This window comes from Nicotiana sylvestris, chromosome 4, assembly GCF_000393655.2.
Source record: "Nicotiana sylvestris chromosome 4, ASM39365v2, whole genome shotgun sequence".
Lineage (NCBI taxonomy): Eukaryota > Viridiplantae > Streptophyta > Magnoliopsida > Solanales > Solanaceae > Nicotiana > Nicotiana sylvestris.
The window spans coordinates 146,958,406-147,030,494 of NC_091060.1; the positions used below are offsets into that span (position 1 = coordinate 146,958,406).

General features: G+C 37.8%; 2 protein-coding genes across 8 annotated transcripts in view; both read right to left on the minus strand.

Moving 5' to 3' along the window:
* Positions 1–4,412, minus strand: part of LOC104241628 (G-type lectin S-receptor-like serine/threonine-protein kinase At4g27290) — a 4,630-nt gene extending 218 nt beyond the window's left edge. The window contains exons 1-8 of one of the 4 annotated variants that reach the window (XM_070172287.1): positions 4,237–4,412; positions 2,684–4,058; positions 2,227–2,462; positions 1,903–2,113; positions 1,509–1,746; positions 1,260–1,419; positions 1,007–1,028; positions 1–901 (exon numbers count right to left, since the gene is read on the minus strand). The exon at positions 1–901 is cut by the window's left edge and continues 218 nt beyond it. In XM_070172287.1, the coding sequence (XP_070028388.1) occupies positions 732–901; positions 1,007–1,028; positions 1,260–1,419; positions 1,509–1,746; positions 1,903–2,113; positions 2,227–2,462; positions 2,684–3,977 (2,331 nt within the window). In that variant the 5' untranslated portion in view covers positions 3,978–4,058; positions 4,237–4,412 and the 3' untranslated portion in view covers positions 1–731. Of the gene's footprint in view, positions 1,029–1,259; positions 1,420–1,508; positions 1,747–1,902; positions 2,114–2,226; positions 2,463–2,683; positions 4,059–4,236 lie in introns of all 4 variants that reach the window. The other 3 variants (XM_070172288.1, XM_070172285.1, XM_070172286.1) reach the window with 3 other exon arrangements.
* A 36,039-nt stretch (positions 4,413–40,451) lies between these two features.
* LOC104235383 (G-type lectin S-receptor-like serine/threonine-protein kinase At4g27290) lies at positions 40,452–56,464 on the minus strand. Of its 4 annotated transcripts, XM_070172291.1 has the most exons (10): positions 55,843–56,457; positions 54,136–55,178; positions 53,679–53,914; positions 53,355–53,565; positions 52,961–53,198; positions 52,721–52,871; positions 51,741–52,480; positions 51,577–51,621; positions 41,723–41,790; positions 40,452–40,734 (listed from the first exon to the last, which is right to left on the minus strand). In XM_070172291.1, the coding sequence occupies exons 2-7, from the start codon at positions 55,145–55,147 to the stop codon at positions 52,184–52,186; spliced, it is 2,145 nt and encodes a 714-aa protein (XP_070028392.1). In that variant the 5' UTR covers positions 55,148–55,178; positions 55,843–56,457; the 3' UTR covers positions 40,452–40,734; positions 41,723–41,790; positions 51,577–51,621; positions 51,741–52,183. The 4 variants fall into 4 exon arrangements, with proteins under 4 accessions (XP_070028392.1, XP_070028391.1, XP_070028390.1 ...); XM_070172290.1 differs by having other exon boundaries at positions 51,577–51,618; positions 54,136–56,464; XM_070172289.1 differs by having other exon boundaries at positions 54,136–56,464.
* Between the last annotated feature and the right edge of the window lie 15,625 nt (positions 56,465–72,089).

Consider the following 72,089-nt stretch of genomic DNA (forward strand, 5'->3'; position numbering starts at 1 on the left):
AGACTACATCCTTTTTGCTTGATCATCAGCTCCCACTTCCCTCGGCCATGAAAATACTCATCTCCAAGCATGGAACAAAATGAAATTGCGCAGCAATTACAAGTAAACCGAAAATTGCGTTACCTGTTGCTACTAGCAAAGGAACTCTTGAGTATCTGCATGATCCTACTGCAATAAATAGCTAATCGTAAGCATAAATTAAGGCCCCTAATCTCAACTGCCCAAAATTTAGCCATAGGAAAGAGGAAAATAAAGAATAAGACAAACAAAGAAACTCAATGACATTACCTAGCTCTAGCTTGGCGGCTTCTTCGAGGATGACGATGAGGAACAAGAACATTAGGGTTAAAAGTTGGCACTTTGTGGTATCATTGCAAATTCACAAAATTTTCTGACGGAGAAATCAATTCCATAGTATATGAGTACAACTTAAATGATAGTAAATGTATAATGATGGGCTTTGATTTAGTCCTGGCCCAATATATGAACAATCATTTAATATTAGTGAACTTTAAAATTCATAGCAAGGATTCACAATCAAGGAAATAGAAGAAGAAGGGTCCAACTCACCTAATTTTGGAACTAATGCTCATCCTAGACTTAATCTAACAAACCTGATGTATACACGAAGTTCGTTCCTAATTAGATACAACTCATAAAATGTACAATCTTAATAGTAAGATACATATGGAAACCCTTCTGTAAAAATCTGTATGAATCTGTAACTTAATTTACCGGGGATCTAACTGTGTGATGGTAACTTCATTTGTTGTATATTTGGTTGAAGAATAATCAGAATCAGTAAATTTGCTTCCTGTGAAAAAACCAGGTTCCTTAGCTTGAGGCAAAACGGCGTCATTAGCCAATATCATAACAACTGCAGACATGACTGGTCTGTCTTCTGGACGTTGTTGTACACATAACAGAGCGACATGAATTAACCGTAGCAATTCAGAAAAATAAAACGAATCTATTAGATGCACATCAATTAGCTCCAATGTTCTACCTTCTTTGTAAAGTCTCCACGCCTGTTAAATAACACAAGCAGTACAGAATCAAGGAACTAGTTGATGCGTCTTTAATGGATTCAAGTTATATATACTGACAATTAAGATTTTTTGCACTATCAGTGTAGCTTAACCTTGTGATAACATATTAGTTACATTATCACTTGCAATTACTTACAAATGGTCTGCATATATAAGTATTTGTTTACACCTTTCAATGCACAAAACTTAAATCATCTTTAATTAACATACAGGTCTTACATGTCCGAGAAGGTTGATATTGCGACTTCCATGGGAAAATCCTCTGTTCCTCCTGCCACTGATTATCTCTAGCACTAACACACCAAAGCTAAATACATCTGATTTAATTGAGAAAACACCATCGACCACATACTCTGGGGACATGTAGCCACTGCATCACATATTAAACAGTAATAGTGTTAGACAGAGAATATAATAAATAAGATAAATGCTAAAAAGTGGTGGCATTAAATTTCTTACTGTGTCCCAACCACATGGTGTGTATTAGCACTAGTCTCATTCCCTATCACAGTTCTAGCTATGCCAAAATCTGATATCTTGGGATTCATGTCAGTATCTAGCAGAATGTTACTAGCTTTAAGATCTCTGTGGATAATTCTTAGCCGAGAATCTTGATGGAGATACAGAAGTCCTCTAGCAATTCCATTGATGATGTTGAAGCGCTTAGGCCAGTTGAGTATCGTGCTCTTCTTTTCATCTGTTAAAGGGTCATCTGTTAGAATACTGAGAATAATATTGTAAGAAAGTGCAGCTAAAACTTGATCAAACTATTAACTTTGTTATGTGTACTAATATAGGTTCTTTGAATGAAAAAAATATATAGGTTCTTTGAGTTAAGCGAAAGTAACCAGACCAAATATGAAGAAATCTAGACTTCTGTTGGGCATGAATTCATAGACCAGCATTTTTTCTTCTCCTCCAACGCAGCAACCTATAAGCTTCACAAGATTTCGATGCTGAAGTTTGGCAATGCAAATAACTTCATTCTTGAACTCATTAACTCCTTGCGAGGAAGACTTTGAGAGCCTCTTTATAGCTATTTCTTGTCCTCCCTCCAGGATCCCCTATGATGCCATAACATATAGATGGCTAAATAATTCAAAACTGTCATCTGTTTACTCTCAATTATAGTACATATTATTTGCTTAAAGAATGATTCATAAGCTTACAATGTTACCTTGTAAACAGATCCAAATCCACCTTCTCCAAGCTTGTTCTCAGCTGAGAAATTAGAGGTTGCTTTAGTTATAGTTGATAGGGCAAACAGTGGAAGGTCTAGGTCATCATCTTTCAAATTCAGCTTCCTCTTGTTCTTCTTTGTCCAAGTATACAAACCTATAGTCAAGCCAACCACAGCCACTCCAATAAATAACGACAGACTCAACACAAGTAGTTTCGTTTTCTTCCTCGAGCCTGAAAAAGGAAAAAGAACATGGAGGGTAAATAAACTAAATGTACATGGAAAAATAAGGTTCCTCAATTGTAACCAAAGCTCCCTACTGGACATACTATGTGAATTTCTAACAAATAGCTAACCGAAAAAACAACTAAAGCTGACTATTAGGAAGTTTAGTTGATTCAGCTAATACTCCTTATTGATCAAAATAGCATAAAATTTGTCACACAAAGTTTACCTAACTCTGATGTAGCCATCCTTATGTAAATGTCCTGTCCTCCAGGTAATTCTCGAATGTCAATTAAATCACCATACCAAAGCAAACAGCCACTTCCACCATTGCGTATATCAAGATTTGAGTAAGCCACACAAGAGCAGTTCTTTAAGCAAGCTCGTTTACACTCTTGGAGTGTCATACTCACATCAAACCAAGAATACTGTGTATCTGGAAGTTTTATACCAGAGTACTTGAGAAATCCATCTCCATTCTGGCAATTAAGGGGTGTCCTTCTAACACACCCGCCGGACCAGTTTGTCTTTGCCCAATTTCTTGGATGTTTAGGCACAAACTTGTCTAAGCAACTACATACAGGAGAAAGTATGATGTTGCAACTACCATATGCACCACATGTTCCGTAATTGTCACAGGTATCTGCTGGTGATGCCAAGTAAACGTGCCATTCCTTTCTCTTGTCATCCCACGTCCAACGCTGAAGCATACCTTTACTGTTCAAGGTTAATTTGGATATAACAGAACTATCCAGGAGCGCGTAGCTGTAAAATGCTTTCCTTTCATCAAAATCCAGAGTAAATGTATAAACTGGATTTTTTGTCAGTCCTGGTACACCACTCCAGCGGAGACCATTCCACGTCCCGCTACTGAACACCTTAACTTTACTTTTCCTAATGACATCCTGAGGATATCCAGTGGGATCACAATGAAATGTATAGTCCCCTGATGCTGGATCGTATTCGTTCTTCCATGAGGAGAGGTAAAATTCTTGTCCATTCACGAAATTCTTACCAAGCTTCATCCCTGGTAAGAGCGTATCTGTAGGATAATCAAAACTCTGCCACAGGAAGTTCTCAGGTTCAGTATCATTTGCATCTCTCACGATAAGATTCCCCGAATTCAACAACTGTGCAATTGGATTCTTCACAGCCAAAGGCCTCGACATATTAGTAGACCACGTGATCCTATTATCAGCAGTGACAAGAGCAAGTTGTCCCGGATCGATGATTTTCAACACCACACCTGATGTGTTGTTGAGTGGAATTGCTCTATTGGCAACCCATACAACAGACTTGTCAGGTACATCATGCTTGTACCATATTCCAACATACCAATTATTCATGAAACTAGCAGGGGAAAAAAATCCCATTTCAAAGCTTCCATCAGATGAAGCAATAGTCTTACCATCTCTTAGAAAGTCGGTTGCAGTAATAGTATCTTTTACACTAGATATTGAACAGAGAAAACCGCATAATAATATCTGCAACAAGAACTGAAACACAAGCAGAAAACTTTCCATTTGCCTTCTGCTGCTTCTATTTGGAGACTATCATCCAATAGTCGAGATCAATTTTGTCAACATAATAACAAGTGACAATATCTGCCAAAATCAAGATCCGTGTAAGACGTTAAAGAACTGCTTTATCACATGCTACCTACCAAGTACTGGTGTCATAAATACACACACACACACACAAAACAACCCTTTGGGAATTTGGAGTTCAATAAACATATATCTACTGCTCAAGGCCTTAATTAAAACACATAAAACAATTTACCTGCTAGCTAACTAGAACGTCTCTGTTGTAGGTGCTACGTAGGGCAAAGTGCTGGAATGTACTACTATTTGATCGTCTTCATGCTATAAATTTGGATATTATTTAGTATAAAATAGGAATATGGTATTACGATTGTCACTGCAGTGGAACGCAGGGAAAAACGACTATTTTTTCCCCTTAATATATGAGAAGTAGATTGAGTGTTATTGATTGACCTTTTCAAATATGGAGCTTTCGATATTCACAACATTTGCATTTATTTTAGGCTCTTACTGTTGCTGACATCATTTTCAAAAGGAGGTTTAGAGCCCGTTTGGACGTAAGAATTTCTTTCTTTTTTAGAAAAATTCATTTTTTCGAAATGGACATAAAATTTCAAATTTTCACTTAGAAAATAAATTTTAGAATTATTCGAAATTTTGAAACACTCCAAAGAGCTGTTTTTCAAAATTTTCACTCAGATCACTTACTAAAATTCAAAAATAATCCAAAATTATATTCATGTCCAAACATAACTCTAATTTTCAAATACCATTTTCGCTTGAAAACAAATTTCACTTTTCTTTAAAATTTTACGATGCTTATGTCCAAACATCTTTTTCCTTTGTTTGCTTTTTATTCTAAAAACGCCTGCTATAAAGTCAAGGCAGTATACGAAGAAATTGTGGACAAAGGTCTTAGTGGACAGCCTTTGCTAAAGTAACAATAATATAACAATAATAAATCCAGGAGTTAATCACTGGTTACTCAATTATTTCAAATTATCTATTAAAGTCATTTTTTTATAACAATAAAATCACTTAACTATACCTATATCACTGTTACAACCCACGTTTTTGTACCTGAAAGTACGTCGTGAGTCAATTGATGTAAGCTCAAAAAGGATGAAATCCTTCTACAAGGACAAGAAAGGTTTGCCGGTGTTAAGCAAGTTAAGATGAATATGGGACTTGTTAATCATGATTTAAATGAGTTTAAAGTCATGATATGACTATATATGATGTTTGTATATGAAGTATAAAGTTTGAAAAAAATCAGATGTAAGTTGCGGAAAAAAACCGATTAAGGATTTGCGTTGTAATGAAGCTTTTTGAATAATAAATTTTGTGTGCTATATGAGGTCTTTTGGGACATATTATATACCAAATTGAAGGTCTTGGAATGTAGTTTCCAATGCTCTTAACCGTTTGCTCATACAACACCCGGATAAAAAGTTATAAGCGTTGGAAGACGAGCCAATTATAAGGTGCCAAGTAGCACCTTTTGACTTTTCAACAAAATGGAGATTATCTCCTTTATCTCGTCTCTTTCTGTATATTTCCAATATTTCCAGAGAGCACAATCAAATAAGATCCCTAACATCACCCTTAAGCTCTCTCCAAGGGTTTCCAACAATACTATCATCCCGGGCACGAAATCAAGAAGCAATAACACTAGAACGATCCCCACAACGTAAATATTGCTATATTGCCTCTCTTTTTATTTGTAGTTTGAGTTTTGTAAAGATATTTAATAGTTGAGAAAATTCTTAATTTCTGGTTTTAAGCTCTTAAATATCAAAGAAGTTTGATTAATTGATTTCATAATAGTTAGAACTCACCGGATGGTGATCGGAAGCCGTGAATTTGAGTTATTTGATTTGTAATGGACTGTTTTTGGGCTGTTTCGTGTAGCTTTTGGGCTGTCTATTTTGTTGTTGTTAAATAGAGTTTTGGAGGATAAATGGTGTGGAGAAACACCACATAATGAAAAAATCATGGATTAGTCATTATGTTTGACACTACTATAGTCGTCGTTTTGGATATGAATTGATTGAGGTGTATTGGGCTGTTGTAAGCTAAATATAATATGGATTTCGACTTGCATTTATTGTATGAGGTAATTATATTGTGTTCCTATAGGTTCTTAAGGTTATCTTGGCATTGGTTAAGTTAAATGGATGAGCTAGTGAATAAAGTTGATAATTAAGAATAATTGGAGTTGTGGATCATTTTCTTTGTTATGGATATATGGTATAAGGCTGGAATTATTGATGAATGACTTCATTATCATGTTAATGATAATATTAAGTTAAAGTAAAAAGTCTATAATGGATGATATGGGGTATGCGAATTCCAATTGGAGCTTGTCACTCGTCGTAAAATAGTTATGATTTGTTGTTGTTTTATGGTGTCTTGTTATTGATAATTATGTATTGCTGGATTTCTCTGGTAATTGTTGTTGGTATATGATATTGGAGGAGGCTCTTGTTACTAGGGAGATGCTGCCCGAATTTATATAAACGAGCTACAAGTTTAAGTTGCAGACTTAGCCTTTATTCAACACTGATTTTGAATCTCCTTATGCAATGGTAGATTGAGTTGAGTTGTTTGAAGAGTAACTTGGGAGGTATTAAGGACTCACCATGGTTAAGGTATGTTAAGGAAATCCCTTCTTTCTTTTAGCATGATCTAAAGTGAAATGAATACGCTATTTCATAACGGATCTACTCCTAGCAACTAAGGTTGTCCATGTTGTTCTTTCCTTATAAAATTATTCTAAGCAAGTGTGTATGATCCTTGAATCCTGCTGAGGTTCATATTGAGGGTATGAATGTCCATAATGTTAATTGAAGGTGCAACGACCTTAAGTCACTCCAAAAGGTTTAGAACGTGATTCCATGAGTCTAGCATGCATTATATATGGTATCTATTTTACTCTACCGAGCCGCGCTATAGTAGGCCGGGTACGACACTTATTGTGCAACCACTGATCAGTTGGATTTATCGAGCTCCACGTGGCCGGGTACGATTCTACCGAGCCTTATGATGGTCGGGTACGTTTTTACCAAGTCCTCTTTGAGGTCGGGTACGATATGATGATGATGATTACAGAGGCATATGTTTTTAAAAGTTTATGTATATATATGTATTATGCATTTCATGCCAGTAGACCCCAGAGGCCTGCAGATGTTATAGGTTGTATCTCCTCTATCTCTCTTTATATTATTGTTCTTGTTTATGTTTTCCTGCCTTATATACTCGGTACTTTATTTGTACTGACGTCCCTTTTGCCTGGGGACGCTGCGTTTCATGCCCGCAGGTCCCAATTGATAGGTTGACATTCCTTCTAGTAGGCTATCATCTCAGCGGAGGTGTTGGTGCACTCCACTTGTTCCGAAGTACCTATTTAGTCAGTATGCTTTGGATATGTATTGATTGGTATGGTGGGGCCCTGTCCCGACCTTTATGATTTTATGTACTCTTAGAGGCTTGTATACAGATGTCAGGTTTATGGATACTTGTATGACCTTGTTGGCCTATGTGTTGAGTTTACAAATGGTCATGTCGGCCTTATAGGCTCGTATGTCACATGTATAAGTTTGTATATCATGTTGGGTCGTCATATGTTGAGTACTCCCTTATGTTTTATTCTTGTTATCTCATGACGGGTTTCTGGCTCATTTACTCAAGATAGTATAATAAGAAAGATATGTTATGTTGTTACTCGGTTGAGTAAGGCACCGAGTGCCCGTCGCGGACCTTTAGTTTGGGTCGTGACAAGCACTTAGAAGTCACTCAACTAAATTTTCCAAACTTTGGATTGTCAAAATACCTATTTTACCCTCTAAATTATAAATATTTTTGTTTTCTTTTTTTATTTTTAAATATTATCATTTTTTTCTCCTTTTAATCTACATTGTGGACTTACCTATACAATAAATATATTTTATTTATAAAATAAAAATTAAAACTTAGTTTTCAGCTTATATAATGTCGTAATAATAATATAATTGAGCGTATTTTTTAAGAATTTATAATGTATATTATAAAAAAATCTTTATTTAAATAATTATTTTTATATTACGTGCATGGAATATATATTTTTCTATCTTTATTTCTTTTATTCTCAATTGTGTAAATAAATTTTTGAATTTTTTTGTTAATATTAAAGTTTTTATTATGAACAAATTATTCTAATTAATTTTTTTACTATGATCAATATTATATTATTCTAGCATTATATATGCTTAAATATTTTTTATTTTTTAATTTGTAAAAAAAATATTTATTCTATAGATAAGTCCATTATATAAAATCATAATATTAAAAAGTTAGAATAAAAAGAGAGAAATGTTTATAATTTAGAGGGTAAAATAGGTATATGGCAATCTAAAGTTTGGAAAATCTAGTTGAATGACCTTCTGAGTACAAGGCATAGTTAAGTGATGACTTTGTTGTTACAAACAAAAAAAAAGTAACTTTAATAGATAATTTGAGATAATTGAGTGACCATTTACGTAATGAACTCAGAAATTACTTTACGTCTAATTCACGTATTCTTGAAAGTAAACTTTGTCAAAATCTTCGGCTTGGACCCTAACTGAATGTTTACACAAAAGTTTAACTTCCCTCTGTCAAAAATATGACATTGTTAATTGGAAATTTTACATTCGTATGTCATACAGGAAACTATATTACCCTCAATGTTTAAGGTTTGATATAATCTATATATATATATTAAAGCAAGAAAGTTCCCATAGATAATTGACATTATGGTTAAGCCAAGTGGCAAGCTAATAAATATCAATAGTATATAGTAATTTTATTCTATATTTGACTATTTTAGTTAAATACTATATATATATATATACGAAATTTGAATTAAAAGATAATTTTGAATTTATAGATAAAGTTCTAAAAATTGAATTTGAATTAAAAATAAAATTTATCTTTTTTTATCATGTTATCATACTTAATGATCATATGCAACCATGTTAGGAACTTTTTTTTATTTATAATTATTTAAATACTACTTCGCCTCTAGCAATAAAAAACTACTCCATATAACTATAAAACTCTTTCACATTTAAAATCCTATAAGTATAGTTCTTTGAAAAACTGTAGCTAGATTTGAATAAAACGAAATTCTTTTAAATAAATATAATATATAGGGTACACGTCTATATTTATCTAAATAATAAAAAATAGTTTACAAAACCAAATAAAAGTTTACTTACATATATAATCAAGTAAACATACATACTGGAGAAAGAAACATCACAAAATTAGTCAATATTAAAATAAAAGTTATTTCTTTTTTCTTCTTGAAGAATATTTGTTTGAAGAGTCAATTTGTATAAATGGACATCAAACAAATAACAAAGCTTTGGTTATAGAATTGCTATCATTAATTTCAATTTAGCACATTTAAGGAATTGAAGGGTATAAGCTTCATACCCCTTCATTTAGCTGTAGTCAAGCCAATATTGTAAGGGTATAATATTTTTTTCGTTGAAGAATATTAGTTTTGAATCATTAGATTATGTGAAAGGATTTTTTTCAAACTCAACAAGAGATAAATTGATTTCTAATTGATAGTTTCTATAGCGACTTTTAAGTGTAACAAAGAGTATATATAAAGAAAAAATAGGTATGACGTAAAATATTTTTTTTAAATGTAAACAAATTTTTTCAAAAAAACTCTTTACTTTTTTTAATTCAAAGATAATAAAAAGATAAGATATTTTTGAACATTAGTAGAGAGTTTTAAAATTATTATAATAGAAGTTATATCATGGATAAACTGAAAAAATCGAAATCTTACGGAATATTTACATAATATTCGGCCATATTTATTATTTACTTTTTATAGCTAATATAAATAGATGATATACGCCAACACAATTATACATATATTATATATAAATTATACATCATTCAATTTTTTAATTTAAGTGGTCGGGTAAGCACCTATTTAGGTTGATTAGATAAAACCAAAAGAAAAATATGAAATAATCTCAACCAAAGACTAAAAATATAATTAAAGTTCATATGTAGACAACTTTTATTAAAACTCATCCTTTTATAGTGAAATAAATTAATTTTTTGTAATAAAAGAAATAATGACATAAAAAATAATATAAAATAAAATAAATATTAATGAAAAAATGTTAGAAAGATCTAAAAACGAGAAATAAAAGATGACAACAAATTTCTTCTTATGTTTCATCTTTATTGAGTATAAAAAATTTGAAAGTTAATCTCATCGATTTCAAATATTTTTTTTCAACTCAAATACATAGATTATAAGATAAGAATATCTTCGAATATTGTTTTTTAATTTACATTATGTGTCGTTTTAAAAAAATTACTACTAACAAACTCATATGATATTCGAATTTGAATTGGAATACAATTTGAGTAGTTTTCATTGAGGTTGAGCCAAGTATGGTGTCGAAAAATAAATTACTTGATAATTTTAAGACAATATATGCAATCTTTTATAATAATAATAAACTAATTTAACATTTAATGATTCAAAGAACAAAATTTTTGTACATATAGGGTATTAAAAATTCAAATTCTGGTGCTAGAGATATCGATAAACTTAAAGTAGAGTCATACTAAAATAAATCCGGCCAAAGAATTATTTAAATTTTTAGATAGCTGATTAAAGTGGATTTTAAATTATGGATAATATCTTCACTTACATCATTATAAATATAATCATTATTATAATATATATAAAGTTTTAGAAATTAAAATTTCAAAACAGAAATATTTTTTGAAAGATAAAATCATACCATATAAGAGTTTAAGTCGTAGTATAAGAGTCACGTCGTAATCAAAGAATCGTTTATATCGTATCAGCCTTTGTGCTTTGCCATAAATATGAGTTATTATTTCACTTTATGGCTATTTTTAGGTTCCAATGATACATATGAGAATATTGCAAAAATAAAATTATCACTACGAGAATTGAGAAAATGTTAGTCTTTTTTCATGTAGTATTTCTTAATTAATATCTGACAATTATCTATAATTATTTAGAAAGTTTAAATGTTAAGGTTATTTACATATAATTCAAATAACTCAGATATTTAACATGGTTAATGTCAAATATCAAAATGGAGTAAAAAAATTCATTAGCTAAAGAATTTTTATATTTTTAGATAGCCAACTAAAATGAGTTTTGAATTAAAAATAATATTTTCAATTACATTATTATTGAAAAATAATGTTTTAGAAACTGAAATTTTAAGAAAGAAATATTTTTTAAGAGATATCAACACACCAAATAAGATTTCAAGTAGTAATAAAAGAGTTAAGTCTTATCCAAAGAGTCATTCATTGTTTTAACATTTGATTGTTTTGTCATAAATATGAGTTATTATTTTGCTTCCCGACTATTTTTAGGATCCAATGACACCGGCAAGAATATTATCAAAAAAGAAAAATAGAAGAAATGATTAATTTTTTTCATGTAGTTAATATCCAATAATTATTTATATTTACTGAAAAAGTGTAAATTTTAAGATTATTTACATACAATCCAAATAACTTAAATATTTGACATGATTAGTGTCCGCGCATCCGCGCTTGTACCAATACTAGTTACATTTAGTATACCTAATTACCAATTATATACCATTAGTGGTTTTTAAGGGTATTAATTACACTCCTAATTTAATGGTACCGTATATTCCTTCTGATACCACTCCCTCAACGTTTCTCTCTTCAATTCCCACACCTTCACCTACGTTTCCCTCCCACACCCACGATTTCTGTACCAAAATCCATTATTTCTTCCATAGCCAAGGCATTGTTTGTTCGGATTGGATGTTGTTGCAAAGAATTAAGAATTCTCTCTACGTCTCTCTCTATCTCGCAATCCCAGATTTCAGTAATATAAGAGGAAAGGAAAAGAGAGCAGCAATTCTACCATTGACAGTCATTAAAAAACTTTGAAGCTTTGAATTCTAATTTGGGTTTTCAAAAATCATTATTTGTTTGGATTGGGTGTCGTTGTAAATAATTGGGAATATGGTTTGGAGTTTATATCTCAACTAGTGAACTTGTTGCGCTTCGCGCAATATAAAAATCTTATAAAGAATAAATTTCTTCTAATATTTAAATGGTTGAAAAAGCAAATAATAGGCTGTAAATATCTTACTTCTGATTTTCTAGTTTTTATATCATATCTAGTTTATTTATTCCTTTTGAAAAAAGTATTCGTAATTTATTTTGTTAGTAGTATTTTGGTACAAGTGTGAAGACAATAAAAGAGACCTACTTTCTCATCTTTGTCTAATATTTATGAGTAATATAAAAAACTTGGGTTGAAAATTATTTTCTCCTTCAACTTTCCTTTATAACTTAAACTCCCTATAATTTTGAACAATAGACATTTACCTCTTCACACAAACGGTCGAGATCTGTAATACTTAACATACAAAATTGTTTAACAAAAATAATAATTATTCATGATAATCTCCCAAAATATATCAAAAATACTATCAACTCCTCCACAAATTCCATGATCAATATTAATTTTTTTTTCCAGCAGTTTTCTCCTCTAGCAAGCAAGGCCGAATCCTTTTTGTAATGTTAATTGATTTCACTATTCTTTGTTTCTTTGGGTATTTTGATACTGCTTTATTTCGATTTCTTTAATGGCAGAACACGTAAAGATACCTCAAAGTTTACTATTTCTATTGTTTTTGTTTCCTCATCTAATGTATAATATTCGTATTGAGTCTTGACTAATCCGGATTTACGTTAAAAGAGTTCCACTTTATGATTAAAAATACTCCCTTTCCAAGGCAACTCATGCCCAAAGTTCGAGGTCGAAACCTCATGACTCAACTATCCAATTCTTCAAAGGCAACTATATACCCGAGCTTCGTCACAATCTTCGGTGGTATTTCATAATTTTGTTGGAAGTGAGATATTCAAAGGCAACTCATTCTCTTTGGAAAAGTTGTGTTATATATTTAACTGCACTATTCTTATGTGTTAAAACTAAATAAATAAATAGTGCTACTTTAGAATTTAAATCTCCAAATAAAGTAAGATCATATTGGTTCAATCTATTTCTTTAATACTACATGCACTACTTAATTCACAAAAAATTATAATACCTTCTTTTCTTTAATTTTTTAGTTGCCTTTTAGTCTTCGTTTGCATTTAGTACTAACCCATACGATGATTGTAGCATTAGAATAGTGTTTGACATGTGAGTTGAAGAAAAACATATAAATCGACAAAATAAAATATCAATGCAGTATGCCAGTATGAGCATGCATATACTGTCCAATTTAAAGTCATATTAGTAGTAATAGAATGGAGTATCAAGAGAGGAATCAAGAATCTAAGGTTGTTTTGAATCTTATCGAATCTAAAAACAATGGAGCGTAGCCGCTTCATTGGAGGAATTGCTGCCTGGCCTTACAGCCAAGGTCAAGCATTTCAGATGAGCTTCGGACTGATCCCGCCTCCATTTTCCAAACCTCTACCTGCGTTGCTTAATCCTTTCATGTTAGATTATATATGATATAGGTACATATTGGTGAACACTATCATAAATTATATTGTCATAAACTTACACATTAAACAATTGAGAGTTACGAATATAAAAGGCGTGAAAATATTGAAATTATTGAAATATAAGTTATGAAGACAAAGATGTGTGAATTATGAATTTAGAATTTTTATAAATACAATAAAGGAGAAAAAAGATAAATATATTTTTGGCTTAAGAAAGGTGACACCTCACTTTTCTATTACTCTCTTTGATATATATACTAAATTTACCCGTATTTCGCACAGTTATAAATGAAAAATAAAATATGCAATATAGATAAAAAAAACCACTGGTTTGAGAAATTAAACAAACTTACAAAGTACAGGAGAATAACATGTACGTTTTGTCTTTTTGCAGTGAAAAAATAAGGTAAGTTTAGAAAAACTCTTACAAAGAAAGTGGAATTCATCTCCTCGTATATGTCTTCTTATCAGAATATTGCTCTGTCTATTGACTATAAGACTTCAAACTATGTCGTCCTCCCGAAGCTTTTCTTATTGTTTATAGATACAATGACCGTGTAATTCTGCGTCGCTCTTTATAATTGAATATGTTTAGAGGAGATGTATGAGAAATTTGAGGGAGTAATTAGTGAGAGTAATGGGCAAGTAAATACTCTAAACTTAATGGGCAAATAATGGTCAATAAATACTTAAATTGTAACGAATAGAGAAGTTAAAAAGAAAAGAACGATCCAATCCAAAAGATGTCTTCTTTACCTCTTATGAAACAAGAAAAGGGAGAAAAAGCCAAAAAAAGGAGATAAAAGAAAAGTGCATTTGCTGAAATTAGAGATATGCCACATCACCTTTGTCATTCCCAACTTTATATTTATATATACATTTTGAGGGATTTTGGTGAAGATTATACTTGGTTTTGACTTAATATCAGATTGAAACTCGAAGAAGAAGAAGAAGAAGAAGAAGAAGAAGAAGAAGAAAAAGAAGACGACATGACATACATTATATTGCAGAAATTGTAGATAAATTGTAGAAAAATTATAGACTGTTGTTTATTTATCTTTGAGCTTTGTGTTTTTGTGCTAAAAGTTTTGATGGGAGCTTGTTATTCCACTTTGTCTGTTTTGGAGCTAACTTGTGCAGATGAGAAGAAGTTTTTTAAGTTATATATATTGTTATACCTTTAAATTCAAGAAAGTATGGTTGTATTGTATTTAAAGAGGCGTGAATTTGTAGAATAGGTTGAATGTGAGGAATGAGTCAAATAAGACTCACAATGGCTTATTTTCTACATTTAATCTACAACAAAACTACATATCATTTGAAAAATTAATATGAAAATACAGAATTTCAATTATCTACAAAATTTCTTAGGAAGATCTATCCCTTCAGCATGTTTTTTTGGATTCCATATTTAGCATAGCAGTTTTGTAAGGAGTAACAAGAACATATAAGAGAATCACAGAATTGTAGCATAATCGGGATTTTCGACATAATTGCGTTTTTGCAGAAGATTTGTAGAAGTTTTAGTCGTTTTTGATTTGTGAAAACAGAAAACAAAGCATCTACAATCAGAATACAAATAATCTACAATTTATCTACAAAATATCTACAAACTGGGTACATTAAATTTTAATATCCCAATTCCCATTCAATTGTAGCATAATTGAGATTTTAGACATAATTGCATTTTTTGCAGAAGATTTGTAGAAGTTTTGGTCATTTTTGATTTGTGAAAACAGAAAACAAACAATCAGAATACAAATAATCTACAATTTATCTACAAAATATCTACAAACTGGGTACATTGAATTTTAATATCCCAATTCTCATTCAATTGTAGCATAATTGAGATTTTTGACATAATTACGTTTTTTCAGAAGATTTGTAGAAGTTTTAGTCGTTTTTTATTTGTGAAAACAGAAAATAAAGCATCTACAATTAGATACAAATAATCTACAATTTATCTATAAAATATCTACAAACTGGGTACATATTTGGACTCGACATGCTCCCCCTGAAATGTATGTTTCACATTTTTGATACATATTTTTATCCAAGATAGTACTAAATCATCCACTTAAATATAATTTTTATACAATGTTGTTCAACTTTCATACAATAGGTAAATGAATAAAAGAAAAATAAATAAACAACAATCTACAATTTTTCTTCAATTTATCTACAATTTTTCTATAATTTCTGCAATATACGTCTTCTTCTTCGAGTTTCAATCTGAAATTCAGTCAAAACCAAGTCTAATCTTCACCAAAACCCCTCAAAATTGAGATATAAACTCCAAACCATATTCCCAATTATTTTCAACAACACCCAATCCAAACAAATAATGATTTTTGAAAACTCAAATTTGAATTCAAAGCTTTCAAGCTTTTTAATGGTGGAATTGCTTCTCTCTTTTCCTTTGCTTTGTATTACTGAAATTTGAGATTAAGAGATTGAGAGAATTCTGGAAACAAAGTGTATCGCAAAAACAAAGTATGGAAAATCTTGATCTGCGTTGTGAAAGAGCAGAGTGAAGCCGACGATAATTATGAATGTGCGTGATCTGCGTTGTGGAAGATTTTGAAGAATATTTAATTCCCCAATTTTAGCGCGCCTAAATAAGGAATCCTGCAGCTACAATGATTCCTTATTTGATGCATTGTCTATATTTTATAGGAATACTATTAGCATGAAGGATAATATACAAACTATGAGCATATTTGGTAATATAGTTTCCTATATGGTATAAGAACGAAAATTTCCCTTGTTAATTTGAGCCAATCAATTTTCTTTAATTAAGATCTTTAAACAATTCAAATATATTAATTGAAAATTTGAGGTTTAATAGTACTCCACTTTTTATAATTTATGAATACGTAAATCCTTACTAATTGCATTTTATCTCAATTTCGAATTCCAAGAATAATATTTGGGATGAACAAATAGTATATAGAAGTTTATTCACTTGAAAGCTCCTCCCACGGTCTCATATTATCTGTCAATAACTGTCATGATTCTCTTGTACACGCTTCTTAAGAAAAATTAATTAAAATGGGATTTTAATTGCTTTTATCCTTATTCATGTCTTAATATTTACTACTTCTTCATTGATATTTCAATAAAATTATTTATAGTTGAGGTATTTGTAATTTTTAAGAATAATTATTACTAAGGGTAAAGAAGAAAAAAAATAATCAATTTCTTCTTGAATTTTAAAAGTGACAAAAAATTTAAAATAACCATTTTTAATTACCATGGGTTTCACGAATGATAATATGGGACATAAGGAGTATTCATTTTGTTTCAGGGACATGTGAACCTTGACGGTAAAATGTGACGACCCAAAGGGTCATCACCAGTTTTCTCCCTTTTTCTGTGCTTCCGAGGCCTTGAAAACCTCACCTTTAGTTGCCTCGATTTGCGTGCGCAGTCCGGGCGCGTAGCCGGAAAAGCTTATGTGTTAAATTATGCGAAATTTGGTAAATTGTGGCTTTAAAATGGTTAAAGTTGACTTTGGTCAATATTTTAAGTAAACGGACCCGGACTCGTAATTTGACGGTCCCGGAGGGTCCGTAGAAAAATATGGGACTCGGGCGTATGACCGGAATCGGAATCCGAGGTCCCGAGCCCGAGAAATGAATTTTTAAAAGAAATTATCTTTCTGAAATTTATTTGGAAATTTGAAATGAAAATGGATTAGAAAGCGTTGGTATCGGGCCCGAATTTTGGTTCTGGCGCCCGGTACAGGTCTTATATGTGGTTTAAGTGCTTTCTGTGAAATTTGGTTAAAATCGGACGTCGTTTGACGTGTTTCGGACTTAAAACTCTAAATTTGAAAGTTTATGAAGTTTGAAGAAAAGTGATGATTTTGAGGTTTGATTCCTCGTTTATGATGTTATTTTGGCGATTTAATCGCATGGTTAAGTTTGTAGGATATTGTTGAGTTAGTGTGTGTGTTTGGTTAGGAGCCCCGAAGGCTCGGGAGTGTTTCAGAGTGGTTTTAGCCTTAGAGATGTTGCAGAATCTGTTGTCTGTTGTTGCCTAGTTCTTTGTTCTATGCGATCGCATAGCTATATCCGCGATCGCATAGTGTAAATTTTCAGGGGTTCAGTTTGTTCTATGCGATCGCATAGTGCCTCCCGCGATCGCATAGTGTGTTAGCCCAGCCTTCACTATTTTACTCTATGCGATCGCATTGCCTTGTCTGCGATCGCATATCCCAGCCCCATTTACTCTATGCGATCGCATTCCCTCTTCCGCGATCGCATAGAGCAAATTTCGCCCAGTTAAATTTTTAAAACTTCAGAAACAGTAGCTACGGGACTCATTCAAAGATTCACGAGCTTTCTTCTTCCCCAAGCACTTAGGAGTCCATTGAAGCCCCCATTCTTCAAGACCACTTGGGTTAGTAAATTCCCACTTATTTTCTTCATTTTCCATCATTAACTATTGGGTTCCTAAGCTTAAATCATGTAATTTAGAGTAGAAATTAGGGGTTTTGGGTGGAGTTAGGTTTTTGGGAATTTTGAGTGATTCAACCTCAATTTGGGGTCGGATCTTGAAATAAATTATATATTTGAACTCGTGGGGTTATGGGTAATCGGGTTTTGGTCCGAGCCTCGTGTTTGGACCGTGTGGGCCCGGGGTCGAATTTTGGTATTTTTGGAAGAATGCTAGGAACTTCATATCTAAGCTATGAGATTTTGTTATCGAGTCTTCAGTGATATTATTGAATTAATTATGCCTAGATATCGTTGTTCCGGAGTCGGATTATAAAAGAAAGGCGGTATTTGAGGGTGGATTGCTATTCTTTGGACCGAGGTAAGTGTTTGTTCTAACTTTAGCTTGAGGGAATATGATTAGAGTGTTGTTTGCTATTTGCTAATTGTTGACTACAATGTATAGGCATGGTGATGAGTATCTATACACCGGAGTCTAGCATGATTGTGAGTCTTATTTGTGTTTCTTCGGATTTTGTGATATCTCTTCCTTGTTAAATTGATAAATTTCATATAATGTGAAGAGTTTGAGGAAGAATTATGATTTGTACATTCTTGGAGCATTGGCTCGAGTATATTATAAAGCGTGAAAGTATATGAAATGATTGAACCCCTTTGGAGCGTTGGCTCAGGTGGTAAAGTGAGATAAGATGCAAAAGTGAAAGAAAGAGAAAGAATTATCTAATTGTTCCCTTGCCGGGATGTTTGCCGTTTTGTTGATTATCTCCCTTGCTGGGACGCTGAGATTATTGATATTGTTCCCTTGTCGGGCTTTAATTGTTTAATTGTGCTTCCTTGCCAGGATTTAGCTATTTAATTGTATTCCCTTGCCGGAATTTCCTATCATTATTTGGTCACTCCCTTTCCCCCTTTGTTTGTGATTGTGTTGGGTGAGGAAGAGCGATAAAGCACGAAGGGTGATGCAGTGCATTGTTTGTTATTGTGAGGAAAGAGTGTAAAAGCACGAAGGGTCATTCCTTGCCATGTTTTGAATAATTATGCACGAAGGGTCATTCCGTGCCATGTTTTGAATAATTATGCACGAAGGGTCATTCCGTGCCATGTTTTGAACATTTATGCACGAAGGGTCATTCTGTTCCTTGATATGAGAGTTTATGTGAGGAAGAGCACGAAGGTTAATGCCATGTACCTTATATGATTGTTTTGGTGAGAACGAGAGTAAAAGCACGAAGGTTGATGCCGTGCAACTGTCGATTAACCTGTTCTCCTTCACTGTTGCTATTGTACAGTTTCACTTCTCCATCTGTTGACTTTATATCTGAACTGCTACACCCCCATAGCATGCTTCCCCTTCCCTCTTAGCTGTTTAAATTATGTGTATTCCCTTTTATTGCATATATCTGCACAGGTTGTTTTTGGTAGGCTCTGTTTAGCCTCGTCACTACTTCGCCGGGGTTAGGCCGGGCACTTACCAGCACATGGGGTCGGTTGTTCTGATGCTACACTCTGTGCATCTTTTTGCACAGATCTTGGAGCAGCTTTTGGACCTCAGCAGTAGGATTTGATCGGGAGCTGACTTCAGTCCAGGGACTTTCGAGGTAGCCTAGCTGACGTCCGCAGGCCGGAGTCCCTCCCTATTTTACTTAGATTGTTTCCTTTTTGTATCGGAACAAAGCATTGTATCTTTTATTCAAACCTTGTTTGTAGTACTCTCTAGTAGTTCGTGAGTTAGTGACACCAGACTCTGGGTAGAGATGTATTTAGACTTCCACATTTGATTTTCGTTATCTAAGTTTAAAGACTTCCGCTTTTATTTAATTGTCTCGTTTTATTTATATTGTTGCGAATGTTATCAACGATGTTTTAATCTTTGGCTGGCCTAGCTCCAATTGTAGGCGCCATCACGACTCCCGATGGTGGGAAATCCGGGTCGTGACAAGTTGGTATCAGAGCACTAGGTTACTTAGGTCTCACAACTCACGGACAAGCTCGGTAGAGACTGAGGGATCGGTACAGAGACGTCTGTATTTATCCTCCAGAGGCTACAGAGTTAGGAAACTTCACATTTGTTCTTTCTTGTCGTGCGATTCTGTTTCTCAAATACTGATTTTCTTTCTACTCCGTTCTTTCACAGATGGCGAGGACACGCGCTTCCTCATCGACCACGCAACAGCCCGAGCCCCCAGTAGTAGCTCCTAGTAGGGGCAGAGGGCGAGGCCGTGCCAGAGGCCGAGGCCGGGGCAGAGCTCAGCCCCAAGCAGCAGTTCCAGAGGTGGAGCCTCATGTTGATTATTATGAGGAGGTTCCAGCTACAGCAACTTCGGTGGGCCCAGCTCAGGTCCCAGAGGGTTTCATAGCCACTCCAGTGCTTCAGGACGCTTTGGTCCAATTGATAGGCCTCATAGAGAGCATCTCTCGAGCGGGTTTGCTTCCAGTAGTACCAGCCACTTCTCAAGCTGGGGGAGGAGTTCAGACTCCTGCTACACGTACTCTAGAGCAGGTAGCTCCCCAGGTTTAGGTTCCGGTGGTTCAGCCAACAGTGGTTGTTCAGCCGGGTACAACGGCTCAGACCGGCGATGGTGTGGCTATGTCCGCCAATGCTCTGTGGAGATTGGATCGATTCACCAAGCTATTCACTACCACATTCAGCGGTGCTTCTTCAGAGGATCCCCAAGATTTCTTATACAGCTGCCACGAGGTTCTCAGAAACATGGGTATTGTTGAGACCAATGGAGTTGATTTTGCTACATTTCACCTGTCTAGATCCGCCAAGACTTGGTGGAGGGATTATTACTTAGCGAGACCAGCCGGATCGCCATCTTTGACTTAGGAGCAGTTTACAGTGTTGTTTCTAGAGAAGTTTCTCCCCGTTACTTAGAGAGAGGCCTATCGGAGGCAGTTTGAGTGCCTCCAGCAGGGTTCCATGACTGTTACCCAGTATGAGACCAGGTTCATCGACTTAGCTCGCCATGCTCTTGTCATACTTCCTACCGAAAGGGAGAGGGTGAGGAGGTTTATTGATGGTATGATTCAGCCGATTTGTCTTTAGATGGCTAGGGAGACTGGGAGCGAGATCACATTTCAGGAGGCGACCAATGTGGCCCGCAGAGTTGAGATGGTCCAATCACAGGGAGGTGGTCATGGGTCGGATAAGAGGCCTCGTCATTCAGGTAGATTCAGTACTACCTCGTCTGGAGGTAGAGATTCGTACGGTATAGGCCATCCTCCTAGGCCATTTCAGTCAGCTCTCCAGGTCTCTCATGGTACTCCAAGTGGTAGTGGTTCTCAGCCATATTATTCTGAGCAGCAGTCCATCGGTGCACCACCACTTCAGAGCTTCAGGGGAGGACATTCAGGTCGACAGGTTCAACAGTCTCCGCAGCCGAGGGCTTGTTACAGTTGTGGTGACCCGAGTCACATTGTTAGATTTTGCCCTCAAGCTTCGGGTAGTTCTCAGCAGCAAGGTCCTCGTCCTATGATTCAGGCACCAGTTGCTCTACAGCCTGCCCAGCCAACTAAAGGCAGGGGTAGAGGACGTAGAGGTGGAGGTAGAGGTCATAGAGGTGGAGCTCAGACTTCCAGAGGTAGGGGTCAGCCAGCAGCCAATCATCCTAGGGATGTGATTCACGGAGGTGGGGCCCAGCCCCGATGTTATGCTTTGTCAGCTAGGCCAGAGACTGAGTCATCTGATGCTGTTATTACAGGCACTATTCTGGTCTGTGATAGAGATGCTTTAGTGCTATTTGACCCTGGATCTACGTATTCATATGTGTCGTCCTATTTTGCACCCTACCTGGTTACGCCTAGTGAGGCCTTGAGTATTCCTGTGTATGTATCTACACCAGTGGGTGATTCTATAGTGGTTGATCGGGTTCATCATTCCTGTGTTATGGTGTTTAGGGGACTTGAGACCCGTGTTGATCTGTTGCTCTTAGATATGATGGATTTCGACGTTATATTAGGGATGGATTGGTTGTCCCTGTGTCATGCGATCTTGGATTGTCATGCTAAGACTATGACTTTAGCCTTACCGGATTTGCCCCTTTTAGAGTGGAGAGGGACTCCTGGTCGTTCTACCCGCAGTGTTATTTCGTATGTGAAGGCTCGGCATATGGTTGAGAAGGGGTGTTTGGCCTACTTGGCTTATGTTCGTGATTCCAGTGCTGAGATTCCCTCTATTCATTCGGTGCCCGTGGTTCGTGAGTTTCTTGAGGTTTTCCCATCAGACTTTCCAGGGATGCCACCCGATAGGGATATTGATTTTTGCATCGATTTGGCTCCGAGCACTCAGCCCATTTCTATTCCGCCATATCGCATGGCCCCGCCAAAGTTGAAAGAGTTGAAAGAGCAGTTGCAAGACTTGCTTGAGAAGGGTTTCATTAGACCCAGCGTATCGCCTTGGGGTGCGCCGGTTCTGTTTGTAAAGAAAAAGGATGGCTCGATGAGAATGTGCATTGATTACCGGCAATTGAACAAGGTTACAATTAAGAATAAGTATCCACTGCCGAGGATTGATGATTTGTTCGATCAGCTTCATGGTGCCAAGGTATTTTCAAAGATTGACTTGAGATCTGGCTACCATCAGTTGAGGATTAGGGAATCCGATGTCCCCAAGACAACATTCCGCACTCGGTACGGGCATTATGAGTTCTTGCTTATGTCATTTGGGTTGACCAACGCCCCAGCAACCTTTATGGATTTGATGAACCAAGTGTTCAGGACTTATTTGGACTCGTTCATGATAGTCTTTATTGATGATATTCTGATATACTCCCGCAGCCAGGAGGAACACGAGCAGCACCTCAGAGTGGTTCTTCAAACTCTGAAGGATAGTCAGTTATATGCTAAGTTCTCGAAGTGTGAGTTCTGGTTGAGCTCGGTTGCATTTCTGGGTTATGTTGTATCAGCAGAGGGTATTCAGGTTGATCCGAAAAAGATAGAGGCGGTCAAGAACTGGCCTCGACCAGCTTCAGTTACAGAGATTCGGAGTTTCTTGGGGTTAGCAGGTTACTATCGTCAGTTCATGGAGGGGTTCTCATCTATTGCAATCCCGATGACCAGGTTGACCCAGAAGGGAGCCCAGTTCAGATGGTCGGACGAGTGTGAGGTGAGCTTTCAGAAGCTCAAGACAGCTCTGACTACGACACCGGTATTGGTTTTGCCCACAGGTTCAGGGCCTTATACAGTCTATTATGATGCATCTCGTATTGGACTTGGTGCAGTGTTGATGTAGGATGGCAAGGTCATTGCCTATGCTTTGAGGCAGTTGAAGGTTCATGAGAAGAACTATCCAGTGCATGATTTGGAGTTGGCAGCCATTGTTCACGCATTGAAGATTTGGAGGCACTATCTGTATGGCGTGGCGTGTGAGGTGTTCACGGATCACAAGAGTCTTCAGTATTTGTTCAAGCAAAAGGAGTTGAATTTGAGGAAGAGGAGGTGGTTGGAGTTGTTGAAAGATTATGACATCACTATCCTATATCACCTGGTAAAGGCCAATGTGGTGGTCGATGCCTTGAATAGGAAGTCAGCCAGTATGGGCAGTCTTGCTTATATTCCGGTCGGTGAGAGGCCGCTTGCTTTGGACGTTCAAGCTTTGGCTAATCAGTTGGTGAGGTTGGATATTTCTGAGCCTAGTAGAGTATTAGCTAGCACGGTCGCTCGTTGTTCGTTATGGGAGCATATTCGTGTTCGGTAGTTTGATGATCCCCATTTGTGTGTCCTTAGGGACACGGTACAACGTGGAGGTGCCAAGAAGGTGACCTTAGATGATGATGGTGTTTTGAGATTGCAGGGGCGAGTTTGTGTGCCCAATGTTGATGGGTTCGAGAGTTGATCTTAGCGGAGGCCCATAGTTCCCAGTATTCTATTCACCCAGGTGCCGCGAAGATGTATCAGGACTTGCGACAACATTATTGGTGGCGTAGAATGAAGAAGGATATCGTTGCCTACGTGGCTCGGTGTTTGAATTGACAGCAGTTTAAGTATGAGCATCAGAGGCCTGGTGGTTTATTTTAGAGGATTGAGCTTCCCGAGTGGAAGTGGGAGCGGATCACCATGGACTTCGTTGTTGGGCTCCCACAGACTCGGAGGAAGTTCGACGCAGTTTGGGTCATTGTTGATAGGCTGACCAAGTCGGCGTATTTCATTCCTATGGTAGTATCCTATTCATCCGAGAGGTTAGCTGAGATCTATATCCGGGAGATTGTTCGCCTTCATGGTGTGCTGGTATCTATCATCTCGGACCGCGGTACGCAGTTTACCTCTTATTTTTGGAAAGCAGTCCAGCGAGAGTTAGGCACCCAGGTTGAGTTGAGTACAACATTTCAACCCCAGACGGACGGTCAATCCGAGAGGACTATTTAGATTCTAGAGGATATGCTCCGAGCCTGTGTTATTGATTTTGGAGGCTCGTGGGACCAGTTTTTTCCTTTAGCAGAGTTTGCCTACAACAACAGCTCCCAGTCGAGTATCCAGATGGCTCCTTATGAGGCTTTGTATGGTAGGCGATGTCGATCTACGGTTGGATGGTTTGAGACGGGAGAGGCTCGGTTGTTGGGTACAGATTTGGTCCAGGAGGCTTTGGACAAGGTCAGGATCATTCAGGATAGACTTCGTACAGCTCAGTCCAAGCAAAAGAGCTATGCAGATCGAAAGGTTCGAGATGTGGCTTTCATGATTGGTAAGCGGGTATTGCTTCGAGTTCGCCTATGAAGGGCGTGATGAGATTTGGGAAGGAGGGCAAGCTTAGCCCTAGGTTCATTAGCCCATTTGAGATTCTCGATCGAGTGGGACAGGTGGCTTATAGACTTGTATTGCCAACGAGCTTATCAGTCGTACATCCAGTGTTTTATGTGTCCATGCTTCGGAAATATCACGGCGATCCATCCACGTGTTAGATTTCAGCACTGTCCAGTTGGACAAGGACTTATCTTATGAGGAGGAGCCGGTGGCTATTCTAGACCGGCAGGTTCGCCAGTTGAGGTCGAAGAGTTTTCCTTCGGTTCGTGTTCAGTGGAGAGGTCAGCCTCCTGAGGCATCGACCTGGGAGTCCGAGTTCGATATGCGGAGCCGTTATCCTCATCTATTCCCCGACTCAGGTACTTCCTTCTTATGTCCGTTCGAGGAAGAACGGTTGTTTTAGAGGTGGAGAGTGTGACGACCCAAAGGGTCATCACCGGTTTTCTCCCTTTTTCCGTGCTTCCGAGGCCTTGAAAACCTCACCTTTAGTTGCCTCGTTATGTGTTAAATTATGTGAAATTTGGTAAATTGTGGCTTTAAAATGGTTAAAGTTGACTTTGGTCAACATTTTAGGTAAACGGACCCGGACCCGTGATTTGACGGTCTCGGATGGTCCGTAGAAAAATATGGGACTCGGGCGTATGCCTGGAATCAGAATCCGAGGTCCCGAGCCCGAGAAATGAATTTTTAAAAGAAATTGTCTTTCTGAAATTTATTTGGAAATTTGAAATGAAAATGGATTAGAAAGCGTTGGTATCAGGCCTGAATTTTGGTTCCGGCGCCTGGTACAGGTCTTATATGTGGTTTAAGCACTTTCTGTGAAATTTGGTTGAAATCGGACATCGTTTGACGTGTTTCGGACTTAAAACTCTAAATTTGAAAGTTTATGAAGTTTGAAGAAAAGTGATGATTTTGAAGTTTGATTCCTCGTTTATGATGTTATTTTGGCGATTTAATCGCATGGTTAAGTTTGGAGGATATTGTTGAGTTAGTGTGTGTGTTTGGTTAGGAGCCCCGAGGGCTCGAGAGTGTTTCGGAAAGGTTTTAGCCTTAGAGATGTTGCAGAATATGTTGTCTACTGTTGCCCAGTTCTTTGTTCTATGCGATCGCATAGCTATATCCGCGATCGCATAGCTATATCCGCGATCGCATAGTGTAAATTTTCAGGGGTTCAGTTTGTTCTATGCGATCGCATAGTGTCTCCCGCGATCGCATAGTGTGTTAGCCCAGCCCTCACTATTTTACTCTATGCGATCGCATTACCTTGCCTGTGATCGCATATCCCAGCCCCATTTACTCTATGCTATCGCATTCCCACTTTCGCGATCGCATAGAGCAAATTTCGCCCAGTTAAATTTTAAAACTTCAGAAACAGTAGCTACGAGACTCATTCAAAGACTCACGAGCTTTCTTCTTCCCCAAGCACTTAGGAGTCCATTGAAGCCCCCATTCTTCAAGACCACTTGGGTTAGTAAATTCCCACTTATTTTATTCATTTTCCATCATTAACTATTGAGTTCCTAAGCTTAAATCATGTAATTTAGAGTAGAAATTAGGGGTTTTGGGTGGAGTTAGGTTATTGGGAATTTTGAGTGATTCAACCTCAATTTGGGGTCGGATCTTGAAATAAATTATATATTTGAACTCGTGGGGTTATGGGCAATCGGGTTTTGGTCCGAGCCTCGTGTTTGGACCGTCTGGGCCCAGGGTCGAATTTTGGTATTTTTGGAAGAATGCTAGGAACTTCATATCTAAGCTATGGGATTTTGTTATCGAATCTTCAGTGATATTATTGAATTAATTATGCCTAGATATCGTTGTTCCGGAGTCGCATTATAATGGAAAGGCGGTATTTGAGGGTTGATTGCTATACTTTGGACCGAGGTAAGTGTTTGTTCTAACTTTGGCTTGAGGGAATAGGATTAGAGTGTTGTTTGCTATTTGCTAATTGTTGACTACGGTGTATAGGCATGGTGACGAGTATCTATACACCGGAGTCTAGCATGACCGTGAGTCTTATTTGTGTTTCTTCGGATTTTGTGATATCTCTTCCTTGTTAAATTGATAAATTTCATATAATGTGAAGAGTTTGAGGAAGAATTATGATTTGTACATTCTTGGAGCATTGGCTCGAGTATATTATAAAGCGTGAAAGTATATGAAATGATTGAACCCCTTTGGAGCGTTGGCTCAGGTGGTAAAGTGAGATAAGATGCAAAAGTGAAAGAAAGAGAAAGAATTATCTAATTGTTCCCTTGCCGGGATGTTTGCCGTTTTGTTGATTATCTCCCTTGCTGGGACGCTGAGATTATTGATATTGTTCCCTTGTCGGGCTTTAATTGTTTAATTGTGCTTCCTTGCCAGGATTTAGCTATTTAATTGTATTCCCTTGCCGGAATTTCCTATCATTATTTGGTCACTCCCTTTCCCCCTTTGTTTGTGATTGTGTTGGGTGAGGAAGAGCGATAAAGCACGAAGGGTGATGCAGTGCATTGTTTGTTATTGTGAGGAAAGAGTGTAAAAGCACGAAGGGTCATTCCTTGCCATGTTTTGAATAATTATGCACGAAGGGTCATTCCGTGCCATGTTTTGAATAATTATGCACGAAGGGTCATTCCGTGCCATGTTTTGAACATTTATGCACGAAGGGTCATTCTGTGCCTTGATATGAGAGTTTATGTGAGGAAGAGCACGAAGGTTAATGACATGTACCTTATATGATTGTTTTGGTGAGAACGAGAGTAAAAGCACGAAGGTTGATGCCGTGCAACTGTCGATTAACCTGTTCTCCTTCACTGTTGCTATTGTACAGTTTCACTTCTCCATCTGTTGACTTTATATCTGAACTGCTACACCCCCATAGCATGCTTCCCCTCCCTCTTAGCTGTTTAAATTCTGTGTATTCCCTTTTATTGCATATATCTGCACAGGTTGTTTTTGGTAGGCTCTGTCTAGCCTCGTCACTACTTCGCCGGGGTTAGGCCGGGCACTTACCAACACATGGGGTCGGTTGTGCTGATGCTACACTTTGTGCATCTTTTTGCACAGATCTAGGAGCAGCTTTTGGACCTCAGCAGTAGGATTTGATCGGGAGCTGACTTCAGTCCAGGGACTTTCGAGGTAGCCTAGCTGACGTCCGCAGGCCGGAGTCCCTCCCTATTTTACTTAGATTGTTTCCATTTTTGTATCGGAACAAAGCATTGTATCTTTTATTAAAACCTTGTTTGTAGTACTCTCTAGTAGTTTGTGAGTTAGTGACACCAGACTCTGGGTAGTGATGTATTTAGACTTCCACATTTGATTTCCGTTATCTAAGTTTAAAGACTTCCGCTTTTATTTAATTGTCTCGTTTTATTTATATTGTTGTGAATGTTATCAACAGTGTTTTAATCCTTGGCTGGCCTAGCTCCAATAGTAGGCGCCATCACGACTCCCGATGGTGGAAAATCGGGTCGTGACATAAAACCAAGGAAAAACAGCTAACGAAAGATCTTTAATATCCTGCTTATGTTGTTTAGAGATCTCTAAAAAGGTAAAGGAATATTACGATTTTTTTAATAAATAAAATAAAATAAATGCCAATCGATTCGCACTATAATATGTTGGTTTTTTTAAAACAATTTTTTTTATTACATAGGGGGTACGGGAAGGGGAAATAAAGGAGGGGAATACAATGTGGGGAATGAACCCTCACCAACAAAGTAAAAATTGTAGTCAACCAACAAAGCTACTAAAATTTTCCTAATATGTTGGAATTTTGTTTTTGAAATTGAAAAGATTTTGCATCTTTAGAGTACTCTAAGAAACATAAACAAGCTTAGAATCTTTAGTTGTATATAGTTGTTTTTCCCGAGTTTGATAATCAAGACTAGAACTGTTGAAGCTTATGAGTATATAATTCTAGTCCTTTTAAGTTATTAAATTCTAAATTAATAATTTCTTTAAGCAGAAGTTATTGGATTCGATCGAATTAGTAACGAACACACTAGCTAGGTCAAGTTTCACCTTCTTCCAACTAAGCCTGTGCATTATTTGTTTTAAATTGAGAAAGTCAAACGAATCAAATAATTTGGTTTGGTTTTGGAATTTGGAATTTGGACGAAGAATACAATCTTTCTGTTCGTATTCGGATATATAAATTAAAAACCAAAAAAGAAAATTGAATTACTTTATTAATATTTATATACTACTCTATTTGTTCATCCCAAAAGTTATTCATGAAATTCGAAATGTGAGGAAACTATTCATTTAATTAGGATGAAAATTCGAATATTATTTTTACTATTTTTGAATATAATTTATATATTCGGAAATTTTAAAAGTGGAGTACTATTAGACCTCAGATTTTCATATAATTAAAGAAAAAATGACTGACTCCTCGACTAAGAGTGTAATTCTTTTTTGACAGATCTAGGAAGTTTAAGTTTTATGCAAAACTCTCCGTTAAGATCCAAGCCTAGAATTTGACAAATCCTTTAGCAAAGACAGATAGGAAGGTGGAGGGAGCGAGAATTAAAGTAAAAGATTAGCAGGTAGTTGAGCGTCTTCCCTTTCATTCCGATAGTAGTATTGTTATGCTAGTATTTTCGTATTCTTAGAACTAGTTTTTGGATACGTGTGTTGCACGTATATTCCATATTAATTAGTATAAATATTTTATAAATGTTATAATTAGTACAAATATTTTAAAAATCTCTATTATATTAAAAGCATGAAGCTCCTTAGCAAAATGTCGTTCGCCTTTTTTTTATCCTTGTCACGACCCAAATTCCATATTAGGCCGTGATGGCGCCCAACACCCTTGTTAGGCAAGACAACACTGATCATAGAGTAAATTCTCATTTATGTAATTAGTACGTGATAACTTCCGTTATAGATTTAAGAAATTTATAGTTTTTTTAAAAATAAAAAAACTTAAGCATATTTACGTGAAAGGAATAAATGTGTGTAACGACCCGACCGATCGTTTTGAGCTTTTGTACTTTGATCGCCAGTTCTCGGGAATGACTTGCCTCGTGTAACGTATTATGACTGATGTAGATCGTTGGTTTTGGTTTTCAGGAAAAATCGGAATGAATTTGAAGAAACAATTTTAGTTGAACGCTTTGAATTTGAAAGGTTGACTAAGAGTTTACTTATTTGTATATGAGCTCGGATTGGAAATTTTATGATTTGGATAGTTTCGTTGGATGATTTATGACTTAGAAGCGCGATCGGAATGCATTTTGGAAGTCCATGGAAAGATTTGGCTTGAATTGGAAAAGTTAGTATTTTGGCGAATTCCGGTTGATAGGTGAGATTTTGATGCGAGGGTCGTAATGGAATTTCGATAGTTGATGTAGCTTCATTATGTCATTTGTAATGTGTGTACAAAATTTCAGGTTATTTGGACATCGTTTGGTCGGGTTTTTGATCGAAAGTGTATTTCGGAAGTTTTTGGAAACTTAGGCTTGAATTCGATGAGTTTTGGGTAATTTGATGTTGTTTGAGATGTTTTGATGATTGGAACAGGTTTGAATGATGTTGTGAATTATGTTGGCATGTTTGGTCGGGGTCCCATGAGGCTAGGATAAGTTTTGGAAGAGTTTTTGGAAGATTTTTGCCGTTTTGAGCATAAGCATGTAATGATCCAAAGGTCCATTTTTAATTCTAGAGAACGAAATTTGATTTTGAGACTTCCAGAATTTTGATAATGAATTATAGGGCTGATCTGAAAAGTTTGGTCTAATTTCATCAAGTCGCGATTGGGTTTTTGACACGAAACATGAGTTAATTGTTTAACGAGCGAAATGGGTATTGAACTGAGCACATGAGCTCCGAATTGAGTTTCGACTGAAGGGATATGTTCATATTATTATTTGTGACTCATACGAACAAGAATCATCGAATTCCGAGTTTGTATGATGGAGTTAGAGCCTTTTTAGTGAAAAGAAAAGCTGCTGCAATTTTCTGGGCAATTTCTGCATTTTTCGCACGTGTGAACAGTAACCGCACCTGCGTGTACAGTATCCGTGTAAAGTAAACATGAACAGTATCCGTGTACTGTACCGCATATGAACAGTACCCATGAACAGTAAAATGCGTGAACAGTAACCGCAAAAATTTCTGGACAGTGTATGATTCGGGCAGTCCGAGAGTTTTCTCATTTTTGGAGCTATGGAGCTCGGATTGAGGCGATTTTCGAAGCGATTTTCACCATATGGATTGGGGTAAGTGTTCTATATCCAAAAGTGATTATATTTAATGATTCCATGGTTATTTTCATCAATAATTAGTGAATCAAATGGAAGAAATTGGAGAAAATTTTTAAACTTTTAAAAAACGAAAATTCTAGATTTGGAGGCCGAATTGTTATCGGAATTTAGTAATTTTGGTATGGTTGGACTCGTGGTTGAATGGGTTGTCAAATTTTGTGAGTTTCGTCAAATTCCAAAGCGTGGGCCAGGTTTGAGCAATTTCGGGATTTTGATGTTAAATTGGATATTTTCGGGTGGGCTTCGCTCCCTTAGCATATTTTAATGATTATGTACTGATTGTGGATAGATTTAGAGCATCTGGAGGTCGATTCGTACGGGCGAGGCATCGCGGGCTAGAGTTTGGACCGGATCATAGTAAGTAATGATTCTAAATACTGTCCTGAGGGTTTGAAACCCCGGATTGTACGTCGTTGTGTTACTTTGAGGTGACTTACACGCTGGATGACGAGCGTGGAGTAGAGCACCGCTGGGGATTGTGACCTAGTCCATCCCGAACGAATATTTTAATGCGTATTTGATAGTTAACTGTTTGACATTATTATATTTTTGGGTTGTATGCCATGTTGGGGCCTTGTGCCGACTTGTTGAGACCCTTAGGGGTATTTTTACTATCTTTCCTCACTCTATTTATTTGAAAGCATATTCTCAGTCATGTTTTACCTGTTTACTGCTCAAATCTGGCTCTATCACTATGTTCTTAAAATGTGGAAATTGTTTTGTGCTGAGTTCCCTGTGTTACTGAGATAGACCGAGGGTCTGATTGTGAGATTGATGACTGAGATAGACTGAGAGTCTGATGGTGAGGTTAATGACTGAGAGAGGTCGAGGACCTAGTTGTGAGGATTATATATCTATAGATCGGGCTGCATGCCGCAACAATGTATATATATATGTATATGGATCGGGTTGCATGCCGCAGCGATACTTATATGGATCGGGCTACGCGCCGCAGCAATATAGCGCTTGGGCTGTAGGAGCCCCTCTGGAGTCTACACATTCCCAGTGATGCAGTCGACTATTTATATGGATCGGGCTGTGTGCCACAGCGATGCATGGATCGTGTTGCGCGCCGCAGCGGTTACTTTGATTTCAGTTATTGTGAGAGATATACGGATCGGGCTGCATGCCGCAGCGGTTACTATATGGTACCAATTGAGCGTGAATGCTGAGTGCGAGTACTAATTGGTAAGAGTTGAGTCACGAGTGACAGAGAGGCTAGCCCGAGGGGCGATAGATATATACATGCATATGAGTGATGTTTTTGCCTGAGAGGCCTGTTTATGGGACTTATTGATTTCACTCCTCTTTAAAGTGAATTTCTATCGAATATGTTGATTTATCGACTATTTTCACTCATCTTTATATTGAGCCTCTGTCGGAAAGTTGAACAAATGTTTTAAAACAACTTTTATATAAACTGGGGCTTATGAGATGTTCAGAAATTAATCACTGATTTGGCATTGGTTATTTCCACTGAGATTTTTAAGTTATGAAGTGTTTATGATTATTGTTTTGCCCGAGGGGCTGTTTTACAAACTATGTTTTTCCCGAGGGGCCGATTATGGCTTTAATCTCTATTATTATCTTAAATGGTATTGAACCCCTACCGAAACTACTGGAAGGTATTTCAAAATGATTTTTACTAAAAGATGGATTTTAAAAGGGAAGTTTGACTCGTATTATGATTTGAAGGCCTGTTGTGTTTATTGAGCCTAACGTGAATGTGGATTCGTTGTTTCCTACTTCTCAGCCTTTATTTACTCTTATTACTTACTGGGTTGGAGTACTCAAATTACTCCCTGCACCTCGTGTGCAGATTCAGGTATATCAGAACCAGGTAGCGGGTGTTGATAGCTCAGCCGCAGAGTCATATGAGTTAGCAAGGTGGCTGCATGACGTTCGCAGCACCGCTTCCTTCCCCTCATTGTTGTTACTGTATTTAGTACATTTTTAGACTTTTGTTGTATTTAGACCTTGATAGTTGCTCATGACTAGTGACAACCCGATGTTGGGCTGGTATTTTATTCCGCACTGTTATTCCAGGATTTTATTATGAAACATTGTTTAATTTAAAGACTTAAAAATGACTCTTAATGCTTAAAGCGTTAAGGTGAGTGTTGCGTCGGCTGGCCTTGTCTTCACGAGAGGCGCCATCATGACCGGGCCGGTTTGGGGTCGTGACAATGTGAATCTCAATTATGAAGACAATCCAAAACATCAAAATTCTACTAATGTGTGTGCCAAGACCTGGTGTCACAAGTGTATGGGCAATCTAGTAGAATATACAAAATCATACTATCCTACTATTTGAAAAAAATAAATAGACAGGAACATAGAGACAAAAGAGAGACTCCAGCTGTTGCAAATCGGCCGGGAAGGGCAGCTCACTGGAAATTCTCGAGGTGAGATGCCCACTCTATGCGCCGGACTGATGGCCAGATGCATCTGCCTCAAAGCATGTACAATCAAGTACAAAAGCGTAGCATGAGTACATAAAAATATGTACCCAGTAAGTATCTCGCCTAACCTCGTAGAAGTAGTGACGAGGGGTCGACTTCGACACTTACTAGGCCTGCAAATATAATAATATGGAGTCCAACATATTTAAATCACAGTGTTTGTAGATAACAACAAGCTCAGACAAGAATAATTGTTGAAAATCCTTTCATCTAATTAATAAAACTAAGCACTTTCTGTCACGATCCTAAACCCAGACCCGATCGTGATGGCGCATCTCGTGAAGACAAGGCCAGCCGACACAAACCCCCAATTCATTTTAAGCAATTAAAATAACACAATTTAAGTCTTTAACATGATTAAATCTCAAATAAACAGTGAAACAGTACAATTTGCAGAAAAATCAACACAGCCTGACATCAGGGTGTCATCAGTCATGAGCGTCTAACACAAGTCTAGGAATATGGAAAAAGGGACTACACAGTCTATTACAAAATCCAGTACAAATAAGAGGGAGAAACACTGGGTTGCGAATGTCGAGCAGCTACCTAGTGGACTCTGAAAATATGCTAGAAGCTATCAATCCTCGCTAGCAAGACATGAAGCTCCTGAATCTACACACAGGGTGCAGGGAGTAAAGTGAGTACTCCAACTCAGTGAGTAATAAAAGAAATGAAGACTGAGCGATAAGAAATCACGTAAAAACACAACAATATGTTATAAAGAAGCAGAGTAAAACCACATAAACGCAATAAAATAGTGAAATCTTATAAAACACCTTGGTTCAGAATAAGCTTCTTTAAAACACCCTTTTCAACAGTTAAACAAGTAAATGAAAAGCAGCTAGAAAAGATAAACGCATAAAATCCACCCCTCGGGCATAATGTCAACAGAATCAGCCCCTCGGGCAATAACATGAAACAACACCAGCCCCTCGGGCTATATCTCATATCACAATGGGTACCCGCGCTCACTGGGTGTGCAGACTCCGGGAGGGGCCCCTTACTCGAGAACGTGAAGGCCAATTGTCAACACACACAACAGTTTTTGCAACTTTCCACAACATGAAATAGTCTATTTGACCACCCGAAACTCACCCGAGGCCCTCGGGACCTCAACCAAACATGCTAACATATCCCATAACATCATCCAAACTTGTTCCAACCTTTGGAACGCTCAAAACAACATCAAAACACCAAATTCGCATCAAATTCAAGCCTAAAAATTCCAAAATCTTCTAAATTCCACTTTATATCAAAAAGTCTATCAAACCACGTCCGAATGACCTACAATTTTGCACACACATCCCAAATGACACATCGGACCTACTGAAACTTCCGTAATTCCATTCCGACCCCTATATCAAAATCTCACCTATCAGCCAGAAAATGCCAAAATTCCAATTTCGCCAATTCAAGCCTAAATCTACTCTGGACCTCCAAAACACATTCCGATCACGCTCATAAGTCCCAAATCACCTCCCGAAGCTATCTGAACCATCAGAACTCACATCCAAGCCCTTTAACACATAAGTCAACATCCAGTTGACATTTCCAACTTAAGCTTCCTCAAAAGAGACTAAGTGTCTCAAACCTTACCAAAGTCTCTCCGAACCCGAGCCAACCAACCCGGTAACACAAAAATACAACTGAACAAAGCACTAAGAAGTAGAAATGGGAAAATGGAGTGGTAACTCATGAAATGACCGGTCTGGTCGTTACATCCTCCCCCTCTTAAATAAACGTTCACCCTTGAACGAGTCAAGAAACATATCTGCAGCCTCAAATAGGTGAGGATATCTGCTCCGCATCTCCCGCTCGGTCTCCTAGGTAGCCTCATCCACGGGCCGAGCTCCCCACTACACTTTCATTGAAGCTATATCCTTTGACCTCAACTTTCAAACCTGACGCTCTAAAATAGTTGTTGGCTCCACATCATAAGTCAAATCACCATCTAAATGCACTGTGCTGAAATCCAGAACATGAGACGGATACCCAATATACTTTCGGAGCATAGAAACATGAAATACCGGATGCACACACGATAAGCTGGGTGGCAAAGCAAGCTCATAAGCCACCTCCTCAATCCTCTGAAGCACCTCAAAAGGCCCAATGAACCGAGGACTCAATTTACCTTTCTTCCCAAATCTCATAATACCCTTCATGGGTGAAACCTTCAAACTAACCTTCTCACCAACCATGTAGGACACATCCCGAACCTTTCTGTCAGCATAACTCTTTTGTTCAACTGTGTTGTACGAAGCTTCTCCTGAAGTACCTTCACCTTTTCTAAAGCATCCTGCACCAAGTCTATCCCCAATAGCCTAGCCTCACCCGGCTCGAACTAACCAACTAGAGATCTACACTGCCTCCCATACAAAGTCTCATATGGAGCCATATGAATACTCAACTAGTAGTTGTTGTTATAGGCAAACTCTAAGAGCGGTAGAAACCGATCCCATGGACCTCCGAAATCAATGACACAAGCATACAAGATGTCCTCCAATATCTGAATAGTGCACTCGGATTGCCCGTCTGTCTGAGGGTGAAACGTTGTGCTCAAATCAACCTGAGTACCCAACTCTCACTGCACAGACCTCCAAAACTGTGAAGTAAACTGAGTGCCCCTATCTGAAATGATGGAAACTGGGACACCATGCAAACGAACAATCTCCCGAATATAGATCTCTGCTAACCGCTCTAAAGAATAGGTAGTACACACAGGAATGAAGTGTGTGGACTTGGTCAGCCGATCCACAATCACCCAAATAGCATCAAACTTCTTCAAAGTCCGTGGGAGTCCAACTACAAAATCCATGGTGATCCGCTCCCACTTCCAATCTGGGATATCCATCCGCTGAAGTTAGCCACCTGGTCTCTGATGCTCATATTTCACCTGCTGACAATTGAGACACCGAGCTACAAATTCCACAATGTCCTTCTTCATTCTCCTTCACCAGTAATGCTGTCTCAGATCCTGATACATCTTCGCGGCACCCGGATGAATGGAATACCCTCCTCCAGAATCAACTCCCAAAGCCCATCTACATTGCGCACACATATTCGGCCCTGCATCCTTAACACCCCATCATCACCAATGGTCAAATCTCTGGCATCATCGTGTTGAACTCTGTCCTTAAGGACAAGCAAATGGGGATCATCATATTGGCGCTCTCTAATGCGATCATACAAGGAAGACCAAGAAATCACACAAGTCAATACCTGACTGGGCTCCAAAATATCTAACCTCACGAACCGATTGGCCAAGGCCTGAACATCAACCACAAAATGTCTCTCCCCAACTGGAATATATGCCAAACTCCCCATACTCACCGCCTTCCTACTCAAGGCATCGGCCACCACATTGGCCTTCCCCGGATGGTACAATATAGTAATATCATAATCCTTTAGCAACTCCAGCCATCTCCGCTGCCTCAAATTGAGATCGTTCTGATTGAACAAGTGCTGAAGGCTACGATGATTAGTAAACACCTCACAAGACACACCATACAAGTAATGCCTCAAAATCTTCAATGCGTGAACAATGGAAGCCAACTCCAAATCATGAACAGGGTAGTTCTTCTCATGGGGCTTCAACTGACGAGAAGCATAAATAATAACTCTGCCATTCTGCATCAACACACACCCAATACCAACTCTCAAATCATCACAATACACGGTATATGAACCTAAAGCTGATGGCAAAACTAACACTAGAGCTGTGGTCAAGGCAGTCTTAAGCTTCTGAAAGCTCTCCTCACCCTCATCCGACCACCTGAATAGAGCACCCTTTTGAGTCAACTTGGTCAAGGGCGATGCGATCGATGAGAATCCCTGAACAAACCGGCGGTAATAACCCGCCAAACCAAGAAAGCTGTGAATATCTATGGATGAAGACGGTCTGGGCCAACTCTGAACCGCCTCTATCTTCTTCAGATCAACCTGAGTACCCTCGGTGGACACCACATGCCCCAAGAAAGCCACTAAACTGAGCCAAAACTCACACTTAGAGAACTTTGCATAAAGCTTCTCCTCCATCAATCTCTGCAACACGACTCTCAAATGTTTTGAATGCTCCTCCTAACTACGCAAGTACACCAGAATATCATCAATGAAAACTATGACAAATGAGTCGAGATACGGCTGAAACACGCTGTTCATCAAATGCATGAACGTTGTTGGGGCATTTGTCAGCCCAAAAGACATCACCAAGAACTCATAATGACCATATCGGTCCTGAAAGCTGTCTTAAGAATATCCAAGTCCCTGATCTTCAACTGGTGATAACCTGAATGGAGATCAATCTGGGAGAACACTCTCGCTCCTTGAAGCTGGTCAAACCATTCATTAATGCGAGACAGAGGATACTTGTTCTTAATTGTTACTTTGTTCAACTGCCTATAATCAATGCACATCCTCATAGTGCCATCCTTCTTTTTCACAAATAGAACTGGCACACCCCAAGGCGAAACACTTAGCCGAATGAACCCCTTATCAAGAAGTTCCTGAAGTTGCTCCTTCAACTCCGTTGGTGCCATACGATATGATAGAATAGAAATGGGCTGAGTGCCCGACACCAGGTCAATACCAAAATCAATATCCCTATCCGGTGGCATGCCCGACAAGTCTGCAGGAAACACATCAGGAAAATCCCTCACAACTGAAACAGAATCAATACTGGAAGTCTCTACACTAACATCCCTCACAAAGGCTAAATACGAAAGACAATCCTTCCCAACCATATGTTGGGCCTTCAAGAACGAAATTACCCTACTGGGAACATAATCAATCGAACCTCGCCACTTAATTCGTGGCACACCCGGGATAGCCAATGTCACTGTCTTAGCATGATAATCCAAAATAGTACGACACAGAGATAGCCAATCCATGCCCAAAATAACATCGAAATCCACCATACATAACAACAAAAGATCCACTCGGGTCTCTAGACCCCCAATAGTCACCACACACGACCGGTACATACAGTCAACAACAATAATATCGCCCACCAGAGTAGATACATGAACAGGTAAAACAAGAGACTCACGGGGCGTATCCAAATAATGAGCATATGTATGATGACACATAAGAATAAGTGGAACCAGGATCAAATAATACAAAAGTATCTCTGTGGCAGACTGAGACAATACCTGTAATAACAACATTGGAAGCAATAGAATCGGATCTAGCTGGAAGTGCATAGAAATGGGCCTGACTGCCACCTGATCGACCTCCCCCTCTAGGGTGACCCCTAGCTGACTGACCTCCACCCCTAGCTGGGTGGGTGGGTGGTGGTGAAGTAACCGGCGCTGAAGCCGATGGCTCACTCCTCTGCTGAGATGAACCCGCAAGTCGATGAGGATACTGCCTCCATATATGACCCATCTCTCCACACTCATAGCAACTCCTGGGTGTTGGAGATAGGGACTGAAGGGAACCCCTAGCACCAGAATGACTAGCAGATGCACCCGACATAGAAGAGCCCTGAACTGATGGAGCACAGGATGAACTTTGAGCTGGAAGGGCACTGAGTGATGACTGACCCTGATGAGAACTGTGAGAACCATGAACCGATGATGCCCCACAATAACCTGGGCGAGCTGGCTAAGCATGCCTGAATGGATGGCCTTTGCCGTGCTGAAACTGACCTCTCGAAGGAGCACCACCGTAACTACCAGGTCCTCGAGGCCTCTTGATCTCCCTCTTATCTCGCTCTTGACAACGAACTGACTCAATCTCCCGAGCAATGTCTACAACCTCCTCAAAAGTAGTACCATACACCCTCTCCCTGGTCATGAGAATACGAAGATGATATGTGAGGCCGTCAACAAACCTCCTAATCCTCTCTCTATCTGTCAGAACCAACCAAATAGTATGATGAGATAACTCTGAGAACCTCATCTTATACTGATACACAGTCATCTCTCCCTGACGCAACCACTCAAACTGCCTGCGCAGCTTCTCTGTACGAGACTACGGAACATACTTCTCCAAAAAGAGAAAGGAGAACTGCTGCCAAGTAAGGGGTGCTGCACCAATATGCCTACGCCTCTTATAAGCCTCCCATCAAGTGAAGGCAGCTCCAAAAAACTGAAAAGTAGTGAAAGCGGCCCCGCTGGTCTCCAGAACACCCGTTGTATGAAGAATCCTCTAACACTTATCCAAGAAAACCTAGGCATCCTCGCCCTCTGCACCACTGAAAGTCGGAGGCTGAAGTCTACCAAACCTATCCAACCTGCGATGCTCGTCCTCTGGCATGGCAGGAGCTACATAGTCTTGAGCAGTTGCAACCGACTGGGATAGATGTGCCCCCGGTATCTGAAGTCCCTGCACGACCTGCTCAGATGTGCGAGCGGTGGGAGTTTGAGCGCCTCCCCCGGCCTGAGAAGTAGTTGCGGCTATAGTAACTGAAACCTCCTGAGCTAGGCCAATGCATACTAATAGAATCTAAGCCAAGGCTTCCTAAAGACCCGTAATCACAATGGGCATAGCTGGTGCTGCTGGGGTGTCCACAACTGGGACTTGATCCTGCACTGGGGCGGCTGGTGGATCTGCAGGCGCTGCCCTAGCTGCTGTGCGGGCCACACCCCTACAACTACCACGATCGCGTCCTCGGCCTCTACTGGCCACAGCTGGTGGTACTGGTGGTCGTCCATCCTGACCAGTAGCACGTGTCCTCACCATCTGTGAGAGAATAAAATATCAGAAGTTTAGTACTCGGATCAGCAGATTAGCACGACAAGAATTTCAAGAATATGAAGTTTTTCCTAAAGGTTCTGCAGCCTCTCGAGGATAAATACATACGTCTCCGTACCGATCTACGAGATCTACTAAAGCTTCTCATGACTCGTGAGACCTATGTAACCTAGGCCCTGATACCAACTTGTCAAGACCCTAAACCAAGACCCGGTCGTGATGGCGCCTCTCGTGAAGACAAGGCCAGCCGACACAAACTCCTAATTCATTTTAAGAAATTAAAATAACATAATTTAAGTCTTTAACATGATTAAATCTCAAATAAACAGTGAAACATTACAATTTGCAGAAAAACCAACACAGCCCAACATCGGGGTATCACCAGTCATGAGCATCTAATACAAGTCTAGGAATATGGAAAAAGGGACTATAGAGTCTATTACAAAATCCAGTACAAGGGAAAGAAATAATGATAAGATGGAGAAACACTGGGTTGCGAACGCCGAACAGCTACCTAGTGGGCTCCAAAAATAAGCTGGAAGCTATCAACCCTTGCTAGCAGGACCTGAAGCTCCTGAATCTGCACACAGGGTGCAGGGATAAAGTGAGTACTTCAACTCAGTGAGTAATAATAATAAATGAAGACTGAGCGATAAGAAATCACGTAAAAACATAACATCATGCTATAAAGAAGTAGTGTAAAACCAAAAAACGCAATAAAATAGTGAAATCTTATAAAATACCTTGGATTAGAATAAGCTTCTTTAAAACACCCTTTTCAACAGTTAAACAAGTAAATGAAAAGCAGCTAGAAAAGATAAACAAATAAAATCCGCCCCTCGGGCACAATGTCAACAAAATCAGCCACTCGGGCAATAACATGGAACAACACCAGCCCCTCGGGCTATATCTCATATCACAATGGGTATCCGTGCTCACTGGGAGTGTACAGACTCTGGGAGGGGCCCCTTACGGCCCAAACGCAATATCAAGCCACCTCGTGGCATAATCAATAGGCTCTCGGCCTCATATCAAGCCACCTCGTGGCGTACAACTCAACAACTCGGCCTCATAATCATAATCAATACAACACTACTGCGGCGTGCAGCCCGATCCCATAATAATCCTCACAACACAGGCCCTCGGCCCTACTCAGTCGGAAATCTCAAAAAGCCACTCAGCACAGTAAAATATGATGCTCAGTCCAAAATATCATTTAAAGTGTTAAAATATAGTAAACATGGCTGAGTTATGAAAATAATATAATATAGCATGACTACATACAGATATAAAATCAAAACAGTAAGGAAATAGCAGTAAAAATCCCCTAAAGGTCCAAATAATTTGCACGGGGCTCAAATATGGCATTCAGCCCAAAACATGATGATAGCAAACAGTTTTCAATCAAATACGCGGTAAAATAGTCATTTGGGATGGACTAAGTCACAATTCCCAATGGTGAACGACCCCACACTAGTCATCTAGCGTGTGCGTCATCTCAATATAGCACAACTGTGTGAAATCCGGGGTTTCGTACCCTTAGGACAACATTTACAATCATTACTCACCTCTATCCGGTCCAAACTCTAGCCCGCAATGCCTTTGCTTCTCGAATTGGCCTCCAAATGCTCCAAATCTAACCAAAATCAGTGCAAAACCATCAAAATATGCTACGGGAACAAATCCCACTCGAAAGAAATCAAATTACAACACAAATCCTGAAATTGGCCAAACCCGACTCCCGGGCCCACATCTCAAATTTCGATAAAAATTATATCAATAGACTCCTTATCACTTCCCGATTTCATTCATATATAAATTACCAAAATCCAACCACAAATGATCCCTCAAATCCCTAATTCTAGGTCTCCAATTACAAGCCCTAGTTCTTCAATATTATGCTTAAATTCCATGATTAATTAGGTAGAAAACACATTATGATTGAGTATTAAGTCCATAAATCTTACCTCCAAGTGTTATCCTTGATTCCCTCTTAAATCCCCTTCAAAAAGCTTCAAAATCGCCCAAAAATGGAGGAACTTGTGCTCAAAATCGCGGAAATGAGCTTTTAAAACATTCTGCCAGGCATTCAAATCCTTCTTCGTGAACGCGGTCAAAGCCTCGCGTTCTTGTCACTTTGTGCATACGTAGCCCTCACATTTAATCATATATTGATTAGTTCACCTATGGGGACATTTCCCCCTACAAGGTTAGAAAAGAGACTTACCTCGTTTCGAGCCTACTTCCAACTCAAGAATGCGTCCAAACTCTCAAACCAGAGCTGCACAATCCGAAACTATTCAAATAGTGTAAAAGTTCATTATTATAAGCTTACAAATTCATATTCTAGCTATTAGAGTAATTTTCCAACCCTAAATGCAAAGTTTCAAAAATTCACCCCGGGCCCGCGTGTCCGAATTCAGGAAATTTTTGTAGAAAGTTGTTACCCATAACCTAAGGATCAAGAATATATGATTTTTACTCCATTCCATAACAAATTTCGTGGTTAGATCTTACTCTAATCCCATAATTTTTACTAATCTTTATGTGTTAATCTACCCAAAACCCAAGTATTAAACTCACATTAAGTAGAAATAACTTACCTCACAATGCTAGGTTGAAATCCCCTCTTTGGAAGCTCCCAAATCGCCCAAGTGTAGAAGTGAAATAAAATAAATGGCCTAAGTCCCATTTTTAAAAGCTGTGTCCAGGCCTCTGATGTCGCATTTGCGATATCAGGTTCGCAAATGCGAAGGTCGCAATTGCGACAAAATCATCGCAAATACGAACCTGGGCTCCCACTGCAAGGGTAGCAAATGCGACAAAAGAGTCGCAAATGCGAACAAAATGTTGCAATTGCGATGACTGCACAGCTCAGGCTTCTTCATAATTGCGAAGCCTTCCTCGCAAATGCGGTCAACGCAAATGCAAACAATTCCTCGCATTTGCGAGACCTGCAACACTGCCAAGAAATACCAGAAAAACTGGAGTGTTTTACTCCCAACACACGTCTGAAACTCACCCGAGCCCTCGGGGCTCCACACCGAATACTCACACAAGTCTAACAACATCATACAAACTTGCTCGTGCGATCAAATCGCCGAAATAACATCTAAAACTACGGATTTAACACCAAAACACATGGAATTTTTAAGAACATTTGGAATTCCTATTTTTATAACCGGACGTCAGAATCACGTCAAATCAGTCTCGTTTCTCATCAAATTTCACAGACATGACTTAAATGTTATATTGGACCTGTACCGGGCTCGGAAACTAACATATGGGCCCGATACCAACATGATCAAACATTATTCAATTTCTTTAAATCCTTAGATTTTCAGTTTAATAATTTTTAACAAAAATTCATTACTCGAGCTAGGGACCTCGAAATTCGATTCCAGGCATACTCCCAAGTCCCTTATTTTACTACGGATCCTCCGAGATCATCAAAATACGAGTCCGGATCCATTCACTAAAAATGTTGACCGAAGTCAAACTTGGCATTTTAAGCCAACCTTAAGGAACCAAGTGTTTCGATTTCAACCCAAACTCTTCCAAATCCCGAACCAACCATTTTCGCAAGTCATAAATCAGTTAAAGTAAGTACGGGAAGTCTTATTTAGGGAAATGAGATTCTAGAAAGCAAAATGACCAGTCGGGTCATTACAACCCTTTTAAAATACATTTCATATTGGAAAAAATCGTCTTTTATATAATAATTTTCCTAATATTTTGGCGATTAAAATCCACTAACATATTTAAATCTTAAATTATTCCTTATTTAAATTAGATAGAAAATCGTAATATTTAGGTCTATATATAAAATCAATTAAATTTTTACCTAATATAAATCATTAAAAAATCAATTATTTAGAACATTAGTACAAAATTTCTATACGAAGGTATTGACCTTGAAGTTAGACATCAATTAGAACTCGAACAGATTTTGTCGCCTATTTTCCTTCCGTTGAAAACAAATACAAGACCATAACTACCCTATGATTATGTATCATAGAGAATTTTTTTAATAAATTACAATCATCAGGGTTTTAGGTATTAATTACAAATCTAATTCGTCACTCCTACTTTCTCTCTCTCAAACGTTGTATCTTACATGCTTGTGCTTATTTTTAGACAAACATCTAAAATTTAATAAATTGTCTGTAATTATGATTTTATCTAACATGTAAAAAATGCATATTTGAAGGATATGAAAGAGTTGTCTACTTATTTTGAAACGTTTCAACACTTGCCAACAAACACACTCCCAACTAGATTTGACGGATGAATCCACAATAGATGATCTACACAATGACACATTCATACCACTTACCTCCGTCGATAAATCACGTATTTACCTTGGAAATATTCAGTTATCGTTAAGGTATATGACAGGAAAGTAGGCCAACAAACACTACGCACAAAACTCACAGCTCTATGGAAACCAACAAAGGAACTACCCCTAATTGATCTAGGGTGTGATTTCTACCTAGTGAAATTCCAGAAGGAAGAAAATGTGTTCACTTCTCTATATAATGGCCCTTGGTTTGTACTTAATCACTTTGTTTCCGTCAGCAAATAGGAACCCAAATTCATAACTTCCAACACACAACTAACATACACAGCCATTTGGTTAAGACAACCTGAATTACCCACAGAGTTCTATGATCTAGAAATACTTCAACGTGTTGGGGAAAAGATTGGACTACTACTCAAAGTCGATACCTGCACGTCAGCAACTACACAGGGTCGATATGCAAGAATATGTATTGAAGTCCCTTTAGAAATGCCTCTTAAAACCCATGTCTATATTGGATCCCATAAACAACAATTAGTATATGAGGGGTTCAATATGCTATGTACTCTTGGTGGTAAACTTGGACACACAAAGAACCTTTGTTCATCACTCTTCAATCCGATACAATCCACCACCACTACCATGCACACACCACTAATAAATATGCCTTCAACCTCACACAGCTCCAACCCTAACACTTCCCAAGCTATCCATCCACAATCCAAAACACGACTGGAAAATAGTCACTTTTCCCACCAAAAATCGTTCACGAACAAAATCACCAACCTCAACTAATGTCTAATCATACAATTCCAACATTGGCGGCGCGGGACCCACAAATATGTTTTTTAACTCTAATTCTAATATTTCCCATGTTGGTAAACACCTACACCTCAAGAATCCTAATTAACACTAATCCCTTAATTCAACCGAAGTTTTTTAATGAAACTAATTTAAAAATACTTAATACCCCTGAACCAATGGACCAAACAGCCAATTCTCATGGGCCAGGTCTTGAAGCCCAAGCCACTAGCCCTAACAAACTAAACCCACAATCAAAACCTCACCACCCGTTACACTCAGCTACTCAAACTGCTGATTCAGCAATTACCAACACACAAAGCACAAGAAATAGCCACGTGGCACACGAGCATACACCAGCTGCAAATCAAGACACATGCAACCACAACTCATCCCAAACAATAGGCACTCAATTGCAAGCCTACATTACGGCAACCCAACTCTCCGAAAATAACAATCACGGCCCAACACCCTCACTCACTACCCAATTACCTAACACAATTTCTGACAAAGTCCAATATCCAACACAAGCAACCGGCTCAAACATTTCACACGAGCCTACACACACATTACCCATATCAAATCAACCGGCCAACTTACCCAATAAAAATTAATCTAATACTGAAACCTCATCATTTCCCTCTCAAACTAATACTTCTACACATACTCCTCCCTTACAAGATACATCACCACCAAATGAATCGTTCACCTTACAATTTCAACACATGAGAATACTTTCCTTTACCAACACCCAATCTTTCTAAACACTATCACAATGCAACCATCACAGGAACACCCACCACAACCCACACCCATCTATATCATACAATATCCACCAACTCAAGCTTACCCCTAGTCATGGTTGGAAATGAGCATGCAAGACCATGCACTGACCTTCACCATGGAGATAGACAACCAAGATGTAATAGTGATGATCCAAAATCCGACGAATATAGCTCAAATAGTCACCGAAGGGGATGCGCATGGGAGTGACTCTCTACAACCAATTCCTATGGGTAATGCACCCCCCCAGTCCTTCACCCACAACCAACAATGACACCACAAATCCCCACTCCTCTGCCAATGTTCGTGCCACCATCTCCACCAATGAACAACATAGATCTTCCCTTTTACCCACCCCAATAGCCACCTCATACATTTGTTCCATGGATACAACCTCGCACAGCAATATCACCTATAATACCACTCCATGCACAAACATCCCCATACCACCCCCCTGACACCTCCAACCAGCCCACTTCCCCTTCCCAGTCCATCTCACAATGAACTCGACGCCATATCTTACTCGGAAGTAGCAACAACTATGACAGAAATTAGAGAAACATTTCCTATACTGAGCTACCTAAATGGAAATAAGACATACATCCTCAAAGAATAGTACAAAAGAAAAGTGATCATAACCTATCCACCAGAGCTACAAAGTGTATCACTAAATATACGTCCAACAAGAAACCCCCGATGTGGGGAAGTTTGCAATAATGTTGATTCCAGCACTGATGAACACATCTTCAACAATGGAGAGGGAGACTCCATTCAATCCACTCAATGATCAATTCATGTAGTTTGTCATATGGAACTGCCGAAGAGCTCAATCACCGGAGTTTAAAAGAAATTGTCGCTCGATGTTTAACTACCACAAACCATCTCTTGTGGTTCTTCTGGAAATGCACATGCAAGATCATGAATATCTTAAACCTGAGTTTGGCTTCTCACATTTAGCACAATCGCTTGCTGAAGGAATTTCTGGAGGAATCGCCCTATTATGGAAGGAGGAGGACATCAAACTTGATAAAGTGGCAGCCACAAACCAGGAGGTCCATTCCATTGTTTAGGTATACCCTAACCCTAACGCTTGGTTACTATCCATTGTTTACACAAAAAATGATACACATGCACGCACTATACTGTGGGACAATTTACGTACTATACATGATCAAATTAGGTTACCTTGGTTAATAGGAGGTGATTTTAATGAAATTACTAGATCTAATGAAAAATATAATGGCCTTAGTATTAATAATAATCGTAGTGACCAATTTATAAAATGCATAAATTATTGCAACCTTGTAGACTTAGGGTATATGGGTAGTCGTTACACTTGGTCTAATAATCGTCAATTAGTCAATAAAATTCTAGAACGTTTAGATAGATGCTTAGCTAATTACGAATGGCTAAAACTATATCTTGAGGCTTCAGTGCATCATTTGCCCAGAACACACTCAGACCATAGTCCCTTACTATTAAGTTTAAAAAAGTATAAAGCTCCTCAAGATAAAATATTTCGCTTTGAAACCATTTGGACCACTCACCCTGAATTTCCCTCCATTATTACCCAAAACTGGACTCCTAATAAATCTACACTTAAGGACATTCAGGATTTCCAAATACATTCTTTCCATATTACATTCTTCTCACGTGAATTTGAAGAACGTTTTCGCTAGTTTTGTGAAAAACTTTAGTGGAATGCTTTTTTTCTCTCTTCTTTGTACTTGAGAGGTGCAAAACCTTGAAAGTACATCAAATTATTACATATTTGGTTTGGATTTATCACCTACTACAAAAGCTTAATTTAATAACAATGCTTTATTCTATTAGTCATCACATGTACATTAAGACAGAGGCAGAAGCATGTTCGCAAAAACAACTAATCAGAAAGCTTTTTTCTAGATCAAATAAAGAGCAAATTACTTTATTGGCCAAAGCGTTTTGGCATAATAAATGGAATTGCTCGTGGCTTAGTGTATCTCCATCAAGATTCTCGACTACGGATTATCCACATAGACCTTAAAGCAAGCAATGTTTTGCTAGATACAGAAATGAACCCAAAGATATCAGACTTTGGTATGGCTAGAAGCGTTGCAGGGAATGAGATAGGAGCAAACACAAGCCATGTGGTTGGGACACAGTAAGAATCTATTATATCATACAAAGTACTCTCATATGAAATCTTGTTTTTTTAATTCCCTAAGTGTTTCTTTTTTTTCGGGGGGGGGGGGGGGGGGGGCTACATATACCCAGAATATGCAGTAGATGGAATCTTCTAATTAAAATCAGATGTATTTAGCTTTGGCATCTTGGTGTTAGAGATTGTGAGCTGCAAGAGAAATTTCTCCATCAAGATCACAACCTTAACCTTCTCGGTCATGTAGGCACTCTATACATAGTCTCTATTATACATATATGGAATTTATCATGATCCATGATCTAAATTCAAATGGGCGTGGAAGCTTTACAAAGAAGATAGGTCCTTGGAATTAATTGATGAGCAGCTAGCTGATTCTTGCCATATATCTCAAGTTTTAAGGTCAATCCAAGTGGGTCTATTATGCGTGCAACTATGTCGAGAAGATAGACCAAACATGTCTTCTGTAATTATGATGTTGCGTAATGAGATTGTACTGTCAGAAGCTAAAGAACCAGTATTTTTCATAGAAAGAAAGGTACCTAGTCCAGAAAACTGAGGACCGCAGGCAGGAAATTCAAATAATGAAGTCACAAACACATCATTAGATCCTCGATAGAGTATGAACAAGATAACTATTTTGACTTGTGTGCACATGAATAGTAATTTTCTGAAATAACTTAGAGCTTTGATTCTTGAGAAATACTGTAGCATCTAAAACAAAAGATCAAGCTGAGTATTTCCTTGAAGATGTTATCTACTTATGGATGAAATATTATTCTATTTCTATTGTTCTTTGTTACAAATATCAAACTGAATTTGTTTCTTATAACACAAAACTTCTGAAGATGTAAATTTGATCAAACTTAATATATGTTTCTTATAAAACAAAACTTCTACAACAACTCAGTGAAATCCTACAAGTGGGGTCTAGGGTAGGTAGTATATTCGTAGACCTTACCTTTACTCCGGAGAAGTAGAGAGACTGTTTCCGATAGACCCTCGGCATAAGAAGATAGAACGAGGCTATGCAGCAATAACAACAAAAGAAACCAGAAAAGATAACACCAGCAACACAATAACCAAGAAATAGACAGGAAAGCAAAAACACTAAGCAGTAATAATGGCACTGTACTACAGAAAAGTAATATGGGCACAACAAGCGCCACTAACATCCCAAGAGAAATCACTACCAGACTAGCTTCCTACAACCTAACCTACAATTCTAATGAAGTACTAAGGACACAACTAGAGTCACTATCTCCTAACTAGCCTCCTATCACCTAACCTACAATCCTAATGCTCGACCTCCACAACTTCCTATCAAGAGCCATGTCCTGCCTGATCACCTCTCCCCAATACTTCTTAGGTTGCCCTCTATTTTTTCTTATACCCGTCAAGGCCAGCCGTTTACACCTCCTTACCGGGGCATCCAGGCTTCTCCTCCGCACGTGCCCGAACCATCTAAGCCTAGCTTCCCACATCTTATCTTCCATGGAAGCCACACCCACCTTCACCCGGATATCTTCATTCCTAATCTTATCCAGCCTAGTACCCGCACATCCATCTCAACATCCTCATTTATGCAACTTTCATCTTCTGGATATGGGAATTCTTGACTGGCCAACACTCTGCACCATACAACATGGCTGGCCTAACCACCGCTCTATAAAATTTGCCTTTAAGTTTCAGAGGCACCTTCTTGTCACACAAGATGCCAAACCCAAATCTCCATTTCATACACCCCACCCCTATACGGTGTATGACATCCTTGTCAATCTCCCCATCTCCTTGGATAACCAACCTCCAGTACTGTAAGCTCCCTTTCTTGGGATGACTTGAAAGGCAAGCCTCATATCCATGTCCGCTTCTCCTGACCTGCCGCTAAACTTGCACTCCATGTACTCTGTCTTAGTCCTGCTCAACTTGAAACCTTTAGTCTCGAGGGTCCGTCTCCAGACCTCCAACCTCTCGTTAACACCACTTCACGTTTCATCAATCAGAACTATATCATCAGCGAACAACATACACCATGACACATCCCCTTGAATATGGTGAGCCGGTGCGTCCATCGCTAGAGCTAATAAGAACGGGCTGAGCACAGATCCTTGGTATAACCCCATAACAATCGAAAAATGCTCTGAATCGCCTCCCCCCCCCCACGGTCCTAATCCGAGTCTTAACTCCCTCATACATGTCCTTAATCACCCTAATATACACTATCGGAAAGGCATCTCCAAAGGACCTCCCCAGGGACCTTTATGTTTTCCAAAACTACTAGCTATAACAAGTTTTATGTTCTGCATCAATATGTAGATGCACCGGTCTGTACGTGTGAAACTATAGTAGGGGCAGTTGTAAAAAGAGGGACGGGCTAGACCTAAAATCACATGGAAGGAGGTTGTGTTGAAATAACTACAAATCCTTGGAACTAATACCGACTTAGCTAAAGAATGGACTCAATGGAAGAGGAAATCCATTTAGTTTTAGACTTGATAGAAAATTTCTATTATATATATATATATATATATATATATATATATATATATATTCACTTGTACTTTTATTTTATTTTGATTTTGATGAGTTGTGCTGAATAAAATAAATGAATTCGTAACGCCGACCCGAACTTTGAATTGTAGTTGTTGTTAACACAAATCTATATTAGAAGTTTGCAACAAAAAAAGCCCTAGTCAGCAAACACGTGAAAAAATAAAAAGAGAAACAAAAGACTACATTCTTTTTGCTTGATTATCAGCTCCCACTTAGGGATAACAATGGGGCGGGGCAGGGGCGGGGCGGGTTTACTCTTATGCGGGTGCGGGACGGGGCGAGGCAGGACAAGTTAAAATAATTTTTAAATTTTTTAAAGCGGGGCGGAACGGGTTGCGGGTTTAATACGCGTCAATGCGGGTTCAATGCGGAACAACTTAATATATTGTCTGTTATGCAATTTTATCATCTATTCTACTTAGGATTTACAAAGTAAAACAGGACAGAACCTTTGGACACGAAACAAAATTGAACAACTTGTAAGTTGTAACTTGTAACCCACTATTGTTTATCCTTTTAAAAGAAAGAGCTGAACCCAAAGTGCACGATACGACCAATTCGACATTTTCTTTGTTGGCAATCTTTTTTTTTTTTTCCTATAATACTCCTCACCACTTAGAAAATTATGCAATTTTAGTATATTGTCTATTTGTTTCTGTTATAGAACGTCTAAATCTAATATCATTATGTATTTCTATGGGGGAAAAAATTAGAGGAAAAAACAAATTAAGCGGGAATAACTATGAAAATACTCCCACTTCCCTAGGCCATGAAAATACTCAGCTCCAAGCATGGAACTAAATGAAATTGCGCAGCAATTACAAGTAAACCGAAAATTGCGTTACCTGTTGCTACTAGCAAAGGAACTCTTGAGTATCTGCATGATCCTACTGCAATAAATAGCTAATAGTAAGCATAATTAAGGCCCCTAACCTCAACTGCCCAAAATTCAGCCATAGGAAAGAGGAAAATAAAGAATAAGAAAAACAAAGAAACTCAATGACATTACCTCGCTCTAGCTTGGCGGCTTCTTCGAGGATGACGATGAGGAACAAGAACATTAGGGTTAAAAGTTGGTACTTTGTGGTATCATTGCAAATTCACAAAATTTTCTGACGGAGAAATCAATTCCATAGTATTTGAGTACAACTTAAATGATAGTAAATGTATAATGATGGGCTTTGATTTAGTCCTGGCCCAATATATGAACAAGCATTTAATATCAGTGAACTTTAAAATTCATAGCAAGGATTCACAATCAAGGAAATAGAAGAAGAAGGGTCCATCTCACCTAATTTTGGAACTAATGCTCATCCTAGACTTAATCTAACAAACCTGATGTATACACGAAGTTCGTTCCTAATTAGATACAACTCATAAAATGTACAATCTTAATAGTAAGATACATATGGAAACCCTTCTGTAAAAATCTGTATAAATCTGTAACTTAATTTACCGGGGATCTAACTGTGTGATGGTAACTTCATTTGTTGTATATTTGGTTGAAGAATAATCAGAATCAGTAAATTTGCTTCCTGTGAAAAAACCAGGTTCCTTAGCTTGAGGCAAAACGGCGTCATTAGCCAATATCATAACAACTGCAGACATGTCTGGTCTGTCTTCTGGACGTTGTTGTACACATAACAGAGCGACATGAATTAACCGTAGCAATTCAGAAAAATAACACGAATCTGTTAGATGCACATCAATTAGCTCCAATGTTCTACCTTCTTTGTAAAGTCTCCACGCCTGTTAAATAACACAAGCAGTACAGAATCAAGGAACTAGTTGATGCGTCTTTAATGGATTCAAGTTATATATACTGACAATTAAGATTTTTTGCACTATCAGTGTAGCTTAACCTTGTGATAACATATTAGTTACATTATCACTTGCAATTACTTACAAATGGTCTGCATATATAAGTATTTGTTTACACCTTTCAATGCACAAAACTTAAATCATCTTTAATTAACATACAGGTCTTACATGTCCGAGAAGGTTGATATTGCGACTTCCATGGGAAAATCCTCTGTTCCTCCTGCCACTGATTATCTCTAGCACTAACACACCAAAGCTAAATACATCTGATTTAATTGAGAAAACACCATCGACCACATACTCTGGGGACATGTAGCCACTGCATCACATATTAAACAGTAATAGTGTTAGACAGAGAATATAATAAATAAGATAAATGCTAAAAAGTGGTGGCATTAAATTTCTTACTGTGTCCCAACCACATGGTGTGTATTAGCACTAGTCTCATTCCCTATCACAGTTCTAGCTATGCCAAAATCTGATATCTTGGGATTCATGTCAGTATCTAGCAGAATGTTACTAGCTTTAAGATCTCTGTGGATAATTCTTAGCCGAGAATCTTGATGGAGATACAGAAGTCCTCTAGCAATTCCATTGATGATGTTGAAGCGCTTAGGCCAGTTGAGTATCGTGCTCTTCTTTTCATCTGTTAAAGGGTCATCTGTTAGAAAACTGAGAATAATATTGTAAGAAAGTGCAGCTAAAACTTGATCAAACTATTAACTTTGTTATGTGTACTAATATAGGTTCTTTGAATGAAAAAAATATATAGGTTCTTTGAGTTAAGAGAAAGTAACCAGACCAAATATGAAGAAATCTAGACTTCTGTTGGGCATGAATTCATAGACCAGCATTTTTTCTTCTCCTCCAACGCAGCAACCTATAAGCTTCACAAGATTTCGATGCTGAAGTTTGGCAATGCAAATAACTTCATTCTTGAACTCATTAACTCCTTGCGAGGAAGACTTTGAGAGCCTCTTTATAGCTATTTCTTGTCCTCCCTCCAGGATCCCCTATGATGCCATAACATATAGATGGCTAAATAATTCAAAACTGTCATCTGTTTACTCTCAATTATAGTACATATTATTTGCTTAAAGAATGATTCATAAGCTTACAATGTTACCTTGTAAACAGATCCAAATCCACCTTCTCCAAGCTTGTTCTCAGCTGAGAAATTAGAGGTTGCTTTAGTTATAGTTGATAGGGCAAACAGTGGAAGGTCTAGGTCATCATCTTTCAAATTCAGCTTCCTCTTGTTCTTCTTTGTCCAAGTATACAAACCTATAGTCAAGCCAACCACAGCCACTCCAATAAATAACGACAGACTCAACACAAGTAGTTTCGTTTTCTTCCTCGAGCCTGAAAAAGGAAAAAGAACATGGAGGGTAAATAAACTAAATGTACATGGAAAAATAAGGTTCCTCAATTGTAACCAAAGCTCCCTACTGGACATACTATGTGAATTTCTAACAAATAGCTAACCGAAAAAACAACTAAAGCTGACTATTAGGAAGTTTAGTTGATTCAGCTAATACTCCTTATTGATCAAAATAGCATAAAATTTGTCACACAAAGTTTACCTAACTCTGATGTAGCCATCCTTATGTAAATGTCCTGTCCTCCAGGTAATTCTCGAATGTCAATTAAATCACCATACCAAAGCAAACAGCCACTTCCACCATTGCGTATATCAAGATTTGAGTAAGCCACACAAGAGCAGTTCTTTAAGCAAGCTCGTTTACACTCTTGGAGTGTCATACTCACATCAAACCAAGAATACTGTGTATCTGGAAGTTTTATACCAGAGTACTTGAGAAATCCATCTCCATTCTGGCAATTAAGGGGTGTCCTTCTAACACACCCGCCGGACCAGTTTGTCTTTGCCCAATTTCTTGGATGTTTAGGCACAAACTTGTCTAAGCAACTACATACAGGAGAAAGTATGATGTTGCAACTACCATATGCACCACATGTTCCGTAATTGTCACAGGTATCTGCTGGTGATGCCAAGTAAACGTGCCATTCCTGTCTCTTCTCATCCCACGTCCAACGCTTAAGCATACCATGATTATTCAAGGTTAATTTGGATATAACATAACTATCCTGTAGCATGAAGCTGTAAAATGCTTTCTTTTCATCGAAATCCAACCTAAATGTATAAATGGGATTTTTTGTTAGTCCTGGTACACCACTCCAGCGAAGACCATTCCATGGTCCGCCACTGAACACCTTAACTTTACCTTTCCTCATGACATCTTGTGGATATCCAGTAGGATCACAATGAAATGTATATTCTCCTGGAGCTGGATCATATTCATTCTTCCACGAGGAGAGGTAAAATTCTTGACCAGTCACAAAGTTCTTACCAAGCTTCATGCCCGGTAAGAGTGTATCTGTAGGATAATCAAAACTCTGCCACATGAAGTTCTCAGGTTCACTATCATTTGCATCTCTTACAATAAGATTCCCCGAATTCAACAACTGTGCAACTGGATTCTTCACAGCCAAAGGTCTCGACGTATTAGTACACCACATGATTGTATTTGAAGCAGCGAGAAGAGCAAGTCGCCCTGGATCGATGATTTTCAACATAACACCTGTTGTATTGTTGAGTGGAATTGCTCTATTGGCAACCCATACCACAGACTTGTCAGGTAAATCATGCTTATACCATATTCCAACATACAAATTATTCGTGAAACTACCAGGGGAAAAAAATCCCATTTCAAAGCTTCCATCAGATGAAGTGATGGTTTTACCATCTGTTAGAAAGTCAGATGACGTGATAGTATCTTTTGCACTAGATATAGAGCATAGGAAGGCACATAATAATATCTGCAATAAGAACTGAAGCATAAGCAGAAAACTTTCCATTTGCAGCCTTGCTGAAAAATTAGTCCTTGCCTTCCAGTGAAAGTCGAGACCAGTTTTGTCAATATTAATTACCCTATTCTTTTTTAAGCCATCTCTTCAGCCTATTCAGGTACAGAATCATATCGTTTGGAGAGAAGTGAAGACAATTAATGATCATAGAAACAAGTGATAGTATCAGCCAAAATCAAATATCCGTGTTAAGACATTAAAGAACTGCGCGCTTTATCACATGCAACCTTATCCAAAGTTTATCAGCAACTACTAAACCAAGCTATCTACCAAGTACTGGTCTCATAAATACAAACAAAAGAAAAAAAGAAAGAAGTTGACCGATCGACCCTTTTGGAATTTGGATTCAATAAACATATATATAGTGGTCAAGGCCTTAACTAAGAAGCATAAAACAATTCTACCTGCTAGCTGCTATGTTGTAGGTGCTACATGGGGCAAAGTAAGTGCTGGAATGTACTATTGATCTTCTTCATATGAATGTGGATATTATTCAGTGTAAGTTTGGAAGTTTGGATTGATTGTTGTTGGCTAGCTGACCTTTTCAAAAACTGGAGCTTTCGATATTCACAAAGTTTGCATTTATTTTAGGCTTACTATTGATGACTTCATTTTCAAATGGAGGTTTAGATTATTGAAAACGTTAGGTGGTGATGACTTCTTTTTTTTTTTTTTTGTGAAATTTGACAGATTAGCATTCCAATCTCTACTGATCAAGTGAAAAAATTCAGACGTGAAAACAAAAGAAAATTACTGAAATAAACAAAACAGGCCATGCATCTTCAAGGTGGGTCGAATTGAATCTCCGCAGCCTTTAGGTGTTTATTTCTGGAACTGGAAGTAGCCATCTCCCACTTGTCCAGTTGCATGAGTTCTCCAATCTGTCTCGGCAAACCTTCCAAGCTTGTGAAGAAGATGTGTTAACGATCGATGTCTGAGACTCAACGAAGCTAGTTTATGTGTTGACCATGTCTGTTTGCCTCCCTAAAGTAGTGTCAGAAATAATTAGGCCTTTGATAGTGTATTTATTGTCCTTAATGAATTTAAGTCTTTTACTTTCATTGCAAGGATTATGGCAGAATTCTTTTCCGATACTACAAAGCCTATAAAATTTGAGTATTAGTTTTATCACTAGAACAAACTTTGTGAATTGTAGATAGCATAAAGAGAAGAAGATGCTTTTTATAATGTATTTGGTTTTAGAGAGAAATAGGGTATTTATAAATATTTTAGGTGTCTTTAAAAAATAACAGACTCAACCTTTGTCTACCGACAAAATCAATAGTCATCTTTTCAAAACCAATAACTGTTAAAACATTTTGATAATTTAAAAATGTTATTTGTCAAGTAACAAAATTAATAGATGACTAAAAATGTTAACTTCCGACTATTTAATCGGCTCTAGTGCCCAAGTGAAATTCTAATTTCCCTCCAAAACATCTTTCGGAATATTCAAACCCATTCCTTTCTTTATGTTTTCAATGAGGGACAAGTTTCCTCCTCTTAAAAGCTAACACATTGTATACGGTCCAAATCGGAGAACTCGATTTCGAGGACTTAACAGTACCTCGGGCTCAAGTTCGACAACACAAAGTAAAGACCAGATCTGACTGGAAAATGCATACCTCGAGAGCAAATCGAAGGCCTGGTACGACCTCCCTCGAGGGAATTCCATTTCGATGACACTCAAGAAAGAGCAGGAATTTCTCAAGGACATATGGATCAAGGCATAAATTATGGGATAAGATTTGTGCGAAATAGTATTAGTCCGTACAAGGTTGTAAAACAGTCGTACCAATAGAATTCTTTACCATAATTAAAAATGTACCATATTAGGATTTTCCCCTACTATATAAATATTGGTGTTACCCTAATTTCTGAGAAAGTTAGAGAAAACGAAGAAGTATTTTGATGTTTCTAAGGTTAGCTTTGTTTTGTCCGAAATGTGTTAATATGTCTTATGCTTTGATCTGTAAAGAAGACTTGGACTTGGGCCTTATTTTCTACTGGGCCATTTCTATTGGGCTTATTACTGGACCATCATTGGAAGCAGCTGGAAGGCCAACTCTTCTAGAAGATCAGAATACATTACACTTTATACTTGTAATTATTTATCTTTTGTATTTATCTTCTATTCAGTTATAGAGAATAAAAATTAGTTATAGAGTAATCAGTAATAGAATGCCACTTCGCCTTTCTGTTTTTACCCTAGATTCCTTTCTTCCTTGTATTTATACATCATCTCTGTACAGCAGATCATTCATTCAATACAAAAGGAAAATTCTCAACGTTGGTTTCTTTACATTTCTACATGGTATCAGAGTTAAATATACTCTTGAACATTTCAAAATCTATCACATAATCTTCATCATTTTCCTTCCTCATTCACTCAGTAATGGGTTCTACTGAAACCCCTGACAATACTTCTTCCACTACGCAAGTTACTGCACCTGCAGCTTCTCTCACAACAGGAATTGTTGACTTAGCTCACCCTTATTACCTTCATCCCTCAGATTATCCAGGTATGAACTTAGTTTCTTAAGTCTTTGATGGCAAAGACTATGGAGGTTGGATGAGAATTGTTGTGATTGCTTTCTCTGCCAAGAACAAACTAGGGTTCATTGATGGATCCCTAGTTGTCCCTGAGGCAGATTCTGGACTGCAAAAGGCTTGGGCTCGTAGCAATGATATGGTCCTCTCTTGGTTGTTGAACTCATTGTCAAAAGAAATAGCTGAAAGTGTGCTCTACTCTCAGAGTGCAAAAGACTTGTGGAGTGTCCTGGAGGACAGATTTGGTCAGACAAATGGAGCAAAGCTGTTTCAATTGCAAAAGGAACTTAGTGGTGTGGTCCAAGGGAACACAAGTGTGTCTACTTTCTTCACTAAGATAAAAAGCCTTTGGGATGAACTTGATGCACTTAATACATTCTTTGCTTGTGTGTGTGATTGTGAGTGTAGGGCTAAGGCTAAGTCACACAAAGCACATCAAGATGAAAGACTTTTACAATTCCTAATAGGTCTAAATGACACTTTCATTGGGGTAAGGAGAAACATACTCCTATCTTCCCTTTTACCCTCTATAGGACAAGCTTATTCTCTGGTCATTCAAGATGAAAAACAAAGAGAAATCCATGCTACACCAGCTTATCCTGGGGAATCAACTTCTTTTATTTCTAACAATCAGACAACAAATAACAATCAGGCAGCAAACTTCAAAAGGTTCAAGAATAATAGAGGTCAAAATGGTTTCCTCAACTCTAAGAAGGCTACTGGTATTTGTACCTACTGTAAAAAATCAGGTCATACCATTGATCAATGCTACATAATTCATGATTTCCCAACTGATTTTAAGTTTACAAATTAGAGAAAGTTTCAAGGAAAAGGGCAGGTGCAAGCAAGTAATGTTTTCAGCTCAAATGAAGAAAGTGTGCAAACAAGTAATACTGCAAAAAATGTTCAGTGTCTCACCCAAGAAAATATGGCAGAATTGATGCAGCTTCTTCAACAGGTGAAGTTGTGACAACAGAGTACAAGCACCTCTGAACCTTCAGCCAATGTGAGATGTGCTGGTATGACAAAATTCTTTGATTCTTATGCATGTTTCATTCAAATTAACAACAATTCATGGATATTAGATAGTGGAGCAACAGAGCATATATATTTTAACAAAAAATTCTTTATTCACTATAAAGCCTTACCTAAACCCCCTATGGTTAAGCTTCCAAATTTCTATAGAGTTAAGGTGACACACTCAGGTTCAGTTTCTTTGTTTCCTGATATGGTTTTACATGATGTTTTGTATATACAATCTTTTAGATATAACCTCTTATCTGTACATAAATTATGGAAACAACTCAAGAAGTATGTCTTATTCACCCCTTATTCTTGTATTCTATTGCAGGGCCTTCACTGAAGAGCCCTATGGAGATTGGTAAAGAAGAAGGAGGGCTTTACATTCTCAGAACTAGTCATTCAGCAGCTGCCTCTAAGAATCTATCTAATTCTAGTAGTTTTTCTGTTTCCAAAAGGAATGCACATTCCAATGTTGTTTTTAATTCCTGTTTTATTTTTTCTAATCCTAATGTAAAAGAAAAGTTATGGCACTATAGATTAGTCCATTTACCATTGAGTAACATGAAGAAAATCTCATCAGATTATGTTCCTTCTTGTTCTAGTTTTTCTAGTCCTTGTGCTATTTTCCCTAGGGCAAGATAATCTAAGCTTCCTTTCCCCACAAGTTCTATATCAACCAAGAACGCTTTTGAAATGATACATGTAGATACCTGGGGACCCTATAGCACCCCTACTTCTAATGGTTTTAACTACTTCCTCACCATTGTGGATGATTTTACTAGAGGTACTTGGACTTACTTATTAAGTACCAAATCTAATGCTTTTACAGCTCTCAAGTCCTACTTAGTTATGGTAGAAAGGCAATTTCACACAAAGGTACAAATTGTTAGAACAGACAATGCTTTTGAGTTAGACAATGGCAAAATACAATCAAAATTGTTTCAATCCCAAGGAATTATAAACCAAACCACTTGTGTACATACTCCACAACAAAATTGAGTTGTGGAGAGAAAGCATAAGCATTTGTTAGAAACTTCTAAGGCTTTGTCATACCAGTCACACTTACCCATATCATATTGGGGGGATTGTCTACTCACTGCTACCTTTTTAATCAACAGATTTTCTTCAAGAATTTTACAATCTAAAACACTTTATGAGATACTTTTCTAAACCAAGCCAAACTACTCAATGTTAAGGTGTGTTGGTTGTTTATGTTTTTTTTCTACTCCTCCATATCACAGAACCAAGTTTGCACCTAGGGTTGTTGCTTGTATCTTATTAGGGTATCCACATGGTAAGAAAAGTTATAAATTGCTTAATCTCAAAACTATGAGAACTTTCATCTCAAGGGATGTTGTGTTTCATGAGGAATTTTTTCCTTTTGCTACAATTAATTCCAGTCTTTCCTCTAATCCTACTTTGCCTACTGCTAACTTCTATCCTACTTATGTGCCTATTTTAGAACTTACACCAGTTACTCCCTCTTCTCATGCCTCTAACACACCACTCGCCTCACTAGTCTCTACTCTTCTTATTGCCTCACCTATCTCATCTCCTCTTCCTTCAACACATCATACCTCTAACTGTACCTCAGAAACTTCAATCTCCATCACGTAGTCCTACTCCTATGTTTCCTTCCTTTGAAATTGAACCTCACTTAGAAAATCTCATCAGAAAGTCTTCCAGGCCACACATCCCTCTTGCCTATCTCAATGATTACATTTTCAATTCCCTACATCTCACTAATGTGAGCACTTCCTGTTTCCTCACTCCTGTGACACCTCATTTTGTTTCTTTTAGTGGTCTCTCTTCTACCAACCAACATATGCTCAACTCTCTTTCTAATCTTCATGAACCTATTAGTTTTACACAGGAACCACACCATCCATGGTGGCAGGATGCTATGGCAAAGGAGATTGAGGCTCTTGAGCTCAATAAGACCTGGGATATGATAGAGTTACCACCAGGGAAGAAAACTTTGACATGTAAGTGGGTTTACAAAATTAAACAACATTCTGATGGTTCTGTGGAAAGATTGAAGGCTGGGTTGGTTGTAAGGGGAGACATTCAGAGAGAAGGCATTGATTTTAATGAAATGTATTCCCCTGTGGTCAAGATGACCACAATAAGGTACATACTTGCTACAGTTGTTAAAAAGGGATGGGGACTATCAATTAGACGTGAATAATGCATTTTTACATGGGGATTTAATTGAAGAAGTCTACATGAAATTTTCAGCAGGTATCACACCATCTTCTCCTAATCATGTATGCAAATTAAAGAAATCTCTATATGGACTCCGACAAGCTTCTCGTCAGTGGTATGCTAAGCTTACTGCAGCCCTGAGTTTTAAAGGTTTCACTCACCCTTTGAATGATTATTCATTATTCTTCAAAAAGATAGGTTCCTCTATCTCTATTGTTGCGGTATGTGTAGATGACATTCTATTAATAGGTAATGATGATGCTGAACTACATGCTTTAAAAGAGTTTTTCAATCAGGAATTCAAAATTATGGAACTTAGTTTCTTACATTTTTTTCTTGACATGGAGGTCATTAGAGAACATCAAGGATTGATTCTATCTTAGAGAAAGTTTACTCTGGATCTTTTGCACGAATTTACATCTTTGCATTTGTCTGCTGCCTCTTCACCTCTTGATTCTTCTATCAAATTGCTTGCCAAAACAGGGGATCCTGTGAAGGATCCGACCTTATATCGTCATCTTCTGGGTAAGCTTAATTATCTTACCCACACTAGGCCTGACCTGTCTTTCACTGTCCAACACCTCAGTCAATACATGCAAAACCCACGCCAACCACATCTTGATACTGCTTATCGAGTACTTAGTTATCTTTTAAAAGATCCAGGCCTTGGTTTTTTTATGTCTGCCTCACCTTCATTTCAGCTCCTCGCTTTTTGTGACTCTGATTGGGGCACTTGTCTTGAATCCCGCCGGCCAGTCAGTGGTTTTTACATCTCCCTGGGCTCTTCTCCTATTTCTTGAAAGTCCAAGAAATAAACTTCCATCTCTCTTAGTTCTGCTGAGGCAAAATACCGTTCCATAAGACGGGTAGTAGCTGAGCTCACTTGGTTGGTTCACCTCTTTGAATATCTGTCTATCCTCATTTCTTTACCTGTTCCTCTTCATTCTGATAGACAAGCCGCACTTCATATCTCAAAAAATCCCGTGTTCCATGAACGCACCAAGCATGTCGAAATCGACTGTCACTCCGTGCGACAGCAATTTCTTACTCAGCTTATCTCTCTTTCTTTTGTTAGATCTGATTCTCAGCTTGCAGATCCCTTCACTAAACCTCTCACCGGTCCTCTTCATCGGAATCTATTGGGAAAGTTGGGTGTTCGTTCCTCCCCCTCCAACTTGGGGGGGGGGGGTGTTGGTGTTACCCTAATTTCTGAGAAAGTTAGAGAAGATGAAGAAGTAGTTTGATGTTTCTAAGGTTAGCTTTGTTTTATCCGAAATGTGTTAATATGTCTTATGCTTTGATCTGTAAAGAAGACTTGGACTTGGGCCTTATTTTCTACTGGGCCATTTCTATTGGGCTTATTACTGGACCATCGGAAGCAGCTGGAAGGCCAACTCTTCTAGAAGATCAGAATAAATTACACTTTATACTTGTAATTATTTATCTTTTGCATTTATCTTCTATTCAGTTAGGGAGACTAAAAATTAGTTATAGAGTAGTCAGTAATAGAATGCCACTTGGCCTTTCTGTTTTTACCCTAGATTCCTTTCTTCCTTGTATTTATACATCATCTCTGTACAACAGATCATTCATTCAATACAAAAGAAAAATTCTCAACGTTGGTTTCTTTACAGTTCTACAATAAATGGGACCCCAATCATTTTTCTTCTATTTAGTTATAGAGAATAAAAATTAGTTATAGAGTAGTGAGTAATAGAATGCCACTTGGCCTTTCTGTTTTTACCCTAGATTCCTTTCTTCCTTGTATTTATACATCATCTCTGTACAACATATCATTCATTCAATATAAAAAGAAAATTCTCAACGTTGGTTTCTTTACATTTCTACAATAAATGGGACCCCAATAAATGGGATCATCTCATTCACTGCAATAGAATATTCTACTATGCTTTTCTCGTTTACTGTGCTCCACAATTGTTCTTCAACTTTATTATTTTTACTTTATTGTTCATATTTTATTGCTCTTAACTCACCTCGAGGCCCCCGAGATAATCGAGCTCGAGGTCCTTATTGCTCTAACGATGCTGGTTTGGTTCATCAATTCTTCTTACTTAAACCTAATATTACTTGTATATTCACTAGTATTGGAATAAATCACATATCTTTAAAATCACAAATCGTATTTAATTGTTACTCGTATTTTTGAGGTAAACAGTTTGGCGCCCACCGTGGGGCTAAAGATAATAGTGATTGTTTCTTTGCTGATTTTCGTTACACATGTTATCTTTACACTTTTTCTTGTCAAGATTTGTTGATTTTCAGGCTGAAACATGTCTAGCACACAAAACGCACCTGTCCATGGTAACGAATTCGTCAAGGCCAAGGATTTTGACAAACTCTATTTTCAAGAATTCGTCAATTAAACCTACATCTAATTTCTTTGCATGCAAACTTGCAGCAGGTATTTTACCACAAGAGCAAGCAATGAAAAAGATGTCAAGGCCATATTCGGTGGGAAAAAGAAATAATCATCAGCCAACTTTTCAACATAATTCGAAACCTCCACTTTAAAAATGAAGTCAACAAACAGTGGCCTAAAATAAAATGCAGATTTGGAAAGGTGACGAACAAACTGAAGTAGCTTGAAACAATCAATACACTTCTTATGTCAAGGAAAACACAATAGTCGATAATGGACAATGCCATGTTCCAAACGTAGAAATATCTGCCTTCGTGTGAAGAAGATTAATACTACCTCCTGTCCACATTATTTTTATCATTTTTGTAACCTAAATTTATTTTGAGACATTTAAGAAATTAAAAATTAATCCTCCATCCCAATTTATTCGATACAATTCAAATTTTGAGAGTCAACTTTTTCAATATTGACCGCGAATTCGGACATAAAATTTTTAGTTTTTTCTTAAATAAAATTTATATGTTTGGAAACTACACAAAATTACTATAAGTCACAATAACTAACACTTCAAAAAGTTTAAAGATCATGTGAAAAAATCTTGGTCAAAGAAAAACTTGTTTGACTTTTGAAATTCGAATTATGTATATCAAATAAATTGGGATGAAAGGAATATTATTATTTTTCTTCCAAATTCTCCCATGCTACACTACAATAAGCGTAAAGTTGATGAAGGAAAATATTTTAGAGAGATAAAGGATAATTTAGACAAATATTATTATAATTAAGATTATTATGTCTTTCTTAAGGGTGTACAAAAAGTTAAAAAGACAAATAATATGAACCAGAGGTTAATACATTGCAGCATTTCGCTCTACGTAGTATCTAAATAGATAACCATCTCATTTAAATGTTTAAATTGTTAAAGCACACTTGTATTTACTTAATTATATTCTCAACACAACCCCTCATGTGCGGTCTGATTTCTTTTCATGGTCCAAGCACATTGGAAATTCTTTTTGATAATGACGGCAGTGTGATTAGAACTGCGAATCTTTGTGTGTTTTAAAACCATGTTAAAGTATGTGAAAGTACATTTTATTTACTTACTTGTATTCTCAAACTGGAGTACCTACAACAGAGACGTGGTAATAGTAAAAAGTTTGATGTGTTTTTAAGGCTTGAGCACTAGATGGATATCTATTGAAAAAGGTCAATTTACCTCCAAATACCTAAACCTGCATAAGTCTTTTGGTGCAAAGAAAAGAACCATCTTTATTCAATTTGTTGAATATGTCAAAACATCCCACATCGGTTGGGGAATGAATTAGGTGATAATTTCACCCTATAAAATGAGGCCTAATGTTTAGGATTTAAACACACCTCTCATTTGCCAGCTTATCTTCTTAAGACATTTGTATCTTCTCTCTTTAGTATTATTTCACTTGTATTTTTGGAGTGGAATAAAATATTGGTTGTGTCCGAGGAAGTAGGCAAAATTGGCCGAATCTGGTCGTATTTTTTTTGGTATAGTAGTTGTGACTCATTCACACTATATACATTTGGCTTCCGCAATACAATTCTAGTACTCGTACTAGTGAGACCATTACTTGGTAGATTCTTGGTTTATTAGCCTATGATAACTCTTGGATAAGGTAGCGTGTGATACAGAATGTCTTAATGTCATACATGGATCTTGATTCGGGAGATATCACTAGTTACTATATATGTTAAACAAAACCTGACTTTCCTTGTAAACTACTTCAGTCTCCAAAGAGAAGCAGTATAGTGCCAATGAACATTTTCTGCTTGAGTACTTTCAGTTCTTGCAGATTTTATTATTTGGTTTTCTATGCTCAATTTCTAGTTCAAAAGACACTCTATCACTGCAAGTGACTTTCTAACAGATGGTAAGACTATCACTTCATCTGATGAAAGCTTTGAAATGGGATTTTTTTCTCCCGGTAGTTTCACAAATAATTTGTATGCTGGAATATGGTATAAGCATCAAGTACCTGAAAAGAGTTGGTTTGGGTTGCTAATAGAGCAAGTCCATTTTGACAAGGATATTATTGTAATTAGTGATGTACGCATATGTTGTAATTAATTTCATTGACAGTTTCTTGTATCTTAATATAAATGAGAGTACTTCTGGCCTCTTAAACTCAAGCAGGCCTTTTGTAAACTATTCTGTATTTTAAAATTCAACTTGGTATCAGAGCACCATGGCTTCCCAAACTTCTTCTTCCACTCAAACTTCTTCTCCAAATCAGACGATCTCCACTCAATCCTATTTGGGTCTTCCAAATCCTCCTCCAATTATTTCTAATATTAAAGGTTTTGTACCTATTGAGTTGACATATCTTAATTATCTTACATGGAAAAAGGTTTTTCTTACTGTTCTAAAAAGTCACAACCTTCTTTCTTTGGTTGATGGCTCTATTCCATGTCCAGCATCAACCCATGGTGAATATCAATTGTGGATTCAATGTGATACTATAACACTCAATTGGATTAATTCCACTCTTTCACTTCCAATTCTTGATTCTCTTCTTAACTATGCTTGTGAAACCTCCAAAGAGGCGTGGGATGTTCTTGCTTCTCTCTACCTTGATCAGGTTTCATCTTCGTCAATTCATCTGAAATCAAAATTTCAGAATTTTAAGAAAGGCTCACTTTCCATGAAGGATTATCTTCAACAACTCCACTCTCTTGCTTGTTCACTTAGAGCAGTTGGAAAACCAGTTTCTGATGATGATTTAGTAACCCAAGCATTGCAAGGACTTCCATCTTCCTATCGAACTTTTGTCTCTGGATTAAAAGCTACAGGAACTCTTCCAACTTTTCTAGCATTGCGTCCATTACTTCTCACTGAAGAAGCACATATTAGTGCAACAAACAATGATGATCCCACTTCTCACACTGCCTTAGTTGCTTCCACTCCAACACAACCAGTTTCTCAACCCCATTCTTCTACTTTATCTCATACTAATACATATTCAAAAGTATCATACAATGGACGTGGTCGTGGTAGATCTAACAAAGGCAGGGGTCGAGGTCAATACTCTACTCACTCTAATTTCTCAAATCAATGGGCTGGTTTTCAACAAAATTTTCGTCCTTCCTCTCCAGGTGATGGAGTTCTTGGTCGACCTCCTTTCACGTCGACTAAACAATGTCAAATCTATTTTCACTTTAATCACACTGCTCTCGAGTGTAGGAACCGTTTTAATCATTCTTAAGTTCCCAATTCACTTCCAAAATCATTTGCTGCTATGAATTTGGAGGAAGTCCAACCTTCTGTATGGTATCCTGATTCTAGTGCTTCTGCGCATATGATGAACAATCAATCTTTGTTATCATCTCTCTCTACTTATGCTAGTTCGTCACAGGTGATGGTTGGAAATTGTAAGCTTCTTCCCATTTTATCTACTGGTTCTTCATCTATTATTACGTCTTCGAAGCCTCTTCAATTAAAGAATGTTTTATATGTTACCTCTCTACAAAAAAAATCTAATGTCAGTTCAGCGTTTATGTGCGGATAACAAAAATTGTCTCATTGAGTTCACTGACTCTAGTTTTTTTGTTAAGGACAAGAAGACCAAGCAAGTGTTACTCCGTAGTGAGAATGATGGCTCTCTCTATCCCGTTCACATAGTCTCCAGTTGCTCCTCTCATGTTTCTCTTTCAAGTATTGTCTCGCCTTCCTTTCTTTGGCACCAACATTTAGGCCATCCGGGGCAACGTTCTCTTGCAGCTTTAGTTCGTAGGGGTTTTATTGCATGTAATTCGTCTTTTGAAACTTCTGGTTGTAATATTTGTCACCTGGGCAAACAATCTAAGTTGCCATTTAATTCCTCTCATAATAAGCACACTCTCCTTTTGTTTTAATTCATTCACATGTGTGGCAAGCTCCATTTAGTTCAAATTCGGTTTTCGTTATTATATTTTATTTCTTGATGACTACACAAAGTACTCTTGGATTTATTTAATGTGGAACAAGTCAGAGGCGTTTGATAAATTCAAAGAATTCTATAAAATGGTCTCAACATTTTCAAGTCATCTATTGCATATTTTCAATCCGATGGTGGTAGTGTTGCGGAAGCCAAATATATATAGTGTGAATGAGTCACAACTACTAATACCAAAAATTATGACAGCTACTAAATAATAAATAAGACAATAATACAACAATAAAAGGAACACCAGAATTAACGAGGTTCGGCCAATTTTGCCTACTTCCTCGGACACAACCAATATTTTATTCCACTTTAAAAATACAAGTGAAATAATACTAAAGAGAGACGATACAATGCCTTAAGAAGATAAGAAGGCAAATGAGAGGTGTGTTTAAATCCTAAACATTAGGCCTCCTTTTATAGAGTGAAATTACCACCCAATTCACTCCTCAACCGATGTGGGATAATTTTGGCACTCAACAAATCTCCACCTTGGCAAAATTCCACATCTTCAATTTTCTCTCGGTCACAAATTTTGGTTGTGTCTTCATCTTCAATCTTCAGTATTGAACAATGTTGATCAAATCCAAACAATGTTGAAACTTGACCGCAGTCACCACTTTTGTCAGCATATCAGTAGGATTCTCTGTAGTATGAGTTTTCTTCACCGTGACTCCACCTTCTTCTATGATTTCTCATACGAAATGATACCGAACATCAATGTGCTTTGTCCTTGCATGATAAACTTGGTTCTTCGCTAATTGAATAGCATTTTACTATCACAAAAAATGTGATACTTTTTTATCCAATACCAAGATCCTTTAGCAACCCCTGAAGCCAAATTGCTTCCTTTACAGCCTCTATAATAGCCACGTACCCTGCCTCTGCTGTAGACAAAGCAACTATTGACTGCAAAGTAGACTTCCAACTAACTGGTGCCTTTGCAAAAGTAAACACATAACCAGTAGTTGATCTTCGTTTGTCCAGATCACCTGCAAAATCTGAGTCACAATATCCAACTACAGACTGATTGCCTTCCTGCTAAAAAACTAACCCAATATCTACAGTATTATGAATATACCATAGAATCCACTTCACAGCTTGCCAATGCTCCTTTCCTGGATTATGCATATATCTACTAATAACTCTAACAGCTTGTGAAATGTCAGGTCTCGTACAGACCATTGCATACAACAGGCTACCAACAACATTTGCGTATGGTACCTTTGACATATACTCTTGTTCAGCTTCATCTTCTGGCGACATAGTAGTACTTAGCTTAAAATGGGGAGCAAGTGTAGTACTAACTGGCTTAATCTTTTCATCTATGCCAAAACATTGTAGTACTCTTTTCAAATATTCTTTCTGGGATAAACAGAGTTTTTTTGAACGTCTATCTCTTATTATCTCCATGCCAAGAATTTTCTTTGCCTCACCTAGATCCTTCATCTCGAACTCCTTCTTCAGTTGAATCTTCAACTTATTAATTTCCGAATTCTCGGAAGCTATCAACATATCATTAATATATAGGAGAAGATATACAAAGGAACCATATTCAAGCTTGCGCAAATACACACAATGATTGTATTTGCTTCTCTTGTACCCTTGTCACAGCATAAACTTGTCAAATCGCTTGTATCATTGTCTAGAAGATTGTTTCAATCCGTACAATGATTTTTCAAGATTGCATACCATATTTTCTTTTCCAGCAACTTTGAATCCTTCTGGCTGAGTCATGTCGATTTTCTCCTCCAAGTTTCCATGTAAAAACGCAGTTTTTACATCCATCTGAACTAGTTCCAAATCCAAGTGTGCTACCAAAGCCAACATAATTCTAATGGAGGAATGTTTTACAACTGGAGAAAACACTTCATTATAACCAATTCCCTCCTTTTGAGCATATCCTTTGGCCACCAATCTTGCTTTGTAGTGAACATCTTCTTGGTTAGGAAATCCTTCTTTCTTTGCAAGTACCCATTTGCACCCAATTGCTTTCTTTCTCTTTGGGAGATTGACCAATCTCCATGTATGATTCTGATGAAGGGACTATATTTCATCATTCATGACAATCCTCCACTTATTTTCTTCTGAACTTTGGACTGCATCTTTATAAGTGGTAGGAACATCATCAACTAGAATTGAGGTGGCACAAGCAACCGTCTCTATAAGACGAACATGTTTTGTTATTGTCCTTTTTGGCTTGCTAGTTGCAATTGATTCAAGTTGTTGTTGAGGTTCCTGAGTTGGAATCTCCCTCTCTACTAGCTCTTCTTCCAGAGGATAATCTTCATTTGTTTCCTCCTCTGCTTCTTGTGTAGGAAAAATAAATTTTCCCTCAAACTCCACCTGTTTAGAAGCACCCTCATTTTGTTTGGTATCTCATGTTACCTTATTTACCATAGCAGATTCATCAAAGGTAACATCCCTACTGAATATTACTTTCTTTGTCATAGGACACCATAAGCGATATCCTTTGACTCCAGAAGTAATCTCCATGAAAATAGCCTTCTTTGCCCTTGGATCCAATTTTGACTCTGTCACATGATAATATGCAGTTGAGCCAAACACGTGCAAAGAGTCATAATCTACAACAGGCTTTCCATACCATTTTTCAAATGGTGTCTTTCCATCAATAGCAGCAGATGGTAAGCAATTAATGAGGTGGCATACATATGTAACTGCCTCAACCCAAAATTCTTTGCCCAAGCCAGCATTGGACAACATACACCGTACCTTCTCCAGCAAGGTCCGGTTCATACGTTCTGCTACTCCATTCTATTATGGTGTATGTCTGACAGTGAAGTGTCGGACGATGCCATCATTTTCACAGACCTTATTAAAATGATCATTTTTGTATTCACCTCCATTGTCTGTGCGAATACACTTGATCCTCCTGCCTGTTTGATTCTCCACCATCATTTTCCATTTGAGAAAAATTTCCAACACTTCATCTTTGCTCTTCATTGTATACACCCACACTCTTCGGGAAAAATCATCAACAAAGGTTACAAAATAGTATTTCCCACCCAATGAAGGTGTTTTGGAAGGACCCCAAACATCAAAGTGTACATAATCTAAAATACCTTTAGTATTATGGATCGGTGTACCAAATTTAACCCTTGTCCATTTCGCTTTGGCACAATGCACGCAAAACTCCAAGTTGCAAGCCTTTACTCCTTTTAACAATCCTTGATCTGATAAAGTTTTCAAGGATTTTCCTCCAGCATGTCCCAAGCGCATGTGCCATAGCCTGGTTGCTTCTGCCTCTTTTTCGTCACTAGATGTTACTGTCGTTGTCCCAATAACTGTACTACCGTGATAACGGTACATGTTATTGTTCTTTCGATTGGCCTTCATTACCACTAGTGCACCAGAGTATACTTTCATCACTCCATTTTCTGCAATGATTTTGAACCCTTTTGATTCTAGGGCTCCCACAGAGATGAGATTCTTTTTCAAATCCGGTACATATCGAACATCTATTAATGTTCTGATCATTCCATCATGGTTCCTTAATCGTATTGAATCAATGTCATATGAGGTAAGAGGACTGTTATCCCCTGTGTGGACGACTCCATATTCTCCTTCTTGAAAATCCACGAACCAGTCCCTGTTGGGACACATATGATAGCTACAAGCCGAGTCCATCAACCATATGTCTGATAATGTTGATGGCTCTATTGTAACTAATGAGAAGTCTGAATCATCACCATCAGCTACATTTGAATCCATAATGGCCTTTCCATTATTATGTTTGACCTTATTCTTCAACTTCAGACAGTCTTTCTTCTAGTGCCCCTTTTCTCGACAAAAGGCACATTCATCTTTGCTGGGTCTAGATCTTGACTTGGGTCTTTCTTTCTTTGTCCTCGTTTGATTTTGAGGACGACCCCTCACAACCAGTGCTTTTCCTTCTCCGTCCTTCTGTTTTTCTCCCTTTCGTTGTTCATAGCTGTACAAAGCCAAACAAACTTCTCTAAGAGAAATTTCGTCATTTCCATGGAGTAGAGTAGTTTCAAGGTGCTCGTACTCATCAGGAAGTGACCCCAACAACATCAAGGCCAAGTCACCATCATCAAAAGTTGCATCCATATTTTTCAAATCTGTGACCAACTTATTGAAACTGGTGTATGTTCATTCATCGTGGTACCAGGAACATAGGTGAAGCGAAACAGTATCTTCTTCATGTACAATTTATTTTGATTGTTTTTCTTCAAAAATTTATCCTCCAGTGCTTTCCATAATTTATTTGCAGAAGTTTCCTTTGTGTATGGATATTTCTGCTCTCTAACAAGGTAAGATCGAATGGTACTGCAAGCAACACGGTTGATAATTCTCCAATCTTCTTCTCCAATAACATCTGGTCTTTTTTCTTCAATGGCAAGATCTAACCCTTGTTGAAAAAGGACATCTAGAACCTCGCCTTGCCACATCCCAAAATGTCCTGACCCGTCAAAAATTTCTACCGCAAATTTCGCATTTGACACAATTTTTGTCATAAGCGAAGATGCCAATGATGACGTATTGTTGACACTTG

Excerpts from the sequence above, each read along its gene's own strand:
- LOC104235383 (XM_070172290.1), bottom strand. The coding sequence starts at position 55,429 with ATGGAAAGTTTTCTGCTTATGCTTCAGTTCTTATTGCAGATATTATTA. Across the intron at positions 53,199-53,354 it reads TCTAGATTTCTTCATATTTG|ATGAAAAGAAGAGCACGATA; the intron begins GTCTGGTTACTT and ends ACCCTTTAACAG. Across the intron at positions 52,481-52,720 it reads ATATCAACCTTCTCGGACAT|GCGTGGAGACTTTACAAAGA; the intron begins GTAAGACCTGTA and ends GTTATTTAACAG.